The sequence below is a fragment of the Triticum aestivum genome, chromosome 6B, assembly GCF_018294505.1.
Source record: "Triticum aestivum cultivar Chinese Spring chromosome 6B, IWGSC CS RefSeq v2.1, whole genome shotgun sequence".
Taxonomy (NCBI): Eukaryota; Viridiplantae; Streptophyta; class Magnoliopsida; order Poales; family Poaceae; genus Triticum; species Triticum aestivum.
Genome location: NC_057810.1, coordinates 456,168,377 through 456,240,465, shown reverse-complemented (window position 1 = coordinate 456,240,465; position 72,089 = coordinate 456,168,377).

The window sequence follows — 72,089 nt, the reverse complement described above, 5'->3', positions numbered from 1 at the left end:
GTGGGTGACACATGTCGTGCGAAGGAGAAGGGTCAGGGGCACGTTCGTCCCAAATCTTCGGGCGAACAGTTTTTCACCGTGGCTATAAATACCCCCTCACCCCTTCCTCACTTCCTTTACTCCGCTCGATCTCTCTCTCCAGCTCGAGCTTCCCAAACCCTAGCGCTGCCGCTACTCCATCGTCGCCGGTGAGGAAGAGCTTCACTGCCTCGACCTCGTCGCCGTCATACTCGCGCCGGCCGCAGAAATCTTCACTCCGCCGCCGTCGTAGCCGTCTTCCTCCGCCGAGTTAGGGCGTGGAAGATCTACACTGACGAACTTCACTGTTTCACCTCTCAGTCCGTCGTGTTCTTCAATCAGGGTAATTAAAAGTTACTTTTACTGCCCTCTTTGATTCAAATTTTCTCAACAATATCTTCAAAAGGTGTTTTATTCTTCAAATCCTTACACACAAAACACCTCACTAGTCATCTGCTCTTGATTCGTTTCTCTAAGCATCATTTATCTTCAAGATTCCTCAATTGCGTGGATCCTCAATCTATACAACTCTGGAACCTAAGACAAAGAACGCTTAGTGAAATTCTTCAAGACTCATCTGGTCAAATTCCTCAAACTTGTTCTTTTTGAAAACCTTCTGAGAACGCATATGACCTCTTCAAATTCCTCGCAACTATACTCTGTTCACGGGTACTCATGTCCGCTGCTGAATCACTAGGTTCTCATCAACTTAACTCATTTGCAGCGTTCCTCGAAGAAAAGTTGCATACTTCTTTAGAGAATTCGATTGTTCAAATCCCTCAACTGAAGAATATGGCAGACGGTAAGAAACCACAGAAAGGAGGAAAGAGGCCTGAGGTCATGACTGTGTTTGAAATACCTGAGGACATCTATGCTGACTATTGCACACCTGATGAGGCTAAGTTTGGAAAGGAGAACAAAAATCAGCGGAAGGTGCGCATACATAGGATTGAAAGGAGATGGGCAAGAGAATGGAGGGAGTACAGATATGTAACTCCAAAGTATATGAAGAAATTCTCACTAAATCCTCCATGCCCAAGAGCTCCATTGGCACCTGGCCAAGAAGCTGACCCCACCAGCATCAAGCGTGGTGAGGATTTCCCTGAAGAATGGGCCAAACGCCAAGCCAAGTTGGCAAGACAAGCCAAAGAAGCAGTGAGGAAATTCAATGAAGACTCTACTACTGATGCTGCCACTGAGGCCTCTGTCAGGCCTAGAAAATCAATGGCAAAGAAGCCCGCTCACAAGCCAAGTGCTTCACCAACTGTGCCCTCACGGCCAAGTTCCTCGGCAATGCCCTCACGGCCAGAATCTTCAAAGCCCTCACGGCCAGTTCCTCATGCTGCTCCTGCTCCTCCAAAGTTCTCAGCTCCTACCCCAAAGTGCTCAGTTGCTCCGACAAAGTCCTCAACACCTGTACATCTGACCACGTGCCAAAGGACTGTAGGCATCTCTATTGCCTCTGGTGTCTCAGCGAGTTCCTCAGCTGCACCAAACTCTTCATCAGGCCCCACTCTGCTGAAGACAAAGGCAACAGTTGGTCGAGGTCCTCGGCCAAATCTGAAGAAGAAACAGGTTGCCTTCCAAGTGCCATCTGACGATGAAGCTGATGATGATGAACTTGCAGAAATCATCAGAGACAGCCAAGAATGGGCCGCTAGAGCCAAAGGCACAAATGTGCCACTGCTTTTGGATCCAAAGGCGATCCTCGACTACATTGATCTCTGGCACAAGGACCCAAACACTCCTATGCCTGATTTTCATTTGACTCCTGGCCAAAGTCACAGGATGACCCATTTCATCACTAAAGAGAAATGGAAATTTGAGAAGGCTAGACAAATCAAGAAGGCTCAATTCAGGAAAGAGAAGTTCCTGAGGAAAAACGTTGTCAAAATGACAACTGATGAACTCATCAAGATCCAGTCTGAAATCAAAGCCCTCAGCGATAATTTCAATGCTTATTATGCTGATTGGCAAGGAGCCAAAGTCAGGTTCGTTAAAATGATTGAGAAGTTCACCAATGTTGCAGCCCCATCGCAACAAGAAATTCCTCAAGCTGAAGCCTCTACTCCGCAAACTGAAGAACATGCCAGCACTGCTGATAACTTTCAGGCTGCTGATGAAAATGCTAGTTCTAGGGCTGATGGCTCCATTCTAGTCGCTGAAGACATTGCCAGGGCATCCACTAGTGGTGCACCTGAGGAAAATGAAGAAGTCAGGGCAACTGGATCAGTTGCGCCTGAGGAAATTCAAACAGATTCCTCAGCTCCTCCTGTGCCTACACCAACTCCTACCCTTTCATCTGCATCAGATGTGAGGAAGACCAAGGCTGCAGAGAGAGCTGCAGTGAAGAAAAGGAAAGCATCATCTGCTTCAGATTCTTCAGCTCCGAAGAAAATGAAGCCTATGACCAGCTCACTTGAAAATCCAATTGATGTTGTTCCGATTTCCACCCTGCCATCAAGGTACCTTGTTCCTTTTGGTGAAGAATATGTGATCCCTAGCAGATCTGATGAAGAAAATCATTCTGCTGCTTCGTCAGAGCAGATTGATAAAGAAATTGAAGTGGATGCGATCCCTTCAACGCCTGTTGCTTCCTCGCCAATGCCTCAGTTTACAGCTGAAGAGGCTGGCGTTGAAGAAATTGAAGATGAAGACGTGGATATTGGATGCACTACGCCTGTGATGAATGATGACTTTTGGGAAAGTCAGCATCCCAATTCTCCACTCTTCACCCCAATACAACAAATACCTCAGTCCCCTGCACCAACCGTTCAAATGGGCTCTGAAGAAACTCATCATACCTCATCTGTGCATGAAGAAATTCCAGCCACTAGTGCTGAAGAAACTGCTGTTGTTGATCCTTTGTACACGCAGACTGCCACTGAAGAGGAACCAGAAATTCCTTAGCCTGAAGAACCAGAGATTGCGATTCCTGAGGTTGTGATGCAACTCACTGACACTCCTCTGCCCATGCCAAAGGATCCATTCTCAAAGAAGCAAAAGTTCAAGGCTGAAGATTTCTTCAACGAGCATGTGTTCTTCACAGACTACAATCCCTATGATTCTGCTCGCATAAGGAAGAGGCGTTTCTGGACTGCTAGTCAAGCAAATTTCTATTCCTCAGTGCTATTCAACAAAGACAAAGTCTTCGATGATGAACACATTCCTCATGTGGACATGGAATCTCTGCCAGGCTTCAAGCCAGTCCTCAGTGTTCTTCATGATGCTGGATTGCTGAATTTCTGCACTGACATCTGTGATTGGAATGAAGAACTCATTCTTCAATTCTATGCAACGCTGCACATCACAGGAAATTCTGAAGATGTGAACTCATGGGTGCTGGACTAGATGTCAGAAAATACTCACTACAAGGCACCAGCAAATGAATTGCTTCATGTCCTCCCACTCAGTCCTCCCCTTGAAGGTGCTCATTGCATCTACAACGAACCTGAGCTTACAAATCATTACATGCAAGTGCTGATGAAGCCCTTAAAGCCAGGGCAAGCCCCTCGAACCAAATTCCTCGTCAAGGAATTACTATATGTGCCATGGACTGTCTATCGCATTCTGACAAAGACAATGAGTCCTATCAAAGGCCATGACTCAAATGATGAAGAAGTCATTGGTATCATGAAGAATATGCTTTTCAATATCATTCATGGCATTCCCGTCAACTTCCATGATTTCTTCATGAGGACTCTGGTGGATATTGCTATGTCACCATTTGAGCTGAAGCCTTATGCACCATGGCTTATGAGGTTCATCAGGACAAGATCTTCACTCAATTACAAGGTTGATACTCTGAACCACGACAGCTACTTGCCTCCAATTGAAGTCCTCAAACGGGCATTTTCCTCAGTTGATGACAAAGGCAAGGCAACTTCTGTGATAAATGAAGGCATTCGTCCATTGGATGGTCAATTTCGCAAGGTTGCATCCTACTCCACCAATGATGACTCTGCCACACATGACTCTGCCGCCAACACCTCTGCCAAGCAAATTCCTCAAGCCACAGCACCCAGGGTGATGACTGATCGTGAGTTACTCCTCAGTCTTCATCAGAAAGTTGAACGCAATCATAAATGGGTCAAGCGCCAGTTTGGTTCAATTCTTCACAACATGACCTCCCCCCACAATGCAGTGAAGAAAAACCACTACTACCTCCATGAAACCTTCAACCGTACCTGGGTTGTTCTATCTCATGTCTGCAGCGCAGAAGATCTGAAGAGAATGGGTCTCAAGGAAGAATTTGACTGGTCTGCACCTCCATCGAAGAAATTCAAGAAGGTCAAGGTTCCTTCCTTGGTGGCCAGCTCCTATTCTTCATCGCGCGACACTGATGAAAATGAAGACTTGGACGACACTGCGGCAGGCCCTACTATGACAACCGACCCAAACAACGCTGACGCTCCTCCATCAACTTGATATTCTTCAGGGGCGTTAGTCCTCAGTTTCGATCCTTTTGGTCATTCGATGACAAAGGGGGAGAAATCTGAGTTAGTCTTCAAGCGGGTCTATTATATGGGCGTTTTTTTTGCTAAGTTACAACTCTCGCTCTTCTGAAACTTTTATTGGATCGAGTTGTAATCTTAAAACCGATGGTGCTTTGATACTTTTGATGAACTGTGCTCTCATACTTTTGATGTGTTATTCTGCATGCTTGTTCCTTGTTAATATTATTGCACGCATGCTAAATTTCTTCAGGCACCATATTTCATCATGCATTTCAAATTCTTCATATTATATGTCAAATGCATGTATGAATTACAATATATAGGGGAGATCTCCATGATTCAACTCTTCAAGTGTGCATTGCTTCAAAAGAAAATTCCTCACTATGCACATCTTCAGGGGGAGTTCTTCTATATCTTGCAATCAAATTCCTCAATATCAGTACTTACACTTCATATGTTTATCCCCGTTGAAAACTTAACCTATATTGTCATCAATCACCAAAAAGGGGGAGATTGTAAGTGCATCTAGTGCCCCTTAGTGATTTTGGTGTATTGAAGACTTATAGGTTAAGGGACTAATGTGTTTATGAGTGTACACGGGTCTATAAGTCTATGAGGAGTTTGGTATTTACAGAGAAAATTGACCCCTAAAAATGAATATCTTCGACTGAAGATTTTGGTATTCCTGAAGACTTTCATGAAGACTTTGAAAGTGAAGAAATTGGTGTGTCCGTGAAGACTTGATATTCATGCAAGGAATATGAAGCTTGAAGACTTTCGTTTTCATAGTTTTGTTTTTCTCTTTCTTGAGTCATAGGAAACATCATACTGTTAAAGGGGGTCGAGGAAATACTAAGGAAAAATTTCCATGTGATGCTCAACTCAAAATCCTACACCTACCAATCATTTCGAGTGAAGCCATTGGAAATCTCATACAGTTCAGTCAATTTCTTCAGTGACAGAGACGAAGTTCTTCTGGTCGCTGAGGAATTTGTTCTGACTGAGGAGTTAGGAATTCGCTAGTGCGGATTGCCTACACAGTGAGGAACATGATAGCCCTGAGGAACTTGAGAGTCAAAATTCCGACCATTGCTGTGTTGCGCGCCAGCTGTCCCAAAATATCTTATCCACCTAATGGTCATATCATCGAAGGGCATTTATGTCTTATCATGTCAGGCTGCTCCCTAGGCTATAAATAGCCGCCCCTACAACCACAAGCTGGTTGGCTGCTCCGAGAGAAACTGACACTTGTCATTTGAGAGCAACCCATCCTCCGAGGACTTTGAGCGAAAATCATCGAGTGAGGAAAAACCCAAACCCAAACACCTACAAACCCAAAGTGATTGAGCATCACTGAAGAGATTGATCCTGCGTGGATCCGACGCTTGTTACCTTTGAAGACTGTGCTTCTTCCAGACGGTTAGGCGCCATGGTCTAGAGCATCCAAGAGGAATTGTGGATCGCCGAGTGACTGAAGTATGTGAAGGTTTGGAAGTCGCCTGAAGACTTACCACGAGTGATTGGACGAGGTCTGTGTGACCTTAGTTCAAGGAGAATATGGTGAGGACTTGGTGTCCTGAGCTGCGTGCTCAGCGACTGGGTGTCCGGGACTGTGTGTCCTTGAGTTTAAATACTCAGCCGCTCCAACCAGACGTACAACTCAGACAGCAGTTGGAACTGGTCTACCAAATCATTGTCCTCACCAACCTTACTGGTTCTATTTCCTCAACTCTTTAATTTCTTCATTACTGTGTTGAGTGATTATTCATATCTGTGTTTGAAGACTTTGACTGAAGACTTTCTCAATTTCCTCAGTTCAATTTCTTCAGTCTGTTTGTCTTCATCTTGTGTTATCCTGTGTTTACGCTTTCTGTACTCTGTGTTTGTCTTCATTTCATCATGATGACTACGTGTGTATTCTGTCATGCTTACTTCTGAGTACTTATTCCGCTGCAAGTAGTTCTTCGCTAAGGAATTTCCTCACCGGCAAATTCCTCAGTGAAGAATTCATAAAAATCGCCTATTCACCCCCCCTCTACTTGATATAACGCACTTTCACCTCTGAATTCACTCCCACCTCCAAGGTCCACATCCATCTACAATAAACCATCCCTCTGAATTTCTGCTCACCAATTTGCTCCCACACAAAAAGTTGAAGCCAGGGCATAGTACCTAGATTTCTGCTCACACATTTGCTGCACATCTTCTATTGGCCCTGCTCCGTGCTTCAATCAATGTTGGTCATCTGCTGCTACTGCCTCTGAGGAAGCCAGGAGCGGAAGAAGGGATCGTGCTGGTCATCGCTGCAGCGGGCTTCATCAATGTGAACCTCGTTGTCGTGCTTGCACACAACGCCGACTGCGCCTACGGCTGCGACCTACGACTCCACTATGCGGGATGCCAGCTCGAGCCACCACGCGTGATACCAGAGCTCGTCCATGCACGTCGATCGAGCGGGCAGCCACGATGGCGAGGTACCCCTCCACGAGCAGACATCATGGCCCCTGGTGCTCCTGCTCACGCTGCCGACGCGGGCCGCAGGTGCTCTTTCATGCGTGTCGACAGAGCATGTAGATGCAATAGTGAGATGCCCCTAGTGCTCCACTCGTGCGACCGACACTGGCCGGCGCCCGGCGGTGATCCTCCATGTGCAGCGTGATGCGAGCCGGTGGCTGCAAGGTGCACCACCTTGTTCCTAGATCCACGCATCCTAGCCTCATCGCTGACAGCTGCTCGACCCCGCGGGCATCGTTCATGGTTCGGTTGGATGGAGAGGGAGAGGCAGAGAGATTAGCAGGGAGCTGTGGACAGGCTAGGGAGATGGATGGATAAGCTTTTGTGCGATGAAATCGTTCTTTAAAGGCTCGCTCCCGGCAAACTAGTGCCTGCGCCTGATGTGGTAGTGTCCAGTGCTCCAAAATCCATGTTTTTCATCCAACGACCTGAAACGGCGTTTCGCGGGAAAAATCCAATGTCGGCTAGATAACTTTTCCCTTTCTTCAATATATCTATGCAATGTTCAATTGTTAAATATTTACAAGGGATATTCTTCGTAATATAGTTAGAGATTAGTAGGCAGGGTGTGTATGACAGCCTTATAGAGAAGGTCACCTCACACCCAACAAATGACACAATGATGTTTTTTAAATAGGTTTAGTTGCCTTGTGGGAGCATGACTTACATCGAAAGGTTTGTAGGATTGATAAGTATGTCTAGAAGGTGGTTGAATAGACTACTAATGTCAAGAATGGACTCTTTTCCCATGTTTTAACTTCTTGGCGGGTTTTAAGCTTTTCTAGCAATCTATAGAGCAACCTACACATGCAAATCTAGAGTAATAGGTAGCGGAATGTAAATACATGCAAGTGAAAAGTAAATAGTAGAGTTAGGAGAATCACGAACACAATGCCTTGGTGAAGAATTTTCCGTGGTTCTGATAGTTGGCAATAGTTTGCATCCACGAGGCTTCGAGGTTGCGAGATTCCATGGAGAAACAGTCCACCAAGGACAATCACCCAAGAAGGGTCCACGAAGAATCAAACAATCTATTCCACCATAACATGTATTCATGAAGTACTAGCCTCACTATGGTAGATCTTGAAGTAGGCGATCCCCAGTCCCATACAAACTTCTTGGCTTCTTCACAAACTTGAAGAGTTCCAAGCACACCTACCCGATCCAGGAGGCACACACCTCCAAAAGTGACAAGATAGAGGTTGCTTGACAATGAATCCCTTGCTTTGGTGCTTAAAAATATAATCTTCTCAACACTCAAACTCTCTCAAGATTTGACTATTAATTTGGAGACCGATATGAGTGGGAAAAGAGGGGATTATATCTCAAAGGGTTGATCGTATGGTTGGAGTGGATTAACCTTTGAAATCGGCACAAGGAGGTGGAGTTATCTCATTCAGAACAAATGATGGCACTAGAGTTTGATTCTAGTTGAACTGGTGGATCGGTGGGGATATATATAGGATGGATCAAAAATGTAATTGTTACACACTTTATTCATAGCTCAGAGGCTCCTAATGGTTCTGCTTGGTGGCTCCGAGTTGAACAAAAGTGGGAACATTTAAATGCACTGGTAGGTGTGAACGATTTCAATCGATGGCTCCATGGTGAGTACTTTGACATTGGCACACTCTTTGTTGAAGCTTTAGAATTTCTAAATGGTTTGCTTGAAAGCTTCGACGTGAAAACAAAAGGTTTGTCAAGCTGCTTATGTTACTTTGAATGGAATGTTGGAGATTTCAATTGATCTAGAGATTGGAACAACGACTATTTTTGGTTGTATCAGTGGCTCTGAATGGAAGTGCTTTGACAACACTGAATGGAGTTAAGTAGGTAGACATAGTGGAAATTCTTGAATGAATTTGAGGAGCCTTGGAGTTTGATCTTTAAGCACATGGAGCAAAAGGCTCATTGTCATATCCCCATCTCCGTTTGATAGTATCAGCATGCCTATGGACTCAATGTGATGTTGGATCACTAATAGGAAAATGTAGAGTCTGTTGGCTTGTCAAACACTTGTCTTGAAGTATTTTTAGGGTTCACCTTCAAAGAAATTTTCCTGAAATATACTTTGAAGCATCATCAGTTCTTTGAGGTATGTTAACATGCATTATCAAAATTCATGTTGGGAATTAAGCACTTTCATGGTCGTCGAGAATGTTGGGGAACGCAGTAATTTCAAAAAAATCCTACGATCACGCAAGATCTATCTAGGTGATGCATAGCAACGGGGGGAGAGTGTGTCCACGTACTCTCGTAGACCGAAAGCGTAAGCGGGTATGTAACGCGGTTGATGTAGTCGAACGTCTTCATGATCCAACCGATCAAGTACCAAATGCACGGCACCTCTGCGATCTGCACACGTTCAGCTTGATGACGTCCCTCAAACTCTAGATCCAGCTGTGGCCGAGGGAGAGTTCCGTCAGCATGATGGCGTGGTGATGGTGATGATGAAGTTACCGGCGCAGGGCTTTGCCTAAGCACTACTACGATATGACCGAGGTGGAAAACTATGGAGGGGGCACCGCACACGGCTAAAAGATCAACTTGTGTGTCTATGGGGTGCCCCCTCCCCCGTATATAAAGGAGGAGAGGGGAGGTCGGCCGGCCCTCCTTGGCGCGCCCCCAAGAGGGGAATCCTAATAGGACTCCAAGTCCTAGTAGGTTTCCACCTAAAGGAAGAGAGGGGGAAGGAAGGAGAGGGAGAGGGGGAAGGAAAGGGGGGCGCCCCCCCTTCCTTGTCCTATTCGGACTCAAGGGGGAGGGGACACGCGGCCTGCCCTGGCCTCCTCCCTCCCTCTCCCCTAAGGCCCATTAGTTCCCCCGGGGTTTCCGATAACCCTCCGGCACTCTGGTTTTATCCGGAACTTCTCTGCAACACTTCTGGTGTCCGAATATAGTTGTCCAGTATATCAATCTTTATGTCTCGACCATTTCGAGACTCCTCGTCATGTCCGTGATCACATCCGGGACTCCGAACAACCTCCGGTACATCATATCACATAAACTCATAATACCAACCATCATCGAATGTTAAGCGTGCGGACCCTACGGGTTCGAGAACTATGTAGACATTATCGAGACACATCTCTGGTCAATAACCAATAGCGGAACATGGATGCTCATATTGGTTCCTACATATTCTATGAAGATACTTATTGGTCAAACCGCATAACAACATACGTTGTTCCCTTTGTCATCAGTATGTTACTTGTCCGAGATTCGATCGTCGGTATCACCATACCTAGTTCAATCTCGTTACCGGCAAGTCTCTTTACTCCTTCCGTAATACTTCATCCCGCAACTAACTCATTAGTCACAATGCTTGCAAGGCTTATAGTGATGAGTATTACCGAGAGGGCCTAGAGATACCTCTCCGAAACACGGAGTGACAAATCCTAATCTCGATCTATGCCAACCCAACAAACACCTTCAAAGACACCTGTAGAGCACCTTTATAATCACCCGTTTACATTGTGATGTTTGGTAGCACACAAAGTGTTCCTCCGGTATTCGGGAGTTGCATAATCTCATAGTCAGAGGAACTTGTATAAGTCATGAAGAAAGCAGTAGCAATGAAACTGTAACGATCATAGTGCTAAGCTATCGAATGGGTCATGTCCATCACATCATTCTCCTAATGATGTGATCCCGTTCATCAAATGACAATACATGTCTATGGTTAGGAAACATAACCATCTTTGATTAACGAGCTAGTCAAGTAGAGGCATACTAGGGACTATATGTTTTGTCTATGTATTCACACATGTACTAAGTTTCCGGTTAATACAATTCTAGCATGAATAATAAACATTTATCATGAATTAAGTAAATACATAATAACGTTATTATTGCCTCTAGGGCATATCTCCTTCAGTCTCCCACTTACACTAGAGTCAATAATCTAGATTACATAGTAATGATTCTAACACCCATGGAGCTTTGGTGCTGATCATGTTTTGCTCATGGAAGAGGCTTAGTCAACGGGTCTGCAACATTCAAATCCGTGTGTATCTTGCAAATCTCTATGTCCCCCTCCGACACTTGATGGCGGATGGAATTGAATCATCTCTTGATGTGCTTGGTTCTCTTCTGAAATCTGGATTTCTTTGCCAAGGCAATTGCACCAGTATTGTCACAAAATATTTTCATTGGACCCGATGCACTAGGTATGACACTTAGATCGGATATGAACTCCTTCATCCAAACTCCTTCATTTGCTGCTTCCGAAGCAGCAATGTACTCCGCTTCACACGTAGATCCCGCCAAGACGCTTTGCTTGGAACTGCACCAACTGACAGCTCCTCCATTCAGTAAAAATACGTATCCAGTTTGCAACTTAGAGTCATCCGGATTAGTGTCAAAGCTTGCATCGATGTAACCGTTTACGATGAGCTATTTTTCACCTCCATAAACGAGAAACATTTCCTTAGTCCTTTTCAGGTATTTCAGGATGTTCTTGACTGCTATCCAGTGCTCCACTCTGGTATTACTTTGGTACCTCCTTGTTATGCTTCTATCAAGGCATACATCAGGTATGGTACACAACATTGCATACATGATAGAACCTATGGTTGAAGCATAGGGAGTGATTTTCATTTTCTCTCTATCTTCTGCAGTGGTCGGGCATTAAGTTTGACTCAACTTCACACCTTGTAACACAGGCAAGAACCCTTTCTTTGACTGGTCCATTTTGAACTTCTTCAAAACTTTATCAAGGTATGTGCTTTGTGAAAGTCCAATTAAGCGTCTTGATCTATCTCTATAGATCTTGACGCCCAATATGTAAGCAGCTTCTCAGAGGTCTTTCATAGAAAAACTCTTACTCAAGTATCCCTTTATGCTATCCAGAAATTCTATATCATTTCCAATCAACAATATGCCATCCACATATAATATTAGAAATGCTACAGAGCTCCCACTCACTTTCTTGTAAATACAGGCTTCTCCAAAAGTCTGTATAAAACCATATGCTTTGATCACACTATCAAAGCGTTTATTCCAACTCCGAGAGGCTTGCACCAGTCCATAAATGGAACGCTGGAGCTTGCACATTTTGTTAACACCCTTTGGATCGACAAAACCTTCTGGTTGCATCATATACAACTCTTCTTCCAGAAATCCATTCAGGAATGCAGTTTTGACATCCATCTGCCAAATTTCATAATCATAAAATGCGGCAATTGCTAACATGATTCGTACAGACTTAAGCATCGCTACGGGTGAGAAAGTCTCATCGTAGTCAACTCCTTGAACTTGTCGAAAACCTTTCACAACAAGTCGAGCTTTGTAAACAGTAACATTACCGTCTGCGTCGGTCTTCTTCTTAAAGATCCATTTATTTTCTATGGCTTGCCGATCATCGGGCAAGTCCACCAAAGTCCACACTTTGTTCTCATACATGGATCCCATCTCAGATTTCATGGCTTCAAGCCATTTCGCGAAATTTGGGCTCATCATCGCTTCCTGATAGTTCGTAGGTTCACCATGTCTAGTAACATGACTTCCAGAACAGGATTACCATACCACTCTGGTGCAGATCTTACTCTGGAAGACCTACAAAGTTCGGTAGTAATAACTTGATCTATAACTTCATGATCATCATCATTAGCTTCCTCACTAATTGGTGTAGTAATCACGGCAACTGATTTCTGTGATGAACTACTTTCCAATAAGGGAGAAGGTACAATTACCTCATCAAGTTCTACTTTTCTCCCACTCACTTATTTCAAGAGAAACTCCTTCTTTAGGAAGGATCCATTCTTAGCAACAAAGATTTTGCCTTCGGGTCTGTGATAGAAGGTGTACCAACAGTTTCCTTTGGGTATCCTATGAAGACACACTTCTCTGATTTGGGTTCGAGCTTATCAGGTTGAAGCTTTTTCACATAACCATCACAGCCCCAAACTTTAAGAAATGACAACTTTGGTTTCTTGCCAAACCAAAGTTCATAAGGCGTCGTCTCAATGGATTTTGATGGTGCCCTATTTAAAGTGAATGCAGCCATCTCTAAAGCATAACCCCAAAATGACAGCGGTAAATCAGTAAGAGACAACATAGATTGCACCATATCCAATAAAGTACGGTTATGATGTTTGGACACACCATTTCGCTGTGGTGTTCCAGGTGGCGTTAGTTGTGAAACTATCCCATGTTATTTCAAATGAAGAATAAACTCGTAACTCAAATATTCTCCTCCACGATCAGATCGTAGAAACTTTATTTTCTTGTTATGATGATTTTCCACTTCACTCTGAAATTCTTTGAACTTTTCAAATGTTTCAGACTTATGTTTCATCAAGTAGATATAACCATATCTGCTTAAATCATCTGTGAAGGTGAGAAAATAATGATACCCGCCACGAGCTTCAATACTCATTGGACTGCATACATCAGTATGTATTATTTCCAACAAGTCAGTAGCTCGTTCCACTGTTCCGGAGAACAGAGTTTTAGTCATCTTGCCCATGTGGCACGGTTCGCAAGCACCAAGTGATTCATAATCAAGTGATTCCAAAAGAGTATGGAGTTTCTTCATGTGCTTTACACCGAGATGACCCAAACGGCAGTGCCACAAATAAGTTGCACTATCATTATTAACTTTGCATCTTTTGGCTATGAATATGTGTATCATCACTATCAAGATTCAACAAAAATAGACCACTCACCAAGGGTGCATGACCATAAAAGATATTATTCATATAAATAAAAAACCATTATTCTCTGATTTAAATGAATAACCGTCTCACATTAAACAAGATCTAGATATAATGTTCATGCTTAACGCTGGAACCAAATAACAATTATTCAGGTCTAAAAGTAATCCCGATGGTAGATGTAGAGGCAGCATGCCGATGATGATCACATCGACCTTGGAACCATTTCCCACGCGCATCGTCACCTCGTCCTTAGCCAATCTTCAATTAATCCGTAGCCCCTGTTTCCAGTTGCAAATATGAGCAACGGAACCAGTATCAAATACCCAGGAGCTACTATGAGCATTAGTAAGGTACACATCAATAACATGTATATAAAATATACCTTTCACTTTGCCATCCTTCTTATCCACCAAATACTTGGGGTAGTTCCGCTTCCAGTGACCAGTCCCTTTGCAGTAGAAGCACTCAGTTTCAGGCTTAGGTCTAGTTGGGTTTCTTCTCTTAAGCAGCAACCTTTTTGCCATTCTTCTTCAAGTTCCCCTTCTTCCCTTTGCCCTTTTTCTTGAAACTAGTGGTCTTGTTGACCATCAACACTTGATGCTCCTTTTTTATTCTACCTCCACAGCTTTTAGCATCATGAAGAGCTCGGGGATAGTCTTGTTCATCCCTTGCATATTATAGTTCATCACGAAGCCTTTACAGCTAGGCGGCAGCGATTGAAGAACTCTGTCAATGACACAATCAACTGGAAGATCAACTCCCAACTAAGCCAAGTGGTTATGGTACCCAGACATTCTGAGTATGTGTTCACTGACAGAACTATTCTCCTCCATTTTGCAGCTGTAGAACTTGTTGGAGACTTCATATCTCTCAACTCGGGCATTTGCTTGAAATATTAACTACAACTCTTGGAACATCTCATATGTTCCATGACGTTCAAAATGTCTTTAAAGTCCTGATTCTAAGCCGTAAAGCATGGCACACTGAACTATCGAGTAGTCATCAACACACGTCTGCCAGGCATTCACAATGTCTACAGTTGCGGGCGCGGGTGGTACACCTAATGGTGCTTCCAGGACGTAATTCTTCTGTGCAGCAATGAGGATAATCCTCAAGTTACGGACCCAGTTTGTGTAGTTGCTGCCATCATCTTTCAACTTAGCTTTCTCTAGGGACGCATTAAAATTCAAAGGAATGGTAGCACGGGACATTGATCTACAATAACATAGGCATGCAAAATAACTATCAGGACTAACTTCATGATAAATTAAAGTTCAATTAATCATATTACTTAAGAACTCCCACTTAGATAGACATCCCTCTAGTCATCTAAGTGATCACGTGATCCAAATCAACTAAACATGTCTGATCATCACGTGAGATGGAGTAATTTTCAATGGTGAACATCATGTTGATCATATCTACTATATGATTCATGTTCGACCTTTCGGTCTCAGTGTTCTGAGGCCATATCTGCAATGCTAGGCTCGTCAAGTTTAACCTGAGTATTCTGCGTGTGCAAAACTGGCTTGCGCCCGTTGTATGTGAACGTAGAGCTTATCACACCCGATCATCACGTGGTGTCTCGGCACGATGAACTGTAGCAACGGTGCATACTCAGGGAGAACACTTGTACCTTGAAATTTAGTAAGGGATCATCTTATAATGCTACCGTTGTACTAAGCAAAATAAGATGCATAAAAGATAAACATCACATGCAATCAAAATATGTGACATGATATGGCCATCATCATCTTGTGCTCATGATCTCCATCAATGAAGCATCATCATGATCTCCATCGTTACTGGCGCGACACCTTTGATCTCCATCGTAGCATCGTTGTCGTCTCGCCAACTATTGTTAGTACGACTATCTCTACCGCTTAGTGATAAAGTAAAACAATTACATGGCAATTGCATTGCATACAATAAAGCGACAACCATATGGCTCCTGCCAGTTGTCGATAACTTTGTTACAAAACATGATCATCTCATACAACAATTTATATCACATCATGTCTTGACCATATCACATCACAGCAAGCCCTGCAAAAACAAGTTAGACGTCCTCTACTTTGTTGTTGCAAGTTTTACATGGCTGCTACGGGCTTCTAGCAAGAACCATTCACCTACGCATCAAAACTACAATGATTTTTCATCGAGTGTGTTGTTTTAACCTTTAACAAGGACCGGGCGTAGCCACACTTGATTGAACTAAAGTTGGAGAAACAGACACCCGCCAGCCACCTTTGTGCATAAGCACGTCGGTAGAACAAGTCTCATGAACGCGGTCATGTAATGTCGGTCCGGGCCGCTTCATCCAACAATACTGCCGAATCAAAGTATGACATGATGTTAAGCAGTATGACTATTATCGCCCACAACTCTTTGTGTTCTACTCGTGCATATAACATCTATGAATAGACCTGGCTCTGATACCACTATTGGGGAACGCAGTAATTTCAAAAAAAAATCCTACGATCACGCAAGATCTATCTAGGTGATGCATAGCAATGGAGGGAGAGTGTGTCCGCGTACCCTCGTAGACTAAAAGCGGAAGCATTATGTAACATGGTTGATGTAGCCGAACGTTTTTGCGATTCAACCAATCAAGTACCGAACGCACGGCACCTCCGCGATCTGCACACGTTCAGCTTGGTGACGTCCCTAGAACTCTAGATCCAGCTGAGGCCGAGGAAGAGTTCCGTCAGCACGACGGCGTGGTGATGGTGATGATGAAGTTACCGGTGCAGAGCTTCGCCTAAGCACTACGACGATATGACCGAGGTGGAAAACTATGGAGGGGGGGCACCGCACACGACTAAAAGATCAACTTGTGTGTCTATGGGGTTCCCCCCTCCCCGTATATAAAGGAGGAGAGGGGAGGCCGGCCGGCCCTCCTTGGCGCGCCCCCAAGAGGGGAATCCTAATAGGCTTCCAAGTCCTAGTAGGTTTCCACCTAAAGGAAGAGAGGGGGAAGGAAATGGGAGCCCCCCCTCCTTGTCCTATTCGGACTCAAGGGGGAGATGGCGCACAGCCTTCCCTGGCCGCCCCTCTCTCTCTCCACTAAGGCCCATCGAGGCCCGTTAGTTCCCCCGGGGTTTTCGATAACCCTCTAACACTCCGGTTTTATACGAAACTTCTCCGGAACACTTCTGGTGTCCGAATATAGTCATCCAATATATCAGTCTTTATGCCTCGACCATTTCGAGACTCCTCTTCATGTCTGTGATCACATCCGGGACTCCTAACAACCTTCGGTACATCATATCACATAAACTGATAATACCAATCGTCATCGAACGTTAAGCGTGCGGACCCTACGGGTTCGAGAACTATGTAGACATGACCTAGACACGTCTCCGGTCAATAACCAATAGCGGAACCTGGATGCTCATATTGGTTCCTACATATTCTACAAAGATCCTTATCGGTCAAACCGCATAACAACATACGTTGTTCCCTTTGTCATCGGTATGTTACATGCCCGAGATTCGATCGTCGGTATCACCATACCTAGTTCAATCTCGTTGTCGGCAAGTCTCTTTACTCGTTCCGTAATACTTCATCCCACAACTAACTCAATAGTCACAATGATTGCAAGGCTTATAGTGATGAGTATTACCGAGAGGGCCTAGAGATACCTCTCCGAAACACGGAGTGACAAATCCTAATCTCGATCTATGCCAACCCAACAAACACCTTCGGAGACACCTGTAGAGCACCTTTATAATCACCCATTTATGTTGTGACGTTTGGTAGCACACAGAGTGTTCCTCCTGTATTCGGGAGTTGCATAATCTCATAGTCCGAGGAACTTGTATAAGTCATGAAGAAAGCAATAACAATGAAACTATAAAGATCATAGTGCTAAGCTAACGGATGGGTCATGTCCATCACATCATTCTCCTAATGATGTGATCCCGTTCATCAAATGACAACACATGTCTATGGTTAGGAAACATAACCATCTTTGATTAACGAGCTAGTCAAGTAGAGGCATACTAGGGACTACATATTTTGTCTATGTATTCACACATGTACTAAGTTTCCTGTTAATACAATTCTAGCATGAATAATAAACATTTATCATGAATTAAAGAAATAAATAATAACTTTATTATTGTCTCTAGGGCATATTTCCTTCAGAGAATGGTGCCCAGTTCACAGAACACTTAAAGTAACGCCGCTTCCAGAGTGCTAGGACCACCCACTAGCCCGTCCCTTAGAAGATCCATCGGACTCTGGTTCTCGTCTTTCCTAACTCTCATAAGAGAGCTAGTAGGCGATGTGATGTATACTACACAAATTTATTCTTGTAGACTTGTTTGGGCCTCCAAGCGCAGAGTTTGGTAGGACAATCGCAAATTTCCCTCAAGTGGATGACCTAAGATTTATCAATCCATGGGAGGTGTAGGATAAAGGTGGTTCTCTCTCAAACAATCCTGCAACCAAATACAAGTAGTCTCTTGTGTCCCCAACACACCAATACAATTGTCAGTTGTATATGGCCACTAGTTCGGCAAAGAGGTGATGATAGATGTGTAATATGGATGGTAGAAATAGGTTTTTGTAATCTGAACAATTAAAAAATAGCAAGGTAGCAAGTAACAAAAAGTGAGCAAAATAGTGTCTCAATGCTTAGAAATAAGGCCTAGGGTTCATACTTTCGCAAGTGCAATCTCTCAACATCATTAACATAATTCAATCACATGAGAATCCCTCAAAGTGCAGCAAAGAATCACTACAAAGTCTCTTTTCACATCGGAGAAAGTAAGATGAAATCACGTAGCAGGTAGTAAACCAACTCAAAGTTTTCCTTCCAATCAATCTATTGAACCAGCCCCCAAAGTGTCATGAATAGTTCTAGAGATCATAATACAACAATTCTAGATGATACGTATCATTCAATTCTTATGTCACCTAGAATGCCCCAATGTCACCCGGGTATCCGCGAGTTAAGACATGCATCAAGTGATCCTAAATCCAAAATTTTCAATCCAACATAAAGAAACCTCAAAGAGAAAGACTCAATTCACCATGAAAATAAGAGAGGGAGTTGAACATAATAAGATCCAACTATATTGATAAAGCTCATGATACATCAAGATCGTGTCAAATCAAGAACACGAAAGAGAGAGAGAGAGATGAAACACATAGCTACTGGTACAAGCCCTCAGCCCCGAGGATGAACTACTCATGCATCACCATGGAGGTAGCAAGGTTGATGAAGATGGCCTCCCCAATGGTTTTCCCCTTTGGCAGGGTGCTGAAGAAGACCTCCAGAAGAGACCGCTTCGGAACAGAGGCTTGCGATGGCGGAGGAATTATTCTAGGTTTCTCTTTGGGAATTTCTCTATTTATAGGATTTTGTAGCATTGGAATCACGCAAAATGGAGCCATGAGGGGGCCATAAGCCAGGGCGAGGCCTACCGTCCGAGAATGCTGGGATGGCTTATGTCCACCTTGTGAGTCTTCTTGTTGCCTCTCGAAGCTTCTAGGGTCCTTCTCGGTCCAGAAAAAATTGTCGTAAATGTTCATCGTGTTTGGACCTTCATATGTATGGATTTTCTGCGAAACAAAAAAACATAATAATTAAAAACAAGAACTGGTAGTGGGCCTTAGATTAATAAGTTAGTCCATAAAAAATATAAAAGTGCGCCAAAGACATACATAGTTGATGTAAATATAGCATGAATACATCATAAACTATAGATACATTGGAGAGGTAGCAGCACCCCCAAGCTTAATTTCTGCTTGTCCTCGAGTATGTAAATGATAAAATAAATAATATATAAAGTTTTAATGCTAGAATAGGACAGACCTTTGATGACATAGGCAATGATAATTCTAATAACAAGTAACTTCATTCCTTTAAGTTCAACATATCATAAACACGTAATGAAGTATCTCGCAACCTTTCAAGATTATATAGCAGACAAAAAGCAATGAATGAATTAAAGATGACGACTAGGTGCCCACATGTGAAGATAACCATCATACTTATACAATGCTCATCAATTGCTATTAGAAGAATGCATCCAAAGCTAAGAGGGATCCTCATGCTCAATACGTGGTGCCGAAAGAGAGAGAAAGATGGAATTGACTCAACATGAAAATTATATAGATAGGCCCTTCATAGAGGGAAGCAGGGATTAACATATGTCAGAGCTCATTTGGTTTTAAAATAGAGACAAATTTATTTTGAGATTTGTACTTTTCCTATCAATGGTTTAACAATAAAGCTTTCCAATATCTTTCATGCTAAACACATTAATGGTAGTTCCCGTGCTTTTACACTTCCCCTTCACCATAAACAACACAATCCGTGGCTAGCCGAATCCATGGGTGCATGTGAAATTTCAACTTTTTCGAGGGAGTGTCCTTCATAAATTTAATTTTTTATTTGGGACTGGGCATCCCTATTACCAGCCTCTCTCATAATTTTCACAAGCGAATAAACTCTCGTCGTCAGTAAAACACATTTAGCATGGAAGATACTGATTACTCACACCGCTCCACGAACTGTACGGGCACACAAAATACAAGTTTATGTGAACATTTAGAGGTGGCACATGCAAATTTACTTGGAACGGCAGTGGAATACCATCTATAGGTAGGTATGGTGGACACTTTATGGCATAAACTTGTTCCAAGGATGGATGCACAAGCAGTATTTCCGCTTAGTACAACAAAGGCTACCAAATGACTGGGGCAACCTTCTGCTTAGAAATAAAGCCCTAGAGTTCATACTTTTACCATTGCAATCTATCAACATCATTAACATAATTGAATCAGATGATAATCCCTCAACGTGCGGCAAAGAATCACTCCAAAGTCTCTATTCCTATCGGAGAAAGTAGGATGAAATTGCGTAGCAGGTAGTAAACCACCTCAAAGTTGTGTTCCAATCAATCTATTAAACCACCCCCAAAGTGTCACGAATAATTCTAGAGATCGTACTAGAACAAAACCATATGGTACGTATCATTCAACTCTTATGCCACCTAGAACACGCAATGTCACCACAGGTATCCGCGAGTTAAGACATGCATCAAGTGATCTCAAATCCAAAATATTCAGCCTAACATAAGGAAACCACAAAGATCAAGACTCAATTCACCACATAAATAAGAGAGGGAGGTGAACATCCACTGGTGCACAGACCTGCTATACACACGGTTTTTAACCCCTTTCCGCAACGGTGTTTGGAACCGTCGCCAAGTGAGTGTGGGCGATAGGGGGTCCTTCCCACACGACCCAGAAACCGTCGGGGATAAGCCCTCCTGGCACACAGGCTAGGGCAAAATGATCTCGTGTGCGATCTGCCGAGGCATCGAAACCTAATCGTTTCCGTTCGTATGTACATCCCACATGGCGAATCCCAGAAAAACATTTCCATTTGTATGTATATCACACATAGTTTTTTGTGTGGAAATGTTTGTGCAAGGTGGCTGTTCGCACACGAACGCGTCACCGTGTACCTCCAACACCGAGGGTGATGCACTGTAGCTTACGCTGAAGGAGGCCCGTCCGGAAGCGTGGTACGCAAGCAATCCGGCGGGCGCTTTTGAGCACCCGAAACCCCACGCGCCCGGGAGGGACCCCGTCTAGACGCGCGGCAGCAATGGGCTGCCCTAGGTCGGTTCGCTCGACCCTAGAGCCTCGAGGATCGTTGCCCTTCAACACGAAGGACGAACGAAGAACGAGAGAGAAAGAACAAGGGAGGGATGTAAATCTAGGGTAAAAAGTAGATGAGTTTTGCGATCGTGTGTTGTTATTCAATCGGCTGTCACCTCTTATCTATATAAGAGGTGGATGGACTTCTTGTACAAGAAAAGTACTTGACTAGCCATCCAAATCATCAAAATCTAATAAAACACGGACTATTCATGACCCCCGGCCCGGATGTCCGGCTCAAGGCCCGGATGATCCGGCCTAGCCCAGTTTTCTGACAGCAGCTTACTGTTTTGACTTTAGAACCCACATACGACCTCGTATTTGGACATTTTTATATCAAAATCAAACGCCTCAACGAGACGCACAACTTTCATGTTGAACACTTTTTGATCTGAGGCCATCTGGAGGGGTTTTCGGGCTGTTTTCTAAAGTCTACAGCAGAAAAACTTGTCCGGACGTCCGGACGATTGCCCGGATTGTCCGGCCTTTACCCAGATCACCCGGGACTTGACCCAGATCATCCGGCTTCAGTGCCAACCTTCTGGAATCTTGTGCTTCAATTACCCGGATGATCCGAACCCCGGCCCAGATGATCCGGCCAACACTGCTGCATCGCACGGTTTTTCCTATAACTTTTGCATACGACCTCGGATGGGGACAATCTTTATAACAAAATTGTCCATTTCAATGAGACGAAGAACTTTGCAGTTATAACTTTTTCCATCCAAGGCCGTCTTAATTAGGTTTCATGCCATTCTTTAATCTGGTGTCAATACGAGCATCTCTAAGATTGGCATAACTTTTGCATCCGAGCTCCGTTTTGATCCATCTTCATATTTACTTTGATTATCTAGAAGAGAGCATCAAATGGTGACATGAACTCATAAATTTGACCTCATCTTGCTACAGCCTCAAGTCACTCTTTGCGATCATGCCCTTTTTGAGCGTCAATACATGCCCCCCTGTTTTTCGGCAAAGCTAGCACGCCGAAAAATAACTTGCAAAACGTTTGTCTAAGGACGATGTCAACACTCCATCGGTCATTTATATGCGCTTAGGGCGATAATCTCTATATCAGCCATGTTGCTTAGGGCGATAATTTTATATCGGCCATTGATTTTAACTTCTGGTTCACATCATACCTTGTAACCGATTACAACCAATCGGCTTTAAAGAGATGGGAATGAACATGTTCCTTGTAGCACTAAGGAAATCAAACTCCGAGAGGTCACGCCGTGTTAAGCAAGTAACATCGGGATGATTCCAATCCACCGATGCATCGGCCAAAGCAACACAAGCCGAGTTATCCGCGTGAATGATTTCCACCTCATCATCAGTCTGTTGTATTAAAAATTGATGCATGGTAGATGGCACACATTGGTTAGCATGAACCCAACCGCGACCTAATATAACATTATAGTTACCTTGCACCTCGGCGATGAAGAATCTGGTGGCCAAAGTTTTGCTTCCCACGGTGAGTTCCATGCACATCACACCTTTGGCCTCTGTCTTTTCTTTACCCTCGAATCCATTAAGTACCATATTGGTCTTCATCAATGCATCATCATCTAACCCTAACTTTTTGAAGACCGAGTAGGGCATAAGATTTACCACAGCACCACCATCAATGAGCATCCTAGCAACCGGCGATCCGTTAATATGACCTTTGAGGTACAATGGCTTCAAGTGTTTCACCGGTTCTCTTGGCTTCTCGAAAATAGCATTCTTTGGACCAAAATTCAGCTGGCTACCTCCCCTTCTTCGCCTATAGCACGAAACTTGGCAGGTAAGTAATATACCATATTAATATCCATACCTTCCCGAACCGGCGTAGATTCATAATCCACCATCTCATCTTCATCTCCTGATGTGTATATTGGGCTTAAAGATTCCTCAATTGAAGGGGATGTTTCAGGTAGTGTGGACGATGTAACAGGGGTCGCATCATCCTCTTTTGGTGGTGAAGGTGTTGCTGCAGCTAACGTAGAAGCATCTGTGTTTTGTTTGTGATTAGGCCTCCACACTTGTTTTGTCAGTGCTATGTGCCGAATTTCACTAAACAACTCGTCCCTTTGCCTCTCCTCTTTGTGTTCTACCTTCTTGTGGTTCCTCATGCATTGCAATCTCCTTTTCATGGTCTTAGTTAAACCGGGAGGACACCACTTAGGTTGAGTATATTTGGGATCCCTTGGTTTGGCCTTGATTGTGCTCGCCTCATGATCATCAACCATGGAACCTTGCTGAACAATAACAATATCACCATTAGAAGTAGCCAGATTACTAATGACCGGCCTTTTGATCTCCTTTTGCTTGTCGCATTCTGAAATTTCCACATTAGGTGACTGAACACGCCACACTTTTTTATTGGCCTTGGAGAATTTTTTGTTGGCCGATTAGCACCATAACTCAAACAACCTTGGGTGGGATAATAAAGCCTCTCGCGAGCAGGCCTTCTAGGTGTTGTCCACCCCATATGGAAAGCAAAATGGCCATTGGGGGCTGCCCCCATCCTCCATTGAAGTCTCTCATGTAATATGGCGCATAGGAGGGTTGTGACATCCATGGTGTCAGCGCCCATGACCCATATGGCCTTGCATAGCGTCGAAACTCTTGCTCCGGAAGCGATCTTGAACGCTTTGAATGTGATGGCTGATTAGAGCTAGAACCGGCCGCTTGACTTGCATATTTGGATAGCAGCATATCAAAAGTTGGCTTGATTCGCTTGCGCTTAGCTTCACTCTTTCCCCACTTGCCAACTTCTGAATTCTTGGGCTTGATAAATTTAACATGAGTATCTTCTTGTACTTGTGGTTGCCCCCTGAGTGCGGGATTTTTTTATGGTGATCTTCAATACTTCCTTGCCATCGAGTTGCTTATCAAGCACAACCTCTCTTCCCAAGACTTTGCCGCCCTCCTTGCCTTTCCTGGGTTCACCAATAGCAACATTATCTTTATTAGCAGATTCGGCTATGCTAGGCCGAATTAACATTTTCTTTCCCTCCAAGTCCATGGTGTTTATCGGAAAGGGTTGTTTATCAACTTGCATATCAGCAAAATTCAATCATCCATCATTAATGGCCGATTTTATCTGTCGTCGAAAAACATTGCAATCGTTAGTAGCATGAGAAAATGAATTATGGTATTTGCAATAAGCACGCCATTTCAGGTCGTCAAACGGCGGTATGGTGTGCGATATTCTAATCATCTTATCCTACAAGAGAGCATCAAATATCTTATCACACTTAGATATATTAAATGTAAACCTCATCTCCTCATCATGATTCTTGCGAATCGGCTTAAGAGCATTGGGGAAAGTATCTAGTGCTCCCAGGCCTAGGGTGCTCCCGGTGCTCCGATGCGAAAAACATTTTTTTAAATGTTCAAAAAATTCTGAAAAAAATGCAACACATCGACGGAACATCGATGTCTCTTGTCACAAAATTTCAAATCAAAATTCAAAACATTGCTCGAGATACAAAAACGACAAATTTGACATCAATGTGATAATGGGCCAAAACTAAAGCCCAACTTATGTAATGTACAAAAATTTGTCATTTTTGTATCTCGAGCAATGTTTCGAATTTTGATTTGAAATTTTGTGACAAGAGACATTGATGTTCCGTCGATGTGCTGCATTTTTTGCAGAATTTTTTGAACATTTTAAAAATGTTTTTCGGACATTTGGAGCACCGGGAGCACCCCAAGCCTGGGAGCACTAGATACTTTCCCAAGAGCATTGCATGTATAGGGTTTGGCCTTTGAGGACCAAACAAACTCAGTAATGTAAACATCAACCTCATCGTCTGAATTATCATCATTGTGTTCAACCATATGCATTCTAGGACGATCGGTTGTAGACCTATGAATCTCTTTACTTCGACTCTCTTGAGCCAAAGCTTTTTGTAAGACTTGATTAATGCTCAAAAACTCATAACTTTCTAGCCTCTCTTTAATGTGAGTTTTCAAACCATTAAGAACAAGATCTGCCAAGTCTCTCTCAGTTATCACTAAGTTATAACATCGGTTTTTTATGTCTCTAAATCTCTTGACATAATCGGTGACCGATTCATCATGTTTTTGCCTAACCGATGTAAGATGTGACAACTTTAGCTCATTATCGCCGCTATAAAAATGATCATGAAACTTTTGCTCTAATTGCGACCATAAGAGAATTGAGCCATGTGGTAAAGCGGCAAACCATGAAAATGCGGTGCTAGTTAAAGACAAGGGAAATAAACGCACTTTCAACTCTTCTATGGAACCTGCTTCACCCAACTGTGCTAGATACTGACTCACATGCTCCCAAGTTGTTTTCGTATCCTCACCACTAAATTTAACAAAATCAGGAACCTTATAACCTTGAGGGTAAGAAATTGCATCGAAGTGTTCAGGATAAGGCTTTTGATATACACGACTCTTTACTTTCGGCTCATTTCCGAAAGTTTCTAGAAACATCTTATGCAAATCCTCCCTTAATTTAGCTAAAATTGGATTCGAGGTAGATGAAGATGTTTGTGGCAATGACATAGGAGCAACCGGAGTACTAGCTATTGGTGCAACTTGTCGGATGGGCGCCGAACCATAATTCGGCGGAAGACCAAACATGCTTGCACCTATGGGTGGTGTGACAAAGTGATTCTGCGTTGATGCCGAATTGGGCACACTCATAATAGGATTAGGGTATGTAGGTGCAGCCACAAGCTGGTTGGTTTGAGTAGGGTAAAAATTCAACAGCATATTATATTGTTGTTGCATAGGTGGTGCCGATGAAATAGGTAAAATTGAACTAGGGTTTTCAGATATACCAACAGTACCACTAGATGATGGAGGCATATTTTTCTGAGCATTAGCACTAGCCACAAAAGAATTGTATGCCATCACATTACCCTTACTAACAAGACTCTCAATCACAGCCACTTGCTCTGGAGAAAAAACTTTACTCATAGTGATTACATCTTGTTCGTCGATGAGGGGAGGAAAATTGATGTTTCCAACCGGAGTTATGTTGCCTTGACGGTCCTTCTTGAAACTTGGAAGAAACGCTTCCAAATCCTCCTCCTCGCGCTTCTTCTTGAGCGCCTCAAAAGCCTCTTCACGCTGCTTCTTGCGCGCTTCGTAGGCTTGGCGATGTTCATCCGATAGTTCATCAAGACCGGGCTTAATGATGTTATCGGCGTCAACTTCTGAGGGCTTGGGGAGATTAGACATGGTTGATGATGATTCTTGATCTTTCGTCCCCAGCGGAGTCACCAAAAAGTGTGTTCGCACACGAACATGTCACCGTGTACCTCCAACACCGAGGGTGATGCACCGCAGCTCACACCGAAGGAGGCCCGTCCGGAAGCGCGGTACGCAAGCAATCCGGCGGGCGCTTTTGAGCACCCGAAACCCCACGCGTCCGGGAGGGACCCCATCTGGACGCGCGGAGGCAATAGGATGCCCTAGGTCGGTTCGCCCGCCCCTAGAGCCTCGAGGATCGCTGCTCTTCAACACGAAGAACAAACGAAGAACGAGAAAGAAAGAACAAGGAAGGGATGTAAAACTACGGTAAAAAGTAGATGAGTTTTGCGGTTGTGTGTTGTTATTCAGTCGGCCATCACATCTTATCTATATAAGAGGTGGATGGACTTCCCGTACAAGAAAAGGACTTGCCTAGCCATCCAAATCATCAAAACCTAAAAAAAGATAGACTATTCACTACCCCCGGCCCGGATGTCCGGCTCAAGGCCCGGATGATCCGGCCTAGCCCAGTTTTCTGACAGCAGCTTACTGTTTTGGCTCTAGAATCCACATACGACCTCGGATTTGGACGTTTTTTATATCAAAATCAACCGCCTCGACGATACGCACAACTTTCATGTTGAACACTTTTTGATCTGAGTCCATGTTGAGGAGGTTTCGGGCCGTTTTCTAAAATCTGCAGCAGAAAAAACTTGTCCGGACGTCCAGACGATTGTCCGGATTGTCCGGCCTTTACCCGGATCATCCGGGACTTGAGCCAGATCATCTGGCTTCAGCGCCAACCTTCTGGAATTTTGGTGCTTCAATTACCCGGATGATCCGGACCCAGCCCGGATGATCCGGCCAACACTGCTGCATCGCACGGTTTTGCCTATAACTTTTGCGTACGACATCGGATGGGGATGATCTTTATATCAAAATCGTCTGTTTCAACAAGGCGAAGAACTTTGCAGTTGTAGCTTTTTCCATCCGAGGCCGTCTTAATTAAGTTTCATGCTATTCTTTAGTCTGGTGTCAATACGAGCATCTCTAAGATTGGCATAATTTTTGCATCCGAGCTCCGTTTTGATCCATCTTCATATTTACTTTGATTATCTTGAAGAGAGCATCAAATGGTGACATGGACTCATAAATTTGACCTCATCTTGCTACAGCCTCAAGTCACTCTTTGCGATCATGCCCTTTTTGAGCGTCAACAGTGGCCTAACGCAAAAAAAGTTCTCTGTCGGAAGCCGTGTGTGATTGTTAGTTGATCGAACACGCCTAGTTTCTAGAAACCGTGTGGGTTGTTTGAGTTCATCACCCACGGTGCTATCTGAATAACCGTCTGCAATAGAAAACCCCAATAAGCAGGGTAATTAGCCTATTATTGATAATCCATGTACTAATCAAATTGATATTTCTTATAAAACACACCAGATATTTCATATCCGTATAACGGCAACCAGGATTTCGTAATCGAATCACATCAGGTAGCTTCGGCACTCAGTTACGCCATTACACAATAGCACCAAGTTTCACATGCAACATCGATGACCTTTGGAAAGTAGCATCATACACGGTAAATAGACAGATGAATCTCATCTAGGAAACTGCACAAGCGGAAGGCAAATATTGAGCCTTCAGTGATGTTGAATGTCCTTGCAACTTTTGGCCAGTGGTTATGGATAATTGCCCGCCCAACCTTTGTCCTCTTCAGGAAGACTTCAATATTGTACCGTGGGTGTTGAATGAATACTTTCCTCGCCTCTTGACCATGCAGGTGGTTTGAGAGGTAATCACCGGTGAACTGCTTTGAAAAGTACTGAAAACAAAGATATGCATAAATCGCTATTATAAATTTTGAAATGGCGCAAGGGGTAAAAACAAGGTAAAGAGTTAGTACCATCCTATAGTTGACTGATGTCTTCTTCATTGTGCAAACAAAGATCTTGTTGTTATTCGTTGCAAGTTTCTTCATCCTAACAATCTTTCTCAGTTTCTTGACTTGACTGGTATTCATGGATATCTCGTTTCCCCATATGCAAAATGGATCGAACAGTGGGTCTAAGCCTCTGACAGCAGGACCTACATGTGCAAGACCAAATTGTAAGAAACCTAAATATTAGAATGATTCCTGCAACTGCACAATAATGTGCTATTAGCAAAAGGACCATGCATGAGCAAACCTCGATGGTGAACCGTAGTGTCTCCCATTGTTTCCCCTGCAACACACATTAGGAAAATCTTGATCAGGTTAACTGAGAATTGCCATACTATTTGTAGAATATGTATTGAGTATAGCCGATTTGTTTCATATGCATAACATTACAAAATTGTACCCACAACAAATGGAAATCAAAATACAGAATTGAACCAAACAGTTAAATGGATAACATACCAAATGAACCAAAATAGTCAACTGAGCACGACATTGCAGAATAGAAACATGTACTGGAAGATAAGACAGTTAACAAAACAAAGAATGCTTCAGAATAGTACTATGAAATGTAGCAATTGTTGGACCAAACTGTTAACTGAATATTACAATTCAGAGGACCAAACTGTTAACTGAACATTACATTTCAGAGGACCAAACTGTTAATTGAACATCAGATTGCATATTAACATTATAGAGGACAAATCACTAGAAGGCACTGGCGGTGGCCTCGAGAAAACATCACGAACTGTATTTTAAAGAAGACAACCGTGTGGCGGTGTCGACGGTGGCCTCCAAGACGAGGTGCTCCTTCAAGATCTGGCAGACGGCACGCATGGCAACCATAGTGACCTCGTGCGTGTGTGCGGCCATGATTTTCTTCTCCACTACCAGATGCTACTGAGCTCCACGTTATACTTGGTGCAAAATGGCTGTGGGCGGCGCTTAATTGGAGGAGGGGGACAGTGATTTCGGCGAAAGGTGTCGCGTCGTCGTTCGGGGCATGTGGGACAGGGAAGGAGGAGGATGGTGTGGGTGGGGTGTGGATTACCTGACCATATCGATGAGGTCGCGCAGCAAGAAGAAGGGTCGGCGGCGAGGAGGCCGCGCAGCAAGAAGAAGGGTCTCCGGCGAGGAGGCGGTGCTGCAAGAAGAAGGGTCGCCGGTGAGGAGGCGGTGATGCAAGAAGAAGGGTAGCCAGCGAGTAGGCGGTGCTGCCAGTAAGTAGCAGTGAAGGTTTGAACTTGGAAAGCAAGGAGGAATAGTGGAAATGTGGCTTTTGGTGGGCGGGAGGGGCGAGAAGATAGATATTTCCGTGTTGGCAGAAAAATTTCGCTTGGTGCCGCAAGAAACTGGGGCGCAAGTGTGGTTCATGCGGGGGCGGTGGACTGTAGACGACAAAGCTTCCTGCGTAAGCCACACAAGACGGTGCGCCAAGATATTTTATATTGCATCCCACACGATTCTTTCTAGTAAACTATTTGTGGTATACCTGGTTTTTTTCATTATGTTTTGAAAGACAAGATGGTGTTACAGAGGGAAAGGATGGTGTTTGACTTTCTAGACCATTTATGTACAGTGAACATGCAACTACATGAGTGTCATGTTTAAATTTGTAATTATTCCGGGTTCGTTTGGCATTCGTATGCATTAATTGAGTTTCTAGGCATTTAATGTGCATAATTCGAATTTGAACTACAAGCACATGCTCCAGTGTACCAAAGTTTGTTGAAAAATCACATGCGTGTCTTTGGGTGAATTTATAGGTCCCATGCAAGAAATGGGAATGAAATTCAAACATGTGGGCATTGTGGCTCGGCCTGGAACATTGAGAAACTTGGTTTTTAAATTCCTGGAAATTCAAAACTCGCCTGAGAATCATGAAACTTGGCATGGTGTCATTTCATGGCACTAGCATGCCATGGTAAACAAATTGGCCACATTTGGACAAGTTTTTGGTATAAGCTTCTTGCAAACCGGAGCTTCTCTCGAGAAGACTCGTGGTTCACGAGGGGAGACGTGTCACCTTTGTGTGCGAAACGATATACGCTGCCTCCCCCCTTGATTTTTTACAGAGGCAAAATAGAACTATATGAGTGATGTGTTAAAATTTGGAATTATTTCGGATCCATTTGGACTTTCTTATACATTAATTGAACTTCTGGTCATTTAATGTGCATAATTCAAATTTGAACTACAAGCACATGCTCCAGTGCACCAAAGTTGGTTAAAAAATCACATGTGTGTCATTGGGTGATTTTCTAGGTCCCCTGCAAGAAATGGAAATGAAATTCAAACATCTGGGCATCATGGCTCGCCCGAAAAGATTGAGAAACTTGGTTTTTTAATTCATGTAAATCCAAAACACGCCTAAAAATCATGAAACTTGGCATGGGGTCATGACATGGCACCAGCATGGTGTGGTAAACTTTTTGGCCGAATTGGTACAAGCTTCTTACAAACTGGAGCTTCTCTCAAGAAGGCTCGTGGTTCCGAGAGGGAACATGTCACCTCCGTGTGCGAAACGACATACGTACACTGCATTCTCATGTCTTAATTTTTTTGCACATGTAGATTAGACCAAATAGAAGTATCGTGCCAAATTTTGGAATTATTCCGGGTTCCTTTGGCCTTTTTTATACATTAATTGAATTTCTGGGCATTTAATATGCATAATTCAAATTTGAACTACAAGCACATGCTCTAGTGCACCAAAGTTGGTTGAAAAATCACATGTGTGTCCTTGGGTGAATTTCTAGGTCCCATGCAAGAAATGGGAATGAAATTCAAACATCTGGGCGTCGTGGCTCGGCCGGAGAGATTGGGAAACTTGGTTTTAAAATTCCTATAAATCAAAAACTAGCCTGAAAATCATGAAACTTGGCATGGTGTCATGACATGGCACGAACATGTTATGGTAAATTTTTTGGCCGAACTAGGACAAGCTTTGGTATAAGCTTCTTGCAAACCAGAGCTTCTCTCAAGAAGGCTTGTGGTTTCGAGAGGGGACGTGTCACCTCCGTGTGCGAAACAACATACACTGCCTTCTCCCACCTTAATTTTTTTACACATGTAGATTAGACCAAATATAAGTATCGTGCTAAATTTTGAAATTACTCCGGGTTCCTTTGGCCTTTTTTATACATTAATTGAATTTTTGGTCATTTAATGTGCATAATTCAAATTTGAACTACAAGCACATGCTCCAGTGCACCAAAGTTGGTCAAAAATCACATGTGTGTCCTTGGGTGAATTTGTAGGTCCCATGCAAGAAATGGGAATGGAATTCAAACAACTGGGCATCGTGCCTCGGCTGGAAATATTGAGAAACTTGGTTTTTTAATTCCTGTAAATCAAAAACACGCCTGAAAATCATGAAACTTGGCATGGTGTCATGACATGGCACCAACATGTTGTGGTAAATTTTTGTCTGAATTGAGACAAGCTTTGGTATAAGCTTCTAGCAAACCGGAGCTTCTCCCAAGAAGGCTCATGGTTCCGAGAAGGAACGTGTCACCTCCGTGTGCGAAACGACATACACTGCCTTCTCCCGCCTTGATTTTTTTACACAGGCAGCTTAGACCAAATACGAGTTTCGTGCTAAATTTTGGAATTATTCCGGGTTCATTTGCCCTTTTTATACATCAATTCATTTTCCAGGCATTTAATGCACATAATTCAAATTTGAAGTACAAGCGCATGCTCCAGTGCGCAAAAGTTAGTTAGAAAATCATTTATGTGTACTTGGGCAAACTTCTAGGTCCCATGGAAGAAGTGGGAATGGAATTCAAGCATCTGGGCATCTTGGCTCGGTCAGAAACATTGAGAAATTTGGTTTTAAAATCCCCGTAAATCCAAAACTCACTTGAAAATCATGAAACTTGGCATGGTGTCATGACATGGCACCAACATGTTGTCGTGATTTTTCTGTCCGATTTGAAAAGGCGCTCACATTAACAATCAACAAAGTCATTTTGCAACAAGTGATGTCACGCTACAAATCGGAAACACAAGTATTATCGAAACCGTGGGCATTCTACTTACCAATTGCGTGCCGCCATGTGTCCCCTTTTTATTGGCTAGGAGGTGTCGTGCGGGGTAGCTATTCAAGTACGGGAGGCGTGCGATCAGACCCCTGCGCGTGCTCATCGGGAGGAGAGCCCTTTGACCTCTATCCATCGCGCACCTCCCTCCCAACGTCTATATTAATGGTGCCCGAGACCTAGTTTCATGGCGTGGCTATGTCTCACTGGACTAAGATTTAAGAGAGAAAAAAGAAAATCTGAAAAGAAAGTTTTGCATGGATCTTGATGTAAGATCCGACGGACCTATATAGCATCGGCTGCGAATTATAGCAAGACCGATGAATATAAGGACGATGAGAGTGGATAATATTTAGGAACATAATTAGAAAAGCCACATGCGACAACACCCGAAATACACAAGGGCAAAAGAAGAAGGAAGACAATGATATGCTCGCTGATCTCTACTTTCTTGATGCGTTGTTGCAGGCCGTGGGAACTAGTCTCCACGGCGAGCGACAATGAGCTCTTTCATGTCCTCAAGATGCTGCTTGAGAGCATACACGGACTCCTACACCAGCCTTTTGTGCTTGGTGTGCAGCATGGCATTCTCGTCCATAAGTTTCTCAATGATGACGCCGATCCTCTTCAACAAGGCAGTGTTCTCCTCCTGCTGCTCCGCACTTCCGACGATCTTCACCCTTAGCAGGTCATGTTCGGCCTGGAGTTTTGCATTGCTCTCATTTAGTTGCCGGATGACACCGGTAGCCTGTTCAAACAAGGCTTTCATGTCATCCTGCAACCTCGCCCAGCCGGAGATCTGATCCATCTGGCTAAGGACGATCGCATGCATGCGCCCGTAAGAGTCCTCGCCTGCCCGTGAGACATTTTCCCAGGCCGCCGCAGCGTGGGAGGACATCTCTCCTGCATTTGCGGTGCGGCGCGACATGTCTGCTGCTTCCGCGGCGCGGCCGGACCAGTCTGCTGCATCGATGGCGCGGCGGGACGTCCGTGCTGCTTCGGCGGCGCGGGGGGGCCTTTGTGCTGCTACGACCGCGTGATGGGACATCTCTCGTGCTTCCGCTCCCATGCTCGCCTCTCCCTGGTGGCAATCTCTCGACCCAAAACTCACGCTGGCCATGGCAGACGCAAGGGGACGATGATGAATGACTTGTTTGTTTTTGTGGATGAGGAGTTGAGGAAGAATGTGCAGTCATTTTGGAGTAGTAGTATTTATAGCCGAGTACTAATACACTCCTAAGTGGGAAACCGTTTAGGTTTTGATCGGTGAACAGGTATGCAATTAAATATAGTGTGGTAGTAATTTGGAATGTGACGGTTCGCAGGCTCAAAATTTATTGACGGTTCTATAGTTTCTAAGTGTGGCACTATTCCCGGACGGCGCAACGTGGGCACGTTTTCTCGGCTGCGTAAATGGTGTTTGCACCATAGGGTGCACCGCAATAGGCAATGTCAGCAAATGTCTTGTTCCAACAACCATGCGCGCTCGTTATTACCATCGTGCACGCTTCTTTTAATTAGAATGTGTGCCCGTCTAGCACACACACGTTAATCTGTCTAACTATTTCTTTTTGTTGTGGCTAATCACAAACAGTTCGTCCGTGTGAAGTGTATGCCATCAATCGCAGACACTTTGATCTGGCTGGTCGTTTTTCTTTTGTTGCCTAATCACAAACAGTGAATCCTTCTGAAGTGTATGCCCTCAATCGCACCCACCTTTATCTAGCTGCATATGTCTATTGTTTCTCCTCATCACAAACAGTTAATTCGAGTGAACTCTATGCAGTATATCGCACATGCCTTCATCTGGCTGCCCGTTTCTGTTCTTCTTCATCATCACAAACAGTTCATTGAATTGAACTGTATGCCCTGCATCGCACACACTACTAAAATCGGAACCGTGTTTGATGCATCCGCCATCACAAACGTTTTGCACCTTTTTTGACAGTTTTTTACATCACCGTTTGCGATTAATGCATCGCACACAGTTTCATCAAAGGGTCTCTGAACATAGTGTCGCGTTAGTAGCATCCTGCAGTAGTGATCATAAGACCGAACTATATAGATAAAGCTCATGATACATCAAGATCATGTCAAATCACAAACACGACACACACACACACACACAGAGAGAGAGAGAGAGAGAGAGAGAGAGATCAAACACATAGCTACTGGTACAAATCCTCAGCCCCAAGGATGAACAACTCACACATCACCATGGAGGCAGAAAGGTTGATGAAGATGAGCCCCCAATGGTTTCCCCCTCTAGCAGGGTGCCAAAGAACGCCTCCAGATGAGATCGCTTCGGAACAGAGGCTTGTAGCGATGGATGAACTATTCTAGATTTCTTTCTGGGGTTTCTTTATTTATAGGATTTTTCAGCGTTGGAATCACGTGAAACGGAGCCAGGAGGGGGCCACGAGCCATGCGACGTGCCCTACCCCCTGGGCATGGCGGGCTAGCTTGTGGCCACCTCGTGGGTGTTCTGGCTGCCTCCCGAAGCATCTAGGTCCTTCTTGGTCTAAGAACAATCGTCATAAAATTTCATCATGTTTGGACCTTCCTATGTATGGGTTTTCTGCGAAACAGAAAGCATACAAAAGAATAGGAGCTAACACTAGATTAATAAGTTAGTCCATAAAAACAATATAAATATGCACCAAAACCATATATAATTGATGTAAATATATCATGAATACTTTATAAATTATAAATACGTTGGAGACGTATCAGCTAGTGACCCGCCTCTTGAATTTATTCAAGTGGGAGTGAGTGATTTACATGCCCAGCTTAGGGGTCCTTAAGAAATTACCAAGGTTACCCTTAAAGTAAGGAGGTGGGAGGTTAGAACTAGGTAATTTTTTGTCCTTTGGCCCATGTGCCTCTAATTGAACTAGGAGGTGGGTTGTAGAACATTAAGGGGAGTATCCCTACACCATATGGAGGCTTCCTTTTTTGGTATTGGGCCTCTTCACTCTCTTGCCTTCACCTTTGACTTATTATTTTATGCTTTCTTCCTTCTTTGACTTGTTGATCATGAAGGTTTGCTTGGAGTTTTGTTGACCAGGATGGCTTGCTTGGACCCATCGGGGCTTGCCAGGCCTTTTATTGACCTTCCTAAATTGTGTAGAATGGTCTTGACTTTTGTGGACTGCCTATGCCATGTAAGATAGGGGGTGGGACCTCAGTTAGGGTTCTAGCCATTACTACAACATGAGTCCTCTTGACTCGGAGTCACAAAAGTGTTCTTCATGGCTTTGAGTCAATAAGTTGGCCTTGGAGTATTGTCGGTGTTCTTGAAGCCTTCACGGATGCTTTATAAGCTCTGGTGTTGCTTGTTGGCGAAGATCAGGGTGACCCATTCACCGAGGAAAGAAGGGTATCATCTTGGTTTCGTTAAGTCCATTTGACCCTCGTGACCATCGTCTTGGGTAATTTATGGAAGTCCATGCGGCCGCTATTAACTTAATTCAACTCCAAGAAATATCCACTCGGAATTTGGGTCCTTTCGCGACTTGCGGGAATTTGGGGAACCACCACAAATTTTATGGGGCCATGAGTTACTCCTAGAATACCTTGCGGGAATTTGAGGCACCACCGCAAGTTTTACGGAGCCATGAATACCCCGCGAGAATTTTTGGACACCACCATAAATTACATAATCGTATTGGATTCCAGAAACACCATGTAGGAATCTATTTCCCACTACCAATTATATAGCCATATATGACTCCAGAAATATCTTGCATGGATCTATGACTCTTCTTCCATATATTTCCATTTTCGGTAAATATTTTGCGGAAATATGGAGCCTCTCCATAATTTAAGTTTGGCCACGAGAAATATTTCACCAAAATATGGTGTCATTCGGGGTCCCTAAAGCCATTTGATTAGCGGTTCAAAGGAGACGTCCCTGAATGATGGAAAAAATATCATGGGAAAACTAGTACACATCCATGGTCGTCCACGCATTTTTATTATTGGAGCTGTCGGACATTATTATACTTTATTGTAATTTTTTATACTAGAAATAACTTTTCTTCAAAGTCCCTCATGGATTCTTGCAATTTAAAAAAAACTGGCATTTTTCAATTATTTTTAGGCCTCCTGGTATTTATTTATTTTTTGAAAATAAGGGCCTCTAAGCATTTTTTTAGGCCTCATGGTCGTCCATTAGGTAAAGTTCAGTAGTCCCCAAGGCTTGTCTATAATTACTTGTAAAGTGGAGGGCCTGTGCATTTAAAACCAAATCGAAAAACAATATCAAAAGGGATCCCGACCAACCTTAATATTTTTGTTTATGGTTGATAATTCAAAAGCCATAGGGAAGTTGGTTTTTCCGTATAAAATAAAATAAATTGATTTTACAAAAAGTACCGATTTCTTGGAGGCCGAGCGTAGCCCATGACATCACTCCCTTTCAATCTTCTCCACATTATCAGCACTGGCCCACCACCAACACGAAGGGTTGAAGGCCACCACACAAGACGGGAGCTCCTATACGGCGCTGCAGGTACCCGTTCGCGCTCCTGGCGCCTACAGCGCCCCGCGCAGAGCCGGCCCACGAACCGTGGTGACCAGTGAACGCAAAAACCTCGCCACAAAAAATGGAAAATAAAACTGCTTTCTACAAGATTCAAACTCATCACCTCTTGTTGTCGTACAGGTGCCAACCGCCAAATGAGCTACTTGCTATTGTTGATTAGTAACAGAGACAAACATATAATAATAAGGCTCCATCACTATTTTATTCATCTATTGTACCATTTAATTTTTTTCAATTAATTGGAAAAAAGATCGTGATTTTTAAAAAAGTTCATTGATTTTCAAAAAAGTTCATCGATTTTGCAGAAAAGTTAGTCAAATTTGAAAAATATTCGCAGATTTTTCAGAGAAAAAAATCAAATATGAAAAACGATCATCTAAATTGAGAAAGGTTCATCAATTTTGAAAAAAGTTCAGCGATTTTGAAAAACGTTCATCAAATTTGAAAAAACAATGGTCGATTTTCCAAAAAAAGTTCTTCGAATTTAAAAAAGCTTCATCAAATTCAAAAAAGTTCACTGAATTTAAAAAAAGTTCATCAAATTCGAAAAAAATTCATTGAATTTTTAAAAAGTTCATCAAATTCAAAAAATTTCATCGATTTTGAAAAAAGTTCATAAATCTAAAAAAGAGTTCATCGATTTTTTTTGTGCAAAAATTGAGAAATGTTCACGCATTCGCAAAAGAAAAAGAAAACAAAAAATAAACAGAAAAAAAAAGATAAGAAAAAAAAAAGAAAACCGGTAGTGATTTGGCGAAAGAATAGGAGAAAAATGAGCTACCTATCACATGGAATGGGTTGACTCAAGTGGTTGCAGCGTCGCTACCCTATGGTATAGGTTGCAGTTTCGAATCCTTTGCTGCACTCCCTTTCTTTCCAGTTTTTACAGAAAAAGAGAATGGAAGGGGAAGAAACTGGGCCGGCCCAAAATCGCGCAAAGGGTGTGCGCTGCAGGCGCCCGTTACAGGCCAAATAGGGTTTGCCAGGCAGGACCTCCTAATCAGCGCTTGAGACGCCCGAATTAGCGTGTGGCGCTAGCGTAGCCATCGCACGGGCCATGGTCCATTTTTCACACAACGGTGACTCTCTATTGGCTGGGCCGCTTGATTTGCTCGCTAGCTTTCCTTCGAAAAATCGCTCGCAATCTGACTACGCCATTTTCCTCGCTTTTTTGGTGTTGCGAAGTTGTTCAGAAAACAAAAACCAACTGCCGTTTTTAAAGTTAAAAAGTTTCATGATTTTGAAAAAAAATCATAGATTTCGAAAAATATCATGAATCTTAAAGACATCAACTTAAAATATCATAAGTTTGAAAAGGATTCAAGGATTTGAAAAATGTGCATACATTTGAGAAAAATCATGAATTTGAAAAAGTTCGTGACTTTTAAATTATTCAAGGATTTGAAAAGTTTGTGAATTTGAAGAAAGCTAATGATATTTTAAAAAGTTTAGCAATTAGAAAAAAGATTGTGAGTTTTCAAAAAGTTCAAATTATATAAAAAGAATGAATGAAAACTAAAATAGGAAAACCCCAGAAAGAAAATGAAAATAACCGAACGGAAGTTTCTAAAAGGTTCCCATAAACAGATCAAAGACCAACCAAAAAAGTAAAAAAAGAAAGGAAAGAAAAGAAAATAAAAAATGTAAAAATAAATTTAAATCGACCAAACAAAACCGAAGTATAAAAACAGTGAAACCAGCCAAAAAACTGGAGGGGCCTTCTAGAAGGTTGCCAAAATCTGGCGCCGCTATATCTCACTTGCCGCGGGATAGTAGCTGTCCTCGCCGTAGTTACCATAGTATTTTTGAAATGTTTACTCAGTGTATAAGAATTGTTGCCGGAGTTTTTTTAAAATGTTTGTATCAAAAAATTATTCGAAACTTTCAAGAAAATGTACCTATTATTAGAAAAAGTTGTGAATTAAGTATTTTAAAAATATTAAATGTGTATAAAATAATGTTGCCGATGTACACAAAAAATGTACAATGTGTATGAAAAAGTGACATTTGAACATATATTAAAAACTATTAATCATGTATCTAAAATATTGTTGCGTATAAAATAGTTAAAGATGCATACGAAATATGTAAAACATACATGAAAAAATATAGGCATTGAAACTTATATTTAAAAACAATTATTATTTGTAAAATGTTAAACATGTATAAAAATATTTTCTTTATGGATGCCAAAAAATTTACAAAATGTATGAAAAAATTAGACATTATATATATATATATATATATATATATATATATATATATATATATATATATATATATAAGAGGTATAAAATAATCATCCATGTGGTATATTATGAAAAATGTTAAACATGTATAAAAACGGTCCCTGGTATATAAAAAAAATGTCATTATTGTATACAAAAAAGGTACGTTGTGCTTGAAAAAAAGTAGACACGTGTTGAAAAACTTCAATGAAAACCAAAAATAAAAAAACAAGACCGAAGAAAACTGACAAAGAACAAAGAAATCCAAAGAAAGAAAAAATAAATAGGAAAAGGGAAACAGAAAATCAATAAAAAAACAAAGAAACCCCAAGAGAAAACTTGGTACATCAATGGAATAACTAAAAGAAATAGAACAACATAGAAAAAAAACTAAAGCTGGAGTGTTGGGCTGGCCCAATAGTGCCCAACCATAGGAGATTCCTAATGAGAATCGGCACGGGTGAGAAATAGTTGTCGCATCCAAAACCTGTGTGACGAAGTAAAAAGGTTTGACCCATCTAACTCACCAAACATTGAAAGAACGTATGCATGTGTACCGAAATCAAAGTAAACGCGTGCGTGGAGCACCAAACACGATATCGCCTACCACACGCCCACCACTTAGCCACATGACCTCATGAGTCCCGACCTCTCGTGGTGGACCAGCCGTCGCACCCAACCCTAGTGACCGGGACTCCAGGAGTCATGAGCTGAACGGACCGAGCACGCTGACTTCGCCACGCTAGCCAAGCACATCACCCCTCCATCGTCGCTCTTAGGACACCAGGCCTCCGCCATAGCTCCTCCTCCTAGTCGGCCTTGATTGGATATCTTCCTAGATGGCGCTTGCGGCGCAGGCTCCGCCACCGCTCCTCCTCTAGAGTTGGTGTGATGGACCAGGTGACCGAGGTCGAGGACAAGTTGGCATTGAAGGTTGGCTGGCTGTGGTGGCTAGCGCCATGACCCCGAGTGGAACAATTGCGGCTACAACATCAACGCTGGCGCGCTTTCATGAGTTGATTTTTTTTGTTGCAAGGGACTTCTTGCAAATTATTTGATTTTTTTAATTGCTTTGCAAGAGGTTTCTTTCCCTAGCATCAAGGAGGTGGTGCCCTAAAAAAGAGGTGGGGTTGGTTTGAAAAATAATTAGTAGGGATTGAGTGGTCTGAATAAAAATCGATGGTAGAAGGCATGCGTCCGTAAGAGGGGTTAAAGCGATGAAAGCAAAACGACAAGGGCGATGCTGGGTGTGGCCAGCCGGCCGAATTTCTACTAGTCGCCTAACAGTCGTTCAATTCGGCCGTTCTAGACAGTTTGATTCCCCGCCTCGTCCCTGTCCTTCTAACTTACCTCCTCGCGTCACTAACCTCCCTACCACACTGCACGCTCTCCTCTCGTAGCGGAGCTCACTCTCCTCTCGCTGCACAACCCTGGCTTCATGTGCGGCACGCAGCAAGAAACATGTTGTCGTCGTCAGAAAAGTTGCACGCAACCTGTAGCTCATGGTCGCCGCCATCCCAACAAACGAAGGTTTCCCGTCATGCCATCGCAAAGAAAGGTTGTAGCAAAACCCGTTGCTGGTTGTAGCAAAAAAAATGGTACACGGTCGCTGGTGTTTCGACTCTCACTGGCTCGCCGCAGCACTTGTAGGTTGTAGTGCCCTTAGACGTTTGTAGCATGGCTGTAGGTGGGTTGTAACTCGTGGCGACAATGGTTGCAGCTTCCGATGTGGGGGAGGGGGTTGCAACTCCGGCGAAAGCCATTCCAACAAAAAGCAAGGCCGATTGCAACTCCGGCGAAAGCCCGTTCCAGGAAAAAGCATATGCGGTTGCAACTTGTCGGCACAAAAATCCAGCAAAACACACAATGCCGGTTCCAGCCAACAGAATTTAGGATGCAATTTGTATATCCCCTTTCTAGCATTGCCGCCGGCCGGTTCCAGCCTGGAGTGGTGGCATACAAAAACTCATTGGTTGCACCTCAGGCTACAATGTCAGATGCTAGTTCCAGCATCACCATCGCTCGCCGGTTTGCATCCATCGTCGTGGTCGGTCGTTGTGGTCACAGCATTCAGTCACCACCGTTGAAGCACGCGGGAGCTATGAGTTGTGGCGATGGTCACCTGTGGCCGCGTTGGTGCCGCCTACACGCAACATCACCCCATCACTGGGTCATGCTATCTGCCCTGTAAATGTCACCATTGTCACGTATGTCCTCTCCGAGATGGGCTCGAATCTGCAAGGGCGACCTGTGTTTTGTATCGCGGCTGCTTATCCTCCACAGCATGCAGGGCCAGATCTAGGAGGGTGCGGTGGGGCAGCCGTAGTAGGGAGAGGATGCTGCGGTCGAAGTGGAGGGTAGCCATGGCAAAATGAGAAGTAAGACTAGAGGAGGGAGAAAGATAACGGTGCGTGCGAAAATGATTTTTCTTTAAAAAGGAGCATAACCCCTAGCCTTTGCATCGAACAATGCACACAACCGTCTTTATTAAATTATTCAGCAAAGCCTTCCAAAATAAATACAAGAATCAACTCAAAGCCACCTCCCTGGCAAACACTGTCATCATACCTATATGCTTGATGATGTGTCGTGACCTCGCACCAACACATACCATGTAATCCGATGGCCTCACTAAGCCGCCCGTCGGTGAGCTGGGAACACCAGCCAGTCTTGCAGACCATTAGCGCGCATTGCATGTGCACTCTCTATAATCCGCCACCGCCATCTTTTGCCGTCCAATCTTCAGGAGCGATCGTCGTCATCGATGCGGTACATGCACACCACTCCTCCTCTTGTCCCCTTCAGGCAGCGCAACTCCAAAGTGATGCCCCCAAGATGGAGAACGACGTTGAAGGAACCGCCATCGTTTGATCCAGGAGACCCGGTTTTCCTCGGAGAAGCCAAAACACGGTAACAATGATTGCAATCGACAATTCCTTTGACATGGAGATGACTTCCACAATGTCACTATTGTCTGCCATGACCGAGGTCAACACGGTTTTTGTTGGTGGTCACGCCACACCGAAGTAGCAGCTGTCCGAAACATCGGCAGGGATCTAATATGTCTCCAACGTATCTATAATTTTTGATTGCTCCATGCTACTTTATCTACTGTTTTGGACTATATTGGGCTTTATTTTCCACTTTTATATTATTTTTTGGACTAACCTATTAACCGGAGGCCCAGCCCAGAATTGTTGTTTTTTGCCTATTTTAGTGTTTCGAAGAAACGGAATATCAAACGGAGTCCAAACGGAATGAAACCTTCGGGAACGTGATTTTCTCACCGAACGTGATCCAGGAGACTTGGACCCTACTCCAAGAAGTGCCAGAGGCGGTCACGAGGGTGGAGGGCGCCCCCCTGGGCGCGCCCCCCTACCTCGTGGGCCCCTGTTGCTCCACGACGTACTCCTTCCTCCTATATACCTATGTTCCCCAAACGATCAGAACAGGAGCCAAAAACCAAATTCCACCGCCGCAACCTTCTGTATCCACGAGATCCCATCTTGGGGCCTGTTCCGGAGCTCCGCCGGAGGGGGCATCCACCATGGAGGGCTTCTACATCAACACCATAGCCCCTCCGATGAAGTGTGAGTAGTTTACTTCAGACCTTCGGGTCCATAGCTAGTAGCTCGATGGCTTCTTCTCTCTTTTTGGATCTCAATACAAGTTCTCCCCCTCTCTCGTGGAGATCTATTCGATGTAATCTTCATTTTGCGGTGTGTTTGTTGAGACCGATGAATTGTGGGTTTATGATCCAACTTATCTATGGAAAATATTTGAATCTTCTCTGAATTCTTTTATGTATGATTGAGTTATCTTTGCAAGTCTCTTCGAATTATCCTTTTTGGTTTGGCCAACTAGATTGGTAGTTCTTGCAATGGGAGAAGTGCTTAGCTTTGGGTTCAATCTTGCGGTGTCCTTTCCCAGTGACAGAAGGGGCAGCAAGGCACGTATTGTATTGTTGCCATCGAGGATAACAAGATGGGGTTTTTATCATATTGCATGAATTTATCCCTCTACATCATGTCATCTTGCTTAAGGCGTTACTCTATTTTTAACTTAATAATCTAGATGCATGCTGGATAGCGGTCGATGAGTGGAGTAATAGTAGTAGATGCAGAATCGTTTTGATCTACTTGTCTCGGATGTGATGCATATATACATGATCATTACCTAGATATACTCATAATTATGCTCAATTCTGTCAATTGCTCAACAGTAATTTGTTCACCCACCGTAGAATACTTATGCTCTTGAGAGAAGCCACTAGTGAAACCTATGGCCCCCGGGTCTATTCTCATCATATCAATCTCTATCGCTTTATTACTTGCTTTGCTTTTACTTTGCCTTTTACTTTTTACTTTGCATCTATCTATCAAAAATACCAAAAATATTATTTATCATCTCTATCAGATCTCACTCTCGTAAGTAACCGTGAAGGGATTGACAACCCCTAATTGCGTTGGTTGCGAGTAGCTATCGTTTTGTGTAGGTACGAGGGACTTGTGCGTGGTCTCCTACTGGATTGATACCTTGGTTCTCAAAAACTGAGGGAGATACTTACACTACTTTGCTGCATCATCCTCTCCTCTTCAGGGAAATCCAACACAGTGCTCAAGAGGTAGCAAGAAGAATTTCTGGCGCTGTTGCCGGGGAGGCTCACGCAAGCAAGTCAACCATACCAAGTACCCATCACAATCCATATCTCTCGCATTACATTATTTGCCATTTGCCTCTCGTTTTCCTCTCCCCCACTTCACCCTTGCCGTTTTATTCGCCCTCTCTTTCCCAATCTCCTCCTCTCTTTCCCATTTGCCTTTTTCCCGTTGCCTTTTTGTTTGCTTGTGTGTTGGATTACTTGTTTCCATGGCGCAAGATAATACCAAATTGTGTGACTTCTCGAATACCAATAATAATGATTTCCTTAGTACTCCGATTGCTCCTCTTAATAATGATGAGTCTTGTGAAATCAATACCGCTTTGCTGAATCTTGTTATGAAAGATCAATTTGCCGGCCTTCCTAGTGAAGATGCCGCTACTCATCTAAACAATTTTGTTGATTTCTGTGATATGCAAAAGAAGAAAGATACGGATAACAATATTGTCAAATTGAAGTTATTTTCGTTTTCACTTAGAGATCGTGCTAAAGTTTGGTTTTCGTCTTTGCCTAAAAATAGTATTGATTCTTGGAACAAGTGCAAAGATGCTTTTATCTCTAAGTATTTTCCTCCCGCTAAGATCATCACTCTTAGGAACGATATTATGAATTTTAAACAACTTGATCATGAGCATGTTTCACAATCTTCGGAAAGAATGAAATTGATGCTTCGCAATTTCCCTACTCATGGTTTGAATTTATGGATGGCCATACAAAATTTTTATGCCGGATTGAATTTTGCTTTTAGAAATCTTTTAGATTCGTCCGCGGGAGGCACGTTTATGGAAATTACGTTAGGAGATGCTACCAAATTACTTGATAATATTATGGCTAATTATTCTCAATGGCACACTGAAAGATCTTCTAGTGAAAAAGTGCATGCTATAGAAGAAATCAATGTTTTGAGTGAAAAGATGGATGAACTTATGAAGATGTTTGCTCCTAAAAATACTCCTCTTGATCCCAATGATATGCCTTTATCTACTTTGCTTGAGAATAATAATGAATCTATGTATGTGAATTTTATTGGTAGGAATAGTTTTGGAAACAACGCGTATAGAGGGAATTTTAATCCTGGGCCCTATCCTAGTAATCCTTCTAATAATTATGGAAATTCCTACAACAACTCTTATGGAAATTTTAATAAGATGCCCTCTGAATTTGAGAGTATTGTTAAAGATTTTGTGAATTCACAAAAGAATTTTAATGCTTTGCTTGAAGAGAAATTGCTTAAAGCTGATGGTTTGGCTAGGAACGTTGATAGAATTTCTCTTGAAATTGATTCTTTAAACCTTAGATCTATTCCTCATAAGCATGATATCAATGAGTCTCTCAAAGACATGAGAATTTCCATTGATGAGTGCAAGGAAAGAACCGCTAGGATGCGTGCTTCCAAAGATGCCTTTATTAAAGCGTGTTCTTCCAATTCCTATGAAAATCAAGATGAAGATCTAAAAGTTATTGATGTGTCCCCCATTAAATCTTTGTTTTGCAATATGAATCTTGATGAAACTGAATATGATCTTCCTTTACCTAGAAGGCGTTCTAAGAATTCGGAGTTTCTAGATCTTGATGATGAAATTGATGAAAGTGGGATTGAAAGAAATAAAAACCTAGATGTTGCTAAACCCACTATTTTGGATCTCAAGGAATTTAATTATGAAAATTGCTCTTTGATTGGTTGTATTTCCTTGTTGCAATCCGTGCTAGATTCTCCTCATGCTTATAGTCAAAATAAGGCCTTTACCGAACACATTGTTGATGCCTTGATGCAATCTTATGAAGAAAAACTTGAGTTGAAAGTTTCTATCCCTAGAAAACTCTATGATGAGTGGGAACCTACTATTAAAATTAAAATTGAAGATTATGAGTTTTATGCTTTGTGTGATTTGGGTGCTAGTGTCTCTACTATTCCCAAAACTTTATGTGATTTGCTAGATTTCCGTGATTTTGATGATTGCTCTCTAAACTTGCATCTTGCAGATTCCACTATTAAAAAGCCTATGGGAAGAACTAATGATGTTCTTATTGTTGCAAATAGGAATTATGCGCCCGTAGATTTTATCGTTCTTGATATAGATTGCAATCCTTCATGTCCTATTATTCTTGGTAGACCTTTCCTTAGAAGGATTGGTGCAATTATTGATATGAAGGAAGGGAATATTAGATTCCAATTTCCTTTAAAGAAAGGCATGGAATACTTCCCTAGAAAGAAAATAAAATTACCATATTAATCTATCATGAGAGCCACTTATGGATTGCCTACCAAAGATGGCAATACCTAGATCTACCCGTGCTTTTATGCCTAGCTAGGGGCGTTAAACAATAGCGCTTGTTGGGAGGCAACCCAATTTTTTTTGTGTTTTTTTTGTTTTTGCTTCTGTTTAGGAATAAATAATCCATCTAGCCTCTGTTTGGATGTGGTTTTAACTTTTAATTAGTGTTTGTGCCAAGTAGAACCTATAGGATAACCTACTATGATAGTTGATTCGATTTTGCTGAAAAACAGAAACTCTGCATGCACGAATATAATTTTGTTAAATCACATGAATGTGATTTTGCGTTTATTCTTTTTTTGCTGTTCAATAAACAAATTGTCCAGGACTTCCTATTTTGGTAGAATTTTTAGAGTTCTAGAAGTTTGCGTTAGGTACAGATTGCTACAGATTGTTCTGTTTTTGACAGATTCTGTTTTACGTGTGTTGTTTGCTTATTTTGATGAATCTATGGCTAGTAAAATAGTTTATAATCCATAGAGAAGTTGGAATACATTAGGTTTAACACCAATATAAATAAAGAATGAATTAATTACAGTACCTTAAAGTAGTCTCTTGTTTTCTTTCTCTAATGGAGCTCACGAGATTTCTGTTGAGTTTTGTGTTGTGAAGTTTTCAAGTTTTGGGTTAATTCTTTTGATGGATTATGGAACAAGGAGTGGCAAGAGACTAAGCTTGGGGATGCCCATGGCACCCCCAAGATAATCCAAGGACACCAAAAAGTCAAAGCTTGGGGATGCCCCGGAAGGCATCCCCTCTTTCGTCCACTTCAATCGGTAATTTACTTGGAGCTATATTTTTATTCACCACATGATATGTGCAGTGGCAGAGCCAGCTCAAGCTTAGAGCCTGGGCAAGTTCTAACTACTGCAAGTTTAATTAGCTTTTGCCCAAACAAACTGTTAATCAAACCATTATTTTATACTAGAGTTCCATGCACATGGAGCATGGGAGCCCGGGCAGCCGCCCCGGCTCGCCGGGTGCTGGCTCCGCCACTGGATATGTGTTTTGCTTGGAGCGTCTTGTATTATTTGCATCTTTGCTTGTTAGTTTACCACAATCATCCTTGCTGTACACACCTTTTGAGAGAGCCATACATGAATTGGAATTTGTTAGAATACTCTATGTGCTTCACTTATATCTTTTGAGCTTGATAGTTTTGCTTATAGTGCTTCACTTATATCTTTTGAGCATGATAATTTTTGCTCTAGTGCTTCACTTAGATCTTTTAGAGCACGGTGGTGGATTTTTTTAAAAGAAACTATTGATCTCTCATGCTTCACTTAGATTGTTCTGAGAGTCATTAATAGCATGGTAATTTGCTTAATGTTAATATACTTGGTGTTCAAGATATGTGAAACTTTCTTTTGAGTGAATTGAATACTAAGATAAGTTTGATGCTTGATAATTGTTTTGAGATATGGAGGTGATAATATCAAAGTCATGCTAGTTGGGTGATTATGAATTTGATAAATGCTTGTGTTGAAGTTTGCAATAGCATGCACATATGGTTAAAGTTGTGTAACAAATTTGAAACATGAAGTGTACCTGGCTTGTGCATCCTTATGAGTGGCGGTCGGGGACGAGCGATGGTCTTTTCCTACCAATTTATCCCCCTAGGAGCATGCGTGTAGTACTTGATTTTTGATGACTTCTAAAATTTTGCAATAAGTATATGAGTTCTTTTGACTAATGTTGAGTCCATGGATTATACGCATTCTCGCCTTTCCGCCTTTGCTAGCCTCTTCGGTACCGTGCATTGCCCTTTCTCACCTTGAGAGTTGGTGCGAACTTCGCCGGTGCATCCAAACCCTGTGATACGATACGCTCTATCACACATAAACCTCCTTATATCTTCCTCAAAACAGCCACCATACCTACCTATCATGGCATTTCCATAGCCATTCCGAGATATATTGCCATGCAACTTCCATCATCTTCATCATGACATACATTACTTTTGTCATATTGCCATTGCATGATCATGTAGTTGACATCGTATTTGTGGCAAGGCCACCATGCATTATTTTTCATACATGTCACTCTTGATTCATTGCACCATCCCGGTACACCACCGGAGGCATTCATATAGAGTCATATCTTGTTCTAAGTTTCGAGTTGTAATCCTTATGTTGTAATCAATAGAAGTGTGATGATCATCATTGTTAGAGCATTGCCCAAAAAAAAGGCCAAAAGAAAAAAAGAAAGGCACAAAAAAAGAAAAGAAAAGAAAAGAAAAAAGGGCAATGCTACTATCTCCTTTTCCATACTTGTGCTTCAAAGTAGCATCTTGTCCTTCATGTAGTGAGTCTCATATATTGTGCTTCAAAAATAGCATCTGGTTCTTCATGTAGTGAGTCTCATAAGTTGTCTTTTTATACTAGTGGGAATTTTTCATTATAGAACTTGGCTTGTATATTCCTACGATGGGCTTCCTCAAATGCCCTAGGTCTTCATGAGCAAGCGAGTTGGATGCACACCCACTAGTTTTCTTTTGTAGAGCATTCATAGCTCTAGTGCATCCGTTGCATGGCAATCCCTACTCCTCATGTTGACATCAATTGATGGGCATCTCCATAGCCCGTTGATTATCCTCATCAATGTGAGACTTTCTCCTTTTTTGTCTTCTCCACACAATCCCAATCATCATATTCTATTCCACCCGTAGTGCTATGTCCATGGCTCACGCTCATGTATTTTGTGAAGGTTGAAAAAGTTTGAGATTATTTAAGTATGAAACAATTGCTTGGCTTGTCATCGGGGGTATAGAAGTTGGGAACATCTTTGTGTGACGAAAATGAAGCATAGCCTAACTATATGATTTTGTAGGGATGAACTTTCTTTTGCCATGTTATTTTGAGAAGACATGATTGCTTTGATTAGTATGCTTGAAGTATTATTATTTTTGTGTCAATATGAACTTTGTCTTAAATCTTTCAGATCTGAATATTCATGCCACAATTAAGAAGATTTACATTGAAATTATGCCAAAGTATCACTCCGCATCAAAAATTCTTTTTTATCATTTACCTACTCGAGGACGAGCAGGAATTAAGCTTGGGGATGCCTGATACGTCTCCAACGTATCTATAATTTTTTATTGCTCCATGCTACTTTATCTACTGTTTTGGACTATATTAGGCTTTATTTTTCCATTTTTATATTATTTTTGGGACTAACCTATTAACCGGAGGCCCAGCCCAGAATTGCTGTTTTTTTGCCTATTTCAGTGTTTCGAAGAAATGGAATATCAAACGGAGTCCAAACGGAATGAAACCTTCGGGAACGTGATTTTCTCACCGAACGTGATCCAGGAGACTTGGACCCTACTCCAAGAAGTGCCAGAGGCGGTCACGAGGGTGGAGGGCGCCCCCCTGGGCGCGCCCCCTACCTCGTGGGCCCCCTGTTGCTCCATCGATGTACTCCTTCCTCCTATATATACCTACGTATCCCCAAATGATCAGAACAGGAGCCAAAAACCTAATTCCACCGCTGCAACCTTCTGTATCCACGAGATCCCATCTTGGGGCCTGTTTTGGAGCTCTGCCGGAGGGGGCATCCACCATGGGGGGCTTCTACATCAACACCATAGCCCCTCCGATGAAGTGTAAGTAGTTTACTTCAGACCTTCGGGTCCATAGCTAGTAGCTAGATGGCTTCTTCTCTCTTTTTGGATCTCAATACAATGTTCTCCCCCTCTCTCGTGGAGATCTATTCGATGTAATCTTCTTTTTGCGGTGTGTTTGTTGAGACCGATGAATTGTGGGTTTATGATCCAACTTATCTATGGAAAATATTTGAATCTTCTCTGAATTCTTTTATGTATGATTGAGTTATCTTTGCAAGTCTCTTCGAATTATCCTTTTTGGTTTGGCCAACTAGATTGGTAGTTCTTGCAATGGGAGAAGTGCTTAGCTTTGGGTTCAATCTTGCGGTGTCCTTTCCCAGTGACAGAAGGGGCAACAAGGCATGTATTGTATTGTTGCCATCGAGGATAACAAGATGGGTTTTTTCATCATATTGCATGAATTTATCCCTCTACATCATGTCATCTTGCTTAAAGCGTTACTCTGTTTTTAACTTAATACTCTAGATGCATGCTGGATAGCGGTCGATGAGTGGAGTAATAGTAGTAGATGCAGAATCGTTTCGATCTACTTGTCTCAGACGTGATGCCTATATACATGATCATTACCTAGATATACTCATAATTATGCTCAATTCTGTCAATTGCTCAACAGTAATTTGTTCACCCACCATAGAATACTTATGCTCTTGAGAGAAGCCACTAGTGAAACCTATGGCCCCTGGGTCTATTCTCATCATATCAATCTCTATCGCTTTATTACTTGCTTTGCTTTTACTTTGCCTTTTACTTTTTACTTTGCATCTATTTATCAAAAATACCAAGAATATTATTTATCATCTCTATCAGATCTCACTCTCGTAAGTGACCGTGAAGGGATTGACAACCCCTAATCGCGTTGGTTGCGAGTAGCTATCGTTTTGTGTAGGTACGAGGGACCTGTGTGTGGTCTCCTGAAGGAAATATGCCCTAGAGGCAATAATAAAGTTATTATTTATTTCCTCATATCATGATAAATGTTTATTATTAATGCTAGAATTGTATTAACCGGAAACATGATACATGTGTGAATACATAGACAAACTTAATGTCACTAGTATGCCTCTACTTGACTAGCTCATTAATCAATGATGGTTATGTTTCCTAACCATAGACATGTGTTGGCATTTGATTAATGGGATCACATCATTAGGAGAATGATGTGATTAACTTGACCCATTCCGTTAGTGTCGTGGAAATAACACGTCAGATGTCCTTAGTGTCAGGACTTAGTCGCGAGGCCAACGCATCTATGTGGTAGCTTGAGAGGGGTTGAGCGGAATCGAGAGACGCAACACAAGACAGGGGTTTAGATAGCTTCGGGCCCCGGGAAACATCATCCGATAAAAACCCTACATGTTGTTTGAGGCTAGATCTCATTATCATCACAAGGGAGTCGCCGTAAACCGGCTCTCCTCTAGTTGTGTCTAGCCCTAGAGATTGTTTCTTGCTTGTACCTCTTTGGAGAGCCCTGCCCCTCCTTATATATGTTGAAGGGGCGGGTTATATGTGGAGTCCAAGTCGGACTTTAACTTAAACTATTTTGACTTCCCTTCCTGGGCTTCTTAACGTCTGCCGGTTTAACATTGTCTGTCGATTTAACATTGTCTGCCGGTTTAACATTGTCTGCCGGTTTAACATTGTCTGCTAGTTTAACATTGTCTGTCGGTTTAACACTCGCTGGTTTACCGCTCGCCGGTTTACCGTCTATCTTTGCCATCTGTCTTAACTCTCCGCCAGTTTACCGTCTGACTTAGCCATCTGTCTTAACTGTCTGCCGGTTTACCATCCGCCGGTTTACCAAGTCCTGGCCGGTTTACGACTCCGGCCGGGTCATACCGCGGGGTATATCCCCGACATTAGCCCCCAGTTTAATTTGGATTTATCCATGTTAAACTGATCATGGTCCTCCTTAAGTCCTTGTCACTTTCTTCTTATAAAAAATCTGGTTTAATAGGCCAGCTTCATAATCAACTTGCTGACACTGGTTTCTCATAGAAAATATATTGTGAAGAATAACTCCTTTGATTCAGCTCCCAATGCTTAAAAACAATATTGGTCCTTGAAATACTGATCTGATCTTCAACCGGTTTAAGAATGTAGAACTTGTCGGTTTATAAATATTGATAGCACCGGGTCATACTTGTAGTTAACATCCAATTTGAAAATATACCTCTTATATGACTATCACTTGTAGCCCTCAAGTCTTAAGAAGGTAGCATAGCAACAGCTTAAGACTTGCTTCAATATAAATATCACAATCTTGAAGAAATCCAGGTTGTTCATCTCAATCACTAGTCAGAATTGAGTATTCCCCATATGTAGCCCCCAAGTGCCGGGTTGTCATGCTTGCAGCAACCTGGGACTTGTAATTTCCTGATGCTCATGAAAACTTCAACTAGTGTAGCCCCCAAGGGCCGGGTCATTATGCAATAATGAGCAGGGACTTTGTAAATATAATCATGTAATCTTTGAACAGCAACGGTGTAGCCCCCAAGGGCCGGCTCAGTAAGATAATATTGAGCTGGGACTTTGATATATACTTCAACGAAAATAACATCATATGATGTAACCCCCATCATGGGGCTTGAATTCACGTCCACAAGGTTAAGAACCTTGTGCTTTACCAACTGAGCAGTGGACCCTTCAATATAATGAATAAAAAGCTTTGTACCTTGAATTGTTTGACAGGAGCAATTGGTAGCCCCCAAGGGCCGGCTCATTATAATGTGATGAGTCGGGTCTTCAATAAGATGAACAAAGAATGACTTTGCATTAGCCCCCAAGTGTCATGGTGCATGCTTGCAGCGACATGAGACTTGCATATTTGATGTAATCTCAACTTAAATAATATAGCCCCCAAGTGTCGGGTTGTAAGCCTGCAGCAACTCGGGACTATTCCTTCAATTGTAGAATAAAAATCATATCCATTGATAATATGATAGCCATTGCGCTAAAGCGACTTTGAAAACCTTAATCATAATACTGGTTATTGATAACCATAATAGAAATCCAGCCATGTTGGCTATTTGAATAATATACCCAATGATTTATAAGCGCATAATTCCAATGGCGCAATCCAAATATATGCTGGCGACTTATAGTCCAAAGCCAGGCCGGTCAATAAACACCGGATTATAAGTGATTATGTACTGACAACTTGTAGTTGAAAGTCAAGCCGGGTTAATGAACATCGGGTTAATTTGATGACTGATAGTCATTCCGGGTCAATAGACACCGGTTCAACATAAAAATTATCAAAAGAGAAAAATCTTGACAAAGGCAAATAAAACTGTGTAGTCGAGGCTTTTTGAGGGCTGCCAGGCCCAAATTCGAGGCTTTTTGTGGGCTGCCAGGCCGCTGAGTTGAACCATTTAACAAAGCCTTTTAAGATGGACCTCCAACTAACCAATCACCGTTTTAACTTTGACAAGTGCAGGGTCTCAATGAGAGTAACTGTCAAACGTTCGGAGGGTCGTGCCAGGATGACCTGGATAGGAGTGTCTTACTTGATGAAGGCAGATTAACCCGGGGTTTTAGGTAAATATACCAGGCTTCCAAGCCGTGGGTCGATACCCAGCTACAAGGGTCCATTCAAGCTCCTCGGTATTTGACACAAGGAGCCCCCAAGTAACGTGATGAGCTGTGCTCATTGGGTGCCTATGTTTGAGCTGTGCATAGCAACAAGACTCTCTTTGGCCCCTTGGGTGTGAAGCTCCCAAGCTTTGTTGTGGCGTGACAGCCTTATTAATAGACAGAACAGGACGTCGCTTTGTAAGCAGAAACCCCCTCAAGATAAATAATATGATAAGCCAATAAGGTAGGATACCCATATTTGAACCGTGCATCATGGCAACAGGTCCTCTTCGGCAACCTTTAACTTTTTGTAAGAGATAAATTCTTCTTGAACCGGGATTTTGAACCGGATATTGAGAGCTTCAAAGCTTTGCGGGAGACATCTTTCCCTTGAACCGGATTTTAAACCAAAATCTTCATTTTCAGCCGGAAATTTTCTGACGGCCTTTAAACTCGAACTTGCGAGAAGTTAATTCCTTTTTTGAACCAGAAATTATTTAACCGGATTGAGAGCTTCATAGCTTCGTGGGAGACAGAATTCCCTTGAACATCATGGGGCACTTGAATTTGCTGAAACTAGCAAGACTTGCTGAATCATATCATCGTAGCCCCCGAGTCCTAAGATGACTCAAGGAATTGTCTTAGATTCTCCGTACTTGACCATAGCAGAAGGTATATATCATTGGTGTTGATAACGCGATGTACATCCACAGAAGGTTGAGATGTCTGCAGTTATAAGTGATCCCATTGGAATTGTGCCAGTAACCCGGCCAGTGGGTCATCCACGCTGATTGTTTGAAATTACCCAAACTGCAGTGGCAACGATTTGTACCCCAATTCATTGAGCCATCCGGCAGAAGCTGATAATATGATCTGCTCCAGTTTTGTGGAAATAGACCGGACCGCAGGGCGGCGGTTTACGAACGCAGTAGCTTGGGTGCTTCTATTGAGTGGCACGGCAAGGATAGATTTCCGCGATATAACATCACTTGGAAATAAATAATTGCGCTGCATACAAAAAAGATACAGATCAAAGTAATTGCTTCTTTGACGAAAACAATATGGTGCTAATAAATTTAGACGGATATCACCTGATTCCTTTTTACGACGGATCCTCTGTTCGTAGATAATTTTTCAGTACCATCACTGAATTCCCTTTGATCCATATATTTATCCAAAGCATATTTGTGTTGACACTGCCGATCTTATTTTTCATTTGATCTTCGCGTGGGTCGCAGTAGTACTCTGTAGTACTAACTGATTTTGCCCCCATGCATGTGCATCAGAGTCAAACAAGTAGTTTAACCCTCTCTCTTCAAACAACGTATTCATGTTTCCTTCCAATGGTGTAAACCTATGTCTGAAGCTTGACAAACAGACTGCAGGCGTCTGGTGTTGGGGTCTCTACAGTAAAGCGCCTGCAACACTTTCTTTTGAAGCAAACAGAACAAACTAAACCACCGACTCTGATCAGCAAAGGTAAAGCCGTCGGCGAGTCCTCTTAAGCAGTGATAGAGGCGGTAAGTGGAAGCAGTTGGTGTGTGTCCGGCTTAAAGCGGAACGAGGCCAGGTTGGTAGAGATGGGCCACGGTGGCGAAACAAACCAGCAGCATAATGCGAGGCTACGGCGGTTCAAGACCAGGTTGAAGAGGCATGGTCGTGGCCCGGAGCAGAGGTGAAGCGGCCGCGGACATGGAGCAGGGGGCCGAGCGCGTGGTGGCGTAGAGCGACGGGTTGAGGCCAGCGCGGCGGCTCCAGGCGACTTGCAGTGGCAGACCGACCCACCAACAGCAGGGTGAGTCTGTGGTGACCCGGCAAGAAGCAGCAGTGAGGCGGATTATGACAGCGGCGAGTTGGAGGCACGGCGTGGCCAGTTCAGCGCGAACGCGCAGAGCAAGAAGAGGCGAATTGGGGGCACCGGGCAAAAACAGCGCGCAGCCATGGCCGGAGCGATGCGGGAGGTGGCTTGAGACTCGGAACGGCGCGGCCATGGTGACTAGGAACGGCGCGGCCATGGCGACTCGGAGATGGCAGCTCGGAACATCGTATGGTGAAGGCGAGTTGGACGCCGGACAGGGCAGGCCGCACAGAGCCGGCGCAAGGCTGGGTCGCGCGCGTGGTCGGCGAAGTGGCAAACGGGGCCGGGCGTAGCCGGGTCGCGGGAGGCCGGAAAAGGCCGGCCGGACTACGGGGAAACCGGCGTGGAACCAGAACGGTGCGGACCCGGCAGGGGCGAGCGGGACGACGGACGCGCAGGAGGCCGGTGGCTTGAGAAGGAGCGAAGGAGCGGACCACTGGCGACGCACAGCGACAGGCGAGCTGGAGATAGGAGCCGCGGCAGAGGAAACGCCAGCGACTCGACGAGCCGGTCCACGGCGACGGCTGCTCGGTGCAGCTGCAGTTTAAGAGATGGTCGGGCGGTTTTGACGGGCCGAAGATGAGGTGAGGCAAGGACGGTGAGCCTCGGCGACGGGGCGACTCAGCCAGGGCGCCCTCACAGCAAGGGCGGCAGCACTCGGGCAGCACCGTGACGCGGGAGGAGTTTTTCATCAGCGTGAGGAATGGCGGCAGCACAGGTGAACTAGGCGTCTGAGGAGGAGTCACGCCGACGAGAGAGGCAAGGCCGTGAAAACAACGGCTTGCAGTGGCGCTGGCTAGTTAGAGGCGTGAACCTGCGATGATGGATGCACAGTAGGTCAACGAGGTGGGTTGCATGAGGAGTCCGGGCCCGCGGTGTTGGGGAACGTTGCATAAAATAAAAAAATTCCTATGTTCACCAAGATCAATCTATGAGTTCATCTAGCAACGAGAGAGAGGAGTGCATCTACATACCCTTGTAGATCACGAGTGGAAGCGTTCAAGAGAACGTGGTTGAGGGAGTCGTACTCGTCGTGATCCAAATCATCGGAGATCCTAGCGCCGAACGGACGGCACCTCCGCGTTCAACACACGTACGGTCAGCGTGACGTCTCCTCCTTCTTGATCCAGCAAGGGGGAAGGAGAGGTTGGTGAAGATCCAGCAGCACGACAGCGTGGTGGTGGATGCAGCAGGGATCCGGCAGGGCTTCGCCAAGCGACTACGGGAGGAAGAGGTGTAGCAAGGGGGGAAGGGAGGCGCCAGGTGTCAAGGTGCGGCTGCCCTCCCACCCCCCCCCTCTTTATATATGGACCCCAGGGGGGGCGCCGGTCCTAGGAGATGGGATCTCCTAGGGGGGGCGGCCAAGGGGGGAAACTTGCCCCCCAAGGCAAGTGGAGGCGCCCCCTCCCCTAGGGTTCCCAACCCTAGGCGCAGAGGGGGGCTAGGGGGGCACACCAGCCCACTAGGGGCTGGTTCCCCTCCCACTTCAGCCATGGGGCCCTCCGGGATAGGTGACCCCACCCGGTGGACCCCCCGGGACCCTTCCGGTGGTCCCGGTAGAATACCGGTGACCCCCGAAACTTTCCCGATGGCCGAAACTCGACTTCCCATATATAATTCTTTACCTCCGGACCATTCCGGAACTCCTCGTGACGTCCAGGATCTCATCCGGGACTCCGAACAACTTTCGGTCTGCTGCATACTAATATCTTTACAACCCTAGCGTCACCGAACCTTAAGTGTGTAGACCCTACGGGTTCGGGAGACACGCAGACATGACCGAAACTGCTCTCCAGTCAATAACCAACAACGGGATCTGGATACCCATGTTGGCTCCCACATGCTCCTCGATGATCTCATCAGATGAACCACGATGTCGAGGATTCAAACAACCCTGTATACAATTCCCTTTGTCAATCGGTACCTTACTTGCCCGAGATTCGATCGTCGGCATCCCAATACCTTGTTCAATCTCGTTATCGGCAAGTCACTTTACTCGTACCGTAATGCATGATCCCGTGACCAGACACTTGGTCACTTTGAGCTCATTATGATGATGCATTACCGAGTGGGCCCAGAGATACCTCTCCGTCATACGTAGTGACAAATCCCAGTCTCGATCCGTGTCAACCCAACAGACACTTTCGGAGATACCTGTAGTGCACTTTTATAGCCACCCAGTTACGTTGTGACGTTTGGTACACCCAAAGCACTCCTACGGTATCCGGGAGTTACACAATCTCATGGTCTAAGGAAAAGATACTTGACATTGGAAAAGCTCTAACAAAACAAACTACACGATCTTGTGCTATGCTTAGGATTGGGTCTTGTCCATCACATCATTCTCCTAATGATGTGATCTTGTTATCAATGACATCCAATGTCCATAGTCAGGAAACCATGATTATATGTTGATCAACGAGCTAGTCAACTAGAGGCTCACTAGGGACATGTTGTGGTCTATGTATTCACAAGTGCATTACGATTACCGGATAATACAATTATAGCATGAATAAAAGACAATTATCACGAACAAGGAAATATAATAATAATCCTTTTATTGTTGCCTCTAGGGCATATTTCCAACAGTCTCCCACTTGCACTAGAGTCAATAATCTAGTTACATTGTGATGAATCGAACACCCATAGAGTTCTGGTGTTGATCATGTTTTGCTCGCGGAAGAGGTTTAGTCAACGGATCTGCGACATTCAAATCCGTATGTACTTTGCAAATATCTATGTCTCCGTCTTGAACATTTTCACGGATGGAGTTGAAACAACGCTTGATGTGCCTGGTCTTCTTGTGAAACCTGGGCTCCTTGGCAAGGGAAATAGCTCCAGTGTTGTCACAGAAGAGAGTGATTGGCCCCGACGCATTGGGTATGACTCCTAGGTCGGTGATGAACTCCTTCATCCATATTGCTGCATGCGCTACCTCCGAGGCTGCCATGTACTCCGCTTCACATGTAGATCCCGCCACGATGCTCTACTTGCAACTGCACCAGCTTACGGCTCCACGATTCAACATATACATGTATCCGGTTTGTGACTTAGAGTCATCCAGATCTGTGTCGAAGCTAGCATCGACGTAACCCTTTACGACGAGCTCTTTGTCACCTCCAAAAACGAGAAACATATCCTTAGTCCTCTTCAGGTACTTCAGGATATTCTTGACCGCTGTCCAGTGTTCCTTGCCGGGATTACTTTGGTACTTTCCTACCAAACTTACGGCAAGGCTTACATCAGATCTGGTACACAGCATGGCATACATAATAGACCCTATGGCTGAGGCATAGGGGATGACACTCATCTCTTCTTTATCTTCTGTCGTGGTCGGGCATTGAGCCGAGCTCAATCTCACACCTTGCAATACAGGCAAGAACCCTTTCTTGGACTGATCCATATTGAACTTCTTTGATATCTTATCAAGGTATGTGCTTTGTGAAAGACCTATGAGGCGTCTCGATCTATCCCTATAGATCTTGATGCCTAATATGTAAGCAACTTCTCCAAGGTCCTTCATTGAAAAACACTTATTCAAGTTGGCCTTAATGCTGTCCAAAAGTTCTATATCATTTCCCATCAAAAGTATGTCATCTACATATAATATGAGAAATGCTACAGAGCTCCCACTCACTTTCTTGTAAACGCAGGCTTCTCCATAAGTCTGCATAAACCCAAACGCTTTGATCATCTCATCAAAGCGAATGTTCTAACTCCGAGATGCTTGCACCAGCCCATAAATGGATCGCTGGAGCTTGCATACCTTGTTAGCATTCTTAGGATCGACAAAACCCTTCGGCTGCATCATATACAGTTCTTCCTTAAGAATGCCGTTTTGACGTCCATCTGCCATATCTCATAATCATAGTATGCGGCAATTGCTAACATGATTTGGACGGACTTCAGCTTCGCTACGGGAGAGAAAGTCTCATCGTAGTCAACCCCTTGAACTTGCCGATAACCCTTAGCGACAAGTCGAGCTTTATAGATGGTAACATTACCATCCGCGTCCGTCTTCTTCTTAAAGATCCATTTGTTTTCTATCGCTCGCCGATCATCGGGCAAGTCTGTCAAAGTCCATACTTTGTTTTCATACATGGATTCTATCTCGGATTGCATGGCTTCAAGCCATTTTTTGGAATCTGGGCCCGCCATCGCTTCTTCATAGTTCGAAGGTTCACTGTTGTCTAACAACATGATTTCCAGGACAGGGTTGCCATACCACTCTGGTGTGGAACGTGTCCTTGTGGACCTACGAAGTTCAGTAGCAACTTGATCCGAAGTACCTTGATCATCATCATTAATTTCCTCTCCAGTCGGTGTAGGCACCACAGGAACATTTTCCTGAGCTGCACTACTTTCCGGTTCAAGAGGTAGTACTTCATCGAGTTCTACTTTCCTCCCACTTACTCCTTTCGAGAGAAACTCTTTTTCCAGAAAGGATCCGTTCTTAGCAACAAAGATCTTGCCTTCGGATCTAAGGTAGAAGGTATACCCAATGGTTTCCTTAGGGTATCCGATGAAGACGCATTTTTCCGACTTGGGTTCGAGCTTTTCAGGTTGAAGTTTCTTGACATAAGCATCGCATCCCCAAACTTTTAGAAACGACAGCTTAGGTTTCTTCCCAAACCATAATTCATACGGTGTCGTCTCAACGAATTTAGACAGAGCCCTATTTAAAGTGAATGTAGCTGTCTCTAGAGCGTATCCCCAAAATGATAGCGGTAAATCGGTAAGAGACATCATAGATCGCACCATATCCAATAGAGTGCGATTACGACATTCGGACACACCATTACGCTGAGGTGTTCCAGGCGGCTTGAGTTGTGAAACGATTCCACATTTCCTTAAGTGCGTACCAAATTCGTGACTTAAATATTCTCCTCCACGATCTGATCGTAAGAACTTTATTTTCCCGTCACGTTGATTCTCTACTTCATTCTGAAATTCCTTGAACTTTTCAAAGGTCTCAGACTTGTGTTTCATCAAGTAGACATACCCATATCTACTTAAGTCATCAGTGAGAGTGAGAACATAACGATATCCTCCGCGAGCCTCAACGCTCATTGGACCACACACATCAGTATGTATGATTTCCAATAAGTTGGTTGCTCGCTCCATTGTTCCGGAGAACGGAGTCTTGGTCATTTTGCCCATGAGGCATGGTTCGCATGTGTCAAATGATTCATAATCGAGAGACTCTAAAAGTCCATCAGCATGGAGCTTCTTCATGCGCTTGACACCAATGTGACCAAGGCGGCAGTGCCACAAGTATGTGGGACTATCGTTATCAACTTTACATCTTTTGGTATTCACACTATGAATATGTGTAACATTACGTTCAAGATTCATTAAGAATAAACCATTGACCATCGGGGCATGACCATAAAACATATCTCTCATATAAATAGAACAACCATTATTCTCGGATTTAAATGAGTAGCCATCTCGCATTAAATGAGATCCAGATACAATGTTCATGCTTAAACTTGGCACTAAATAACAATTATTGAGGTTTAAAACTAATCCCGTGGGAAAATGTAGAGGTAGCATGCCGACGGCGATCACATCGACCTTGGAACCATTCCCGACGCGCATCGTCACCTCGTCCTTTGCCAGTCTCTGCTTATTCCGTAGCTCCTACTGTGAGTTACAAATATGAGCAACGGCACCGGTATCAAATACCCAGGAGTTACTATGAGTACTGGTAAGGTACACATCAATTACATGTACATCACATATACCTTTAGTGTTGCCGGCCTTCTTGTCCGCTAAGTATTTGGGGCAGTTCCGCTTCCAGTGACCCTTCCCTTTGCAATAAAAGCACTCAGTCTCAGGCTTGGGTCCATTCCTTGACTTCTTCCCGGCAACTGGCTTACCGAGCGCGGCAACATCTTTGCCATCATTCTTGAAGTTCTTCTTACCCTTGCCCTTCTTGAACTTGGTGGTTTTATTGACCATCAACACTTGATGTTCTCTCTTGATTTCTACCTCTGCCGACTTCAGCATTGAAAATACTTCAGGAATAGTTTTCACCATCCCCTGCATATTGTAGTTCATCACAAAGCTCTTGTAGCTTGGTGGGAGCGACTGAAGGATTCTATCAATGACCTCCTCGTCCGGGAGGTTAATGTCCAGCTAGGACAGGCGATTGTGCAACCCAGACATTTTGAGTATGTGCTCACTGACAAAACTATTTTCCTCCATCTTACAACTATAGAACTTGTCGGAGACTTCATATATCTTGACCCGGGCATCAGCTTGGAAAACCATTTTCAGCTCCTCGAACATCTCATATGCTCCGTCTTGCTCAAAATGCTTTTGGAGCCCTGGTTCTAAGCTGTAAAGCATGCCGCACTGAACGAGGGAGTAATCATCAGCACGTGACTGCCAAGCGTTCATAACGTCTTGGTTCTTTGGGATGGGTGCTTCACCTAGCGGTCCTTCTAGGACATATGCTTTCTTGGCAGCTACAAGGATGATCCTCAGGTTCCAGGCCCAGTCCGTATAGTTGTTGCCATCATCTTTCAGCTTGGTTTTCTCTAGGAACATGTTGAAGTTCATGTTGACATGAGCGTTGGCCATTTGATCTACAAGACATATTTTGCAAAGATTTTAGACTAAGTTCATGATAATTAAGTTCATCTAATCAAATTATTTAATGAACTCCCACTCAGATTTGACATCCCTCTAGTCATCTAAGTGTTACATGATCCGAGTCGACTAGGCCGTGTCCGATCATCACGTGAGACGGACTAGTCATCATCGGTGAACATCTCCATGTTGATCGTATCTTCCATACGACTCATGTTCGACCTTTCGGTCTCTGTGTTCCGAGGCCATGTCTGTACATGCTAGGCTCGTCAAGTTAACCTAAGTGTTTTTGCATGTGTAAAACTCTCTTACACCCGTTGTATGTGAACGTAGGAATCTATCACACCCGATCATCACGTGGTGCTTCAAAACGACAAACTTTAGCAACGGCGCACAGTTAGGGGGGACACTTTCTTGAAATTATTATAAGGGATCATCTTATTTACTACCGTCGTTCTAAGTAAACAAGATGCATAAACATAATAAACATCACATGCAATTATATAGTAGTGACATGATATGGACAATATCATATAGCTCCTTTGATCTCCATCTTCGGGGCTCCATGATCATCTTCGTCACCGGCATGACACCATGATCTCCATCATCATGATCTCCATCATCGTGTCTCCATGAAGTTGCTCGCCAACTATTACTTCTACTACTATGGCTAATGGTTTAGCAATAAAGTAAAGTAATTACATGGCGTTAAATCATTGACACGCAGGTCATACAATAATTAAGACAACTCCTATGGCTCCTGCCGGTTGTCATACTCATCGACATGCAAGTCGTGATTCCTATTACAAGAACATGATCTCATACATCACAATATATCATTCATCATTCATCACAACTTTTGGCCATATCACATCACAAAGCAATTGCTGCAAAAACAAGTTAGACGTCCTCTAATTGTTGTTGTATCTTTTACGTGGCTGCAATAGGGTTCTAGTAAGAACGTTTCCTTACCTACGAATAACCACAACATGATTTGTCAAGTTCTATTTACCCTTCATAAGGACCCTTTTCATCGAATCCACTCCAACTAAAGTGGGAGAGACAGACACCCGCTAGCCACCTTATGCAGCTAGTGCATGTCAATCGGTGGAACCTGTCTCACGTAAGCGTACGTGTAAGGTCGGTCTGGGCCGCTTCATCCCACAATACCGCTGAAGCAAAATAAGACTAGTAGTGGCAAGAAAGTTGACAACATCTATGCCCACAACAGATTTGTGTTCTACTCATGCAATAGAGAACTACGCATAGACCTAGCTCATGATGCCACTGTTGGGGAACGTTGCATAAAATAAAAAATGTCCTACATTCACCAAGATCAATCTATGAGTTCATCTAGCAACGAGAGAGAGGAGTGCATCTACATACCCTTGTAGATCGCGAGCGGAAGCGTTTAAGAGAACGGGGTTGAGGGAGTCATACTCGTCGTGATCCAAATCACCGGAGATCCTAGCGCCGAACGGACGGCACCTCCGCGTTCAACACATGTACGGTCAGCGTGACGTCTCCTCCTTCTTGATCCAGCAAGGGGGAAGGAGAGGTTGATGAAGATCCAGCAGCACGACGGCGTGGTGGTGGATGCAGCAGGGATCCGGCAGGGCTTCGCCAAGCGACTACGGGAGGAAGAGGTGTAGCAAGGGGGGAAGGGAGGCGCCAGGTGTCAAGGTGCGGCTGCCCTCCCACCCCTCTCTTTATATAGGGACCCCAGGGGGGGCGCCGGCCCTAGGAGATGGGATCTCCTAGGGGGGGCGGCGGCCAAGGGGGGAAACTTGCCCCCCAAGGCAAGTGGAGGCGCACCCTCCCCTAGGATTCCCAACCCTAGGCGCAGAAGGGGGGCCCGGGGGGACGCACCAGCCCACGAGGGGCTGGTTCCCCTCCCACTTCAGCCCATGAGGCCCTCCGGGATAGGTGGCCCCACCCGGTGGACCCCCGAGGACCCTTCCGGTGGTCCCGGTACAATACCGGTGACCCCCGAAACTTTCCCGATGGCCGAAACTCGACTTCCCATATATAATTCTTTACCTCCGGACCATTCTGGAACTCCTCGTGACGTCCGGGATCTCATCCGGGACTCCGAAAAACTTTTGGTTTGCTGCATACTAATATCTTTACGACCCTAGCGTCACCGAACCTTAAGTGTGTAGACCCTACGGGTTCGGGAGACACGCAGACATGACCGAGACTGCTCTCCGGTCAATAACCAATAGCGGGATCTGGATACCCATGTTGGCTCCCACATGCTCCTTGATGATCTCATCGGATGAACCACGATGTCGAGGATTCAAGCAACCCCGTATACAATTCCCTTTGTCAATCGGTACATTACTTGCCCAAGATTCGATCGTCGGTATCCCAATACCTCGTTCAATCTCGTTACCGGCAAGTCACTTTACTCGTACCGTAATGCATGATCCCATGACCAGACACTTGGTCACTTTGAGCTCATTATGATGATGCATTACCGAGTGGGACCAGAGATACCTCTCCGTCATACGTAGTGACAAATCCTAGTCTCGATCCGTGTCAACCCAACAGACACTTTCGGAGATACTTGTAGTGCACTTTTATAGCCACCCAGTTACGTTGTGACGTTTGGTACACCCAAAGCACTCCTACGGTATCCGGGAGTTACACGATCTCATGGTCTAAGGAAAAGATACTTGACACTGGAAAAGCTCTAGCAAAACGAACTACACGATCTTGTGCTATCCTTAGGATTGGGTCTTGTCCATCACATCATTCTCCTAATGATGTGATCCCGTTATCAATGACATCCAATGTCCATAGTCAGGAAACCATGATTATCTGTTGATCAACGAGCTAGTCAACTAGAGGCTCACTAGGGACATGTTGTGGTCTATGTATTCACACGTGCATTACGATTTCCGGATAATACAATTATAGCATGAATAAAAGACAATTATCACGAACAAGGAAATATAATAATAATCCTTTTATTATTGCCTCTAGGGCATATTTCCAACAAGTGGGCTATCCGTGTCCGGGTCGGTTTGAGGTGCAGCGGTGCTCGTGAGGCCTCGAAGGCGCGGGCCGCGAGGGCAGCTTAGAGCAAGGCCAAGCAGTGATAGCGGCGCAAGGCGAGCCATGGCGCAGAGGCGGGGTGATTCCAGCGAGGAAGTGCGACCGGCGGCTTATGGCACGGCCAGCAAGGGCGACTCCCTGTAGAAGCCCAACGGGACGGCGACTCATAGTGACAGAGCGCTTCATCCAAGGCGGCCTCACAGCAGAAACAAGGCCGTGACAGTGGAGGCGTGGTGGTTCGATGAAGCGAGTCGCAGGAGGAGTTCGAGTTCGTCGTTGTCCTTTCCTTTGACTATTTTCGTTGACCCGACTTGTACTTGCTCACCGATTGATAGAACTCGACGGATCAACATTGGAAACATTTTATCTGTTTCGATGGAAACTGTCACTCGATCGCTTGAAGGATCCAGCGAAACCGATCTCTTGTTGGCTTGGACAGATTGTCTCGCATCGGCGGTGTTGAACAAATCTGCCCTTGTTGCCATGCATGCTGTCCTTGAAACTTTTTCGATCTGGACCGATGAACTTGACGTTGATGTAGATATTTTTGTGCCGGTTCTCCTCCAGGCGGCCAGTCACGAGCTTCCTGATTCCTGAAAGAGATCCCTCCAAGAACTCGACACCACCGTGCGCCAGCCCCAGGGTGGGCGCCAACTGTCGTGGAAATAACACGTCAGATGTCCTTAGTGTCAGGACTTAGTCGCGAGGCCAACGCATCTATGTGGTAGCTTGAGAGGGGTTGAGCGGAATCGAGAGACGCAACACAAGACAAGGGTTTAGACAGCTTCGGGCCCCGGGAAACATCATCCGGTAAAAACCCTACATGCTGTTTGAGGCTAGATCTCATTATCATCACGAGGGAGTCACCGTAAACCGGCTCTCCTCTAGTTGTGTCTAGCCCTAGAGATTGTTTCTTGCTTGTCCCTCTTTGGGAAGCCCTGCCCCTCCTTATATATGTTGAAGGGGCGGGTTACATGTGGAGTCCAACTCGGACTTTAACTTAAACTATTTTGACTTTCCTTACTGGGCTTCTCAACGTCTGCCGGTTTAACATTGTCTGCCTGTTCAACATTGTCTGCCGGTTTAACATTGTCTGTCGGTTTAACATTGTCTGTTGGTTTAACACTCGCCGGTTTACCGCTCGCCGGTTTACCATCTGTCTTAGCCATCTGTCTTAACTCTCCGCCGGTTTAACATCTGCCGGTTTACCGTCTGACTTAGCCATCTGTCTTAACTGTCTGCCGGTTTACCATCCGCCGGTTTACCAAGTCCCGGTCGGTTTACGACTCCGGCCAGGTCATACCGCGGGGTATATCCCCGACAGTTAGCCTAGCACTTGATCGTTTAGTATCTTGCTATTGCTTTCTTCATGACTTATACAAAGTTCCTACAACTATGAGATTATGCAACTCCCGTTTACCGGAGGAACACTTTGTGTGCCACCAAACGTCACAATGTAACTGGGTGATTATAAAGGAGCTCTACAGGTGTCTCCAAAGGTACATGTTGAGTTGGCGTATTTCAAGATTAGGTTTTGTCACTCCGATTGTCGGAGAGGTATCTCTGGGCCCTCTCGGTAATGCACATCACTATAGGCCTTGCAAGCAATGTGGCTAATGAGTTAGTTATGGAATGATGCATTACATAACGAGTAAAGAGACTTGCCGGTAATGAGATTGAACTAGGTATTGGATACCGACGATCGAATCTCGGGCAAGTAACATACTGATGACAAAGGGAACAATGTATGTTGTTATGCGGTATGACCGATAAAGATCTTCGTAGAATATGTAGGAGCCAATATGAGCATCTAGGTTCCGCTATTGGTTATTGACCGTGAACAGTTCTAGGTCATGTCTACATAGTTCTCGAACCCGTAGGGTCCACACGCTTAACATTATGATGACAGTTTTATTATGAGTTTATAAGTTTTGATGTACTGAAGATTGTTCGGAGCCCCGGATGTGATCACGGACATGACGAGGAGTCTCGAAATGGTAGAGACATAAAGATTGATATATTAGAAGCCTATATTTGGATATCGGAAACGTTCTGGGTGAAATCGGGATTTTACCGGAGTACCGGGGGTTAATGGGCCTTCATGGGCCATAAGGGAGAAGAGGAGGGCCGGCCAGGGTAAGCCGCGCGCCCCCTCCCCCCTAGTCCGAATAGGACAAGGAAGGGGGGCCTTTCCTCTTTCCCCTCCCCCTTTCCTTCTCCACCAAGGCAAGAGGAGGGAGTCCTACTCCCGGTGGGAGTAGGACTCCTCTAGGCGCACCCCTAGGGGGCCGGCCGCACCTCCCCCTCCCTCCTTTATATACGGGGGCAGGGGGGAACCTCTAGACACACAAATTGATCTTCGTGATTGTTCCTTAGCCGTGTGCGGTGCCCCCCTCCACAATATTCCACCTCGGTCATATCGTAGCGGTGCTTAGGCGAAGCCCTGCGTCGGTAGAACATCATCATCGTCACCACACCGTCATGCTGACGGAACTCATCCCGAACACCCTGCTGGATCGGAGTCCGGGGATCATCATCGAGCTGAACGTGTGCTGAACTCGGAGGTGCCGTACGTTCGGTACTTGGATCGGTCGGATCATGAAGACGTACGACTACATCAACCGCGTTGTCATAACGCTTCCGCTTACGGTCTACGAGAGTACATGGACAACACTCTCCCCTCTCGTTGCTATGCATCACCATGATCTTGCGTGTGCGTAGGATTTTTTTTGAAATTACTACATTACCCAAAAGTGGCATCCGAGCCTAGGTTTTATGCATTGATGTTATATGCACGAGTAGAACACAAGTGAGTTGTGGGCGATACAAGTCATATTGCTTACCAGCATGTCATACTTTGGTTCAGCGGTATTGTTGGATGAGGCGGCCCGGACCGACATTACGCGTACTCTTACGCGAGACTGGTTTTACCGCCGTGCTTTGCACACAGGTGACTAGCGGGTGTCTGTTTCTCCAACTTTAGTTGAACTGAGTGTGGCTACGCCCGGTCCTTGCGAAGGTTAAAACAGCACTAACTTGACGAACTATCATTGTGGTTTTGATGCGTAGGTAAGAACGGTTCTTGCTCAGCCCGTAACAGCCACGTAAAATTTGCAACAACAAAGTAGAGGACGTCTAACTTGTTTTTGCAGGGCATGTTGTGATGTGATATGGTCAAGATGTGATGCTATATTTTATTGTATGAGATGATCATGTTTTGTAACCGAAGTTATCGGCAACTGGCAGGAGCCATATGGTTGTCGCTTTATTGTATGAAATGCAAACGCCCTGTAATTGCTTTACTTTATCACTAAGCGGTAGCGATAGTTGTAGAAGCAATAGATGGCGTAACGACAACGATGCTACGATGGAGATCAAGGTGTCGCTCCGGTGACGATGGTGATCAAGACGGTGCTTCGGAGATGGAGATCACAAGCACAAGATGATGATGGCCATATCATCTCACTTATATTGATTGCATATGATGTTTATCCTTTATGCATCTTATCTTGCTTTGATTGACGGTAGCATTTTAAGATGATCTCTCACTAAATTATCAAGAAGTGTTCTCCCTGAGTATGCACCGTTGCGAAAGTTCGTCATGCTGAGACACCACGTGATGATCGGGTGTGATAGGCTCTACGTTCAAATACAACGGGTGCAAAATAGTTGCACACGCGGAATACTTAGGTTAAACTTGACGAGCCTAGCATATACAGATATGGCCTCGGAACACGGAGACCGAAAGGTCGAGCATGAATCATATAGTAGATATGATCAACATAGTGACGTTCACCATTGAAAACTACTCCATCTCACGTGATGATCGGACATGGTTTAGTTGATTTGGATCACGTAATCACTTAGATGACTAGAGAGATGTTTGTCTAAGTGGGAGTTCTTAAGTAATATGATTAATTGAACTTAAATTTATCATGAACTTAGTACCTGATAGTATTTTGCTTGTCTATGTTTGTTGTAGATAGATGGATCGTGCTGTTGTTCTGTTGAATTTTAATGCGTTCCTTGAGAAAGCTAAGTTGAAAGATGATGGTAGCAATTACACAGACTGGGTCCGTAACCTGAGGATTATCCTCATTGCTGCACAGAAGAATTACGTCCTGGAAGCACCGCTGGGTGCCAGGCATGCTGCTGATGCAACTAACGACGTTAAGAACGTCTGGCAGAGCAAAGCTGATGACTACTCGATAGTTCAGTGTGCCATGCTTTACGGCTTGGAACCGGGTCTTCAACGATGTTTTGAACGTCATGGAGCATATGAGATGTTCCAGGAGTTGAAGTTGATATTTCAAGCAAATGCCCGGATTGAGAGATATGAAGTCTCCAATAAGTTCTATAGCTGTAAGATGGAGGAGAATAGTTCTGTCAGTGAACACATACTCAAAAGGTCTGGGTATAATAATCACTTGATTCAACTGGGAGTTAATCTTCCTGATGATAGTGTCATTGACAGAATTCTTCAATCACTGCCACCAAGCTACAAGAGCTTCGTGATGAACTATAATATGCAAGAGATGGACAACACTATTCCCGAGCTCTTCGCAATGTTAAAGGTTGCAGAGGTAGAAATCAAGAAGGAGCATCAAGTGTTGATGGTCAATCAGACCATCAGTTTCAAGAAAAAGGGCAAAGGGAAGAAGAAGGGGAATTTCAAAAAGAACAACAAACAAGTTGTTGCTCAAGAGAAGAAACCCAAGTCTGGACCTAAGCCTGAGACTGAGTGCTTCTACTGCAAGCAGACTGGACACTGGAAGCGGAACTGCCCCAAGTATTTGGCGGATAAGAAGGATGGCAAAGTGAACAAAGGTATATGTGATATACATGTTATTGATTTGTACCTTACTAATGCTCGCAGTAGCACCTGGGTATTTGATACTAGTTCTGTTGCTAATATTTGCAACTCAAAACAGGGACTACGGATTAAGCGAAGATTGGCTAAGGACGAGGTGACGATGTGCGTGGGAAATGGTTCCAAAGTCGATGTGATCGTGGTCGGCACGCTACCTCTACATCTACCATCGGGATTAGTTTTAGACCTAAATAATTGTTATTTGGTGCCAGCGTTGAGCATGAACATTATATCTGGATCTTGTTTGATGCGAGACGGTTATTCATTTAAATCAGAGAATAATGGTTGTTCTATTTATATGAGTAATATCTTTTATGGTCATGTACCCTTGAAGAGTGGTCTATTTTTATTGAATCTCGATAGTAGTGATACACATATTCATAGTGTTGAAGCCAAAAGATGCAGAGTTAATAATGATAGTGCAACTTATTTGTGGCACTGCCGTTTAGGTCATATCGGTGTAAAGCGCATGAAGAAACTCCATACTGATGGACTTTTGGAATCACTTGATTATGAATCACTTGGTACTTGCAAACCGTGCCTCATGGGCAAGATGACTAAAATGCCGTTCTCCGGAACTATGGAGCGAGCAATTGATTTATTAGAAATCATACATACTAATGTATGTGGTCCAATGAATATTGAGGCTCGCGGCGGGTATCGTTATTTTCTCACCTTCACAGATGATTTGAGCAGATATGGGTATATCTACTTAATGAAACACAAGTCTGAAACATTTGAAAAGTTCAAAGAATTTCAGAGTGAAGTGGAAAATCATCGTAACAAGAAAATAAAATTTCTGCGATCTGATCGTGGAGGAGAATATTTGAGTTACAAGTTTGGTTTACATTTGAAGCAATGCAGAATAGTTTCGCAACTCACGCCACCCGGAACACCACAGCGAAATGGTGTGTCCGAATGTCGTAATCATACTTTACTAGATATGGTGTGATCTATGATGTCTCTTACTGATTTACCGCTATCGTTTTGGGGTTATGCTTTAGAGATGGCCGCATTCACGTTAAATAGGGCACCATCAAAATCCGTTGAGACGACGCCTTATGAACTGTGGTTTGGCAAGAAACCAAAGTTGTCGTTTCTTAAAGTTTGGGGCTGCGATGCTTATGTGAAGAAACTTCAACCAGATAATCTCAAACCCAAATCGGAGAAATGTGTCTTCATAGGATACCCAAAAGTGACTATTGGGTACACCTTCTATCACAGATCTGAGGGCAAGATTTTCGTTGCTAAATTCGGATCCTTTCTAGAGAAGGAGTTTCTCTCGAAAGAAGTGAGTGGGAGGAAAGTAGAACTTGATGAGGTAACTGTACCTTCTCCCTTATTGGAAAGTAGTCCATCACAAGAACCGGCTCCTGTGACAACTACACCAATTAGTGAGGAAGCTAATGATATTGATCATGAAACTTCAGATCAAGTTTCTGCTAAACCTCGTAGGTCTACCAGAGTAAGATCCGCACCAGAGTGGTACGGTAATCCTATTCTAGAAGTCATGTTACTTGACCATGGCGAACCTACGAACTATGAGGAAGCGATAATGAGCCCAGATTCCGCAAAATGGCTTGAAGCCATGAAATCTGAGATGGGATCCATGTATGAGTACAAAGTATGGACTTTGGTTGACTTGCCCGATGATCGGCAAGCCATTGAGAATAAATGGATCTTCAAGAAGAAGACTGACGCTGATGGTAATATAACTGTCTAAGCTTGACTTGTTGCAAAAGGTTTTCGACAAGTTCAAGGGGTTGACTACGATGAGACTTTCTCACCCGTAGCGATGCTTAAGTTTGTCCAAATCATGTTAGCAATTGCCGCATTTTATGATTATGAAATTTGGCAAATGGATGTCAAAACTGCATTCCTGAATGGATTTCTGGAAGAAGAGTTGTATCTGATGCAACCGGAAGGTTTTGTCGATCCAAAAGGTGCTAACAAAGTGTGCAAACTCCAGCGATCCATTTATGGACTGGTGCAAGCATCTCGGAGTTGGAATAAACGCTTTGATAGTGTGATCAAAGCATATGGTTTTATACAGACTTTTGGAGAAGCCTGTATTTACAAGAAAGTGAGTGGGAGCTCTGTAGCATTTCTGATATTATATGTAGATGACATATTGTTAATTGGAAATGATATAGAATTTCTGGATAGCATAAAGGGATATTTGAATAAAAGTTTTTCAATGAAAGACCTCGGTGAAGGTGCTTACATATTGGGAATCAAGATCTATAGAGATAGATCAAGACGC